Source organism: Myodes glareolus, chromosome 1, assembly GCF_982192425.1.
Source record: "Myodes glareolus chromosome 1, mMyoGla1.1, whole genome shotgun sequence".
Classification (NCBI taxonomy): domain Eukaryota; kingdom Metazoa; phylum Chordata; class Mammalia; order Rodentia; family Cricetidae; genus Myodes; species Myodes glareolus.
The window spans coordinates 64,909,071-64,981,159 of NC_142026.1; the positions used below are offsets into that span (position 1 = coordinate 64,909,071).

The window sequence follows — 72,089 nt, forward strand, 5'->3', positions numbered from 1 at the left end:
TTTCCATCTTAGAAGGCAATCCTGATATCTGTTCACCTAGAGCCATGACCCCGGCTGCAATGCAGGCCCTTAAGAGGGTAGAATCTGCTATTACTATAGCTCAATTACAGCGAGTGAATCCATCCTTACCAATTTTGCTATGCATCCTCAAAACAAAGAATTATCCCACTGGAGTGTTATGGCAAGATGGACCCCTCTGGTGGATGCATGGAAATTCCATAGGAGCAAGATCTGTTCAATATTATCCAGAATTGGTGGCTGGCCAAGCATTAATGGGAATAAAGCTTTGCTTAGCCCACTTTGCGAGAATGCCTGACAAGTTGATAATTCCCTATACGAGGGAACAGGTAGAAGTTTTGACAGTCACAGTAGATGGCTGGGCTATCCTGCTTTGTGCATTCCCTAATGTTATTGACAATCATGTGCCAAGGCACCCCTTAATAAATTTTGTGGAGAAAAATTTGGTGTATTTTCCCAGGATTACCTCGCCCCACCCATTAGAAGGAGCCTTAACTATCTATACAGATGGCTCAAAGACCGGAAAAGGGGCTCTGGTGGCAGGAAATGCTAAACCTGTGGTCTTTCAATTTCGGCCTGATTCCCCCCAAGTCACTGAGTGCTTGGTGGTTTTGGAGGTGTTTCAGAGATTTCTTGAGCCATTTAATTTAATTTCAGATTCACAATATGTGGTCAATGCTGTGGCCTCTCTTGAGGTTGCAGCCTCAATTCGCAGCTCAAGTACAGTGTCTAATATTCTTTTACAAATACAAAAACATATTTTAAAAAGAGAAAATCCTTTTTATGTTGCTCATATTCGAGCCCATTCTCTCTTGCCAGGACCTATGGCAGAGGCCAATGCTCAAGCTGATGGTGCTACTCGAGCACTTGCCCTTGTGGCTACAGATTCACTCCAGCTAGCTAGAGATTTCCATCAGCTTTAACATGTTCCAGCGAATACACTTCGCTTAAAGTTTAAGATCTCTAGGGAAAATGCCAGGAGGATAGTAAAAGCCTGTCCCTCCTGCATGACCATGTTACATCCCCCACATATTGGGGTAAATCCCAGGGGGTTAAAGCCAAACTCACTCTGGCAAATGGATGTGACTCACATCTCGGAGTTTGGCAGACAAAAGTATGTTCATGTGTCGGTGGACACACGCTCTGGAATAATTCATGCCACCCCACTGGCAGGGGAAAAGGTAACTCATGTGAAAATGCATTGCTTAGAGGCCTGGGCAGCTTGGGGAAAGCCAAGTCATTTAAAAACCGACAATGGCCCGGCATATGCCTCACAGGGCTTTAAAGCCTTTTGCAAGCAATTACAAGTTGAACATACCACTGGTCTACCATACAATCCTCAAAGCCAGGGTATCATAGAAAGAGCAAATAGAAATTTAAAGGAAATTTTGCGAAAGCAAAAAGGGGGAATAGCTGTAGCAGCTTCCCCCAGAGAAAGGATTTCTCTTGCACTCTTTACACTTAATTTTTTAATTCAAAATATTGCTGGAAAAACAGCAGCAGACAGGCACGCCCTGTTTGAAAGCTCTACAGAGCGAGATTTGGTCATGTGGAAGGATGTATTGATTAATAAATGGTGTGGACCGGATCCGGTAATTACCAGATCCAGGGGAGCAATTTGCATTTTCCCTCAGAATCGTGAAGATCCAATCTGGGTGCCAGCGAGACTGACAAGAGAAATAAAGAAGAAAGATGATCCAGTGGATGCTGAGTGTCCTGCTGTGGAAGATTCGTGCGGAGGCAGCAGAGATGACACCCTGGGCGGTGTCAAGAGCAACTGTTTCACGTTATCACCTGGAGCAGCACCCTGTGCAACCTCTTATCTCTTAACAATTTTCTGACTGACTCTATTCTGCCTTTCTCTCTCCTTGGGAATGGGTGGGAGCAGAGATATTCTTGGCATGCTGTGTCTAGGTGGAAGTGCTGTATGTCTTTGATTGGTGTGCTACCTGCTAGCCCAAGTGAGGAGGGACAAGGTCTTTGTGGCACAGGCCTTGGCAGCCTTGGAATGTGTATCCTCACCCCAGGTTTGGCTCTCAGCTTCAAAAGAGCTCATAGGCAATTAGCCATGCATAGCCTTTGCACCCTCTAGGGACCAGATAGTCCCACGGCACAGAGGAAGGTATGCATAGGCGGAGGGTGTGCAGACACAGCCCTAGCACTCCCAGGGAAGTAGTTGTCCCATTGCACGGGAAGGGTGTGTCTTGCTTTTCTTTTCTTTAATCAGTCCACACATCATGAGGTGGGGACCAGATTGGAAAATAGTTTTGCCTTATTGCTCTTAAAGACAATAAAAGGGGGAGCTGTAGGGAGCTGCCAGGATGTCACCTTGGCGAGATAGTCCTACAGCCTGGAGGTATACAAATCCTTTGTTGTTGCTGCCTTAGGCCGGTGTGCTCGGAGCCTTGTTTTGCATTTCAAGAGACTCGGTCTCCTGACCTGTCCTGTGACCTTGGGCCCTAGCAGAATGGCATCAACCAATCAGCATTCGAGCCTCTCACCCTAGAAAAGCGGCTGTCTTTGGATTTTTCGCTCTCTCTCTCTCATCCCTGTTCCCCATTCCCCCTTTCAATCAAGGAGCTCTAATAAATTGTGATTGAGAAGGATTCTTGATTTTGTGATCGTCCATTCCTGCTGGTCAGGAAGCGCGTCACAATTACAGAGTTACAGAGATGAAAACAGTCTGGTGTTGGCATAAAAGAAGACAGGTTGACTAATAAAATTGAATCAAAGACCCTGATAGCAATCCAAACACCTATGAACATCTGATTTTTGACAAAGAAGTTAAAATTATACAATAGAAAAAAGAAAGCTTATTCAACAAATTGTGCTAGCATAACTGTATATCAATATGTAGAAGAATGCAAATAGATCCAAATCTATCCCCATGCTCAAAACTCAAGTTCAAATGAATCAAAGACCTCAACATAAAACCAACCACACTGAACTTCATAAAAGAGAAAGTGAGAAGCACGCTTGAATGCATTGGCACAGAAGATCACTTACTAAATATATAACCAGTATCACAGAAACTGGGAGTAATAATTATTAAATGGGACCTCCTCAAACTGAGAAGCTTTTATAAATCAAAGAACACAGTCAACAAGACAAAACAGTAGCCTAAATGGTGATAGTACTTCCAGGAATCTCAGAATAATACTGTACCTGAGAGCTGTCTCCTCCCATCTTTTTTTTTTCAAATTTATTTATTTATTTGTTTATAAAAATTTCCACTTCCTCCCCTCCTCCCCATACCCTCCCATTCCCCCCACTCCCTCTCCTCCCCCCACCCCCTCTCCTCCTCTTTCTCCAGTCCTAAGAGCAGTCAGGGTTTCCTGCCCTGTGGGAAGTTCAAGTTCCTCCCCAGGTCTAGGAAGGTGAGCATCCAACCAGACTAGGATCCCAAAAAGCCAGTACATGCAGACGAAACAAGACCCAGTGCCATTGTCGATAGCGTCTCAGTCAGCCCCCATGTCAGCCACATTCAGAGACTCCATAACCATACTGACGAATATTTTGCATATTCATCAGTATATGCAAACCTTCATCTGACGATAGATGGAGATAGAGACAGAGACCCACATTGGAGCACTGGACTGAGCCCCCAAGGTCCAAATGAGGAGCAGAAGGAGGGAGATCATGAAAAAGGAAATCAAGACCGCCAGGGGTGCGTTCACCCTCTGATACAAGGTGACTGATCGAATGAGAGCTCACCAAGGCCTGCTGGACTGGAACTGAATGAGCATGTGATCATACTGGTGTCTCTTCCCATCTTATAATCCTCTCCAGTTCCAGGATTAAGAGCATGCACCACTTCTACCTGGTTTCTATGGCAAGATAGTGTGCCTACTGGGATTAAAGGTGTGTGTCATTATGGCTACTGGGATTAAAGTTATGTGGCATTGCTGCCTGGTCTGTAAGACTGGCCAGTGTCTCTGCTTTACTTGATCCTCAGGCAATATTTATTTATTAAAATACAAATGAAATGCCACTATATATGGATCCTAGAGTAAAAACCATAATGTCCACATTCATAAATTAGTTTTATTTCTAGGTTCATTCTAAATATACATCCTTATTACCATAGACAAGTATAGCTCTAGCCCTAAATTAATTCCCCCCTCCCCCAGGCAGAGGCCACCAAAAATTCAAAACTAATCCAAATTCAACAAACAATGGATGCTTGGTGGTTTGTATAGGAATGTCCCCCAGGGACTCATATGTGTGAATGCTTGGCCTTTAGGGAGTTGTGCTACTAGTAGGTGTGGCATTGCTTGGGTAGGTGTGGCATTGCTTGGGTAGGTGTGGCATTGCTTGGGTAGGTGTGGCATTGCTTGGGTAGGTGTGGCATTGCTTGGGTAGGTGTGGCATTGCTTGGGTAGGTGTGGCATTGCTTGGGTAGGTGTGGCATTGCTTGGGTAAGTGTGGCATTGCTTGGGTAGGTGTGGCATTGCTTGGGTAGGTGTGGCATTGCTTGGGTAGGTGTGGCTTTGTTGGAGGATGCAACATAATTAAGGGTGTGGTTATCTGCTCTTAAACTTCAGACTTGTGTCCTAACTCAAAGCTGAGATGACCATGCATGATAAGAGGAGGGGAATGCAGAGAATAGGTGTAATTTCCTAAGATAAGAGTTTGGGACTCAGAGATTGTGCTTTCAGAGGATCTGGAGAGGACAGTGAGGGACAGCAGTTCAGTAACAGGAAGCTCTTGATGAGAAGGAAACGTCAAGAGGAGGAGGGGGAAATGCCAAAATGTTACCTACACAAAATTAATCTCCATTGACTATTAATCTTTGATAACTGAAAATTTCAGCTATGACAAAGTTTTTCTCCAAGTGAAAATCTAACCAGGATGGGTCTCAGAGATGGCTCAGTGAGTAAAGACACTTGCTGATAAGGCCGACATGCTGAGTCAATCCCCACGTCCCACATGATTCAGAAATAGACCCAATCTCCTCATGCATCCTAATTTCCATAACTGAACAGTAATATTTTATCATGCACAGAACAAGGAAATGAGAAAGGAGGAATGGGTAGATAGCATAATGGCTAAGTACAGTTACTACTCTTTCAGAGGACCTGAGTTCAGTTTCCAGCACCAATGTTAGGTGGTTCCACAGTCAACCTTGCTTAAGTACAGCTCAAGGGGATTCCACAAAGTCCCTTGACATCAGAAGGCTTCTGCACACAGTTTATATAAAACCGTATTCATATATGAAATAAAATAAATTTTATAAAAATAAAATTAGAAATAGATGGTGCAAGAATTCTAGAGGTAACAAATAGAGAAGGCACCCCCCCCCACAAGTACTATACAACAAAAGTACGGCTGACAAACCACTAGACAGACTCATGGTAGAGTACACTGTGATGAGAACCCGATTTGCAGAGCTTCGGGAACACTTGTCTTTTGGACAGTCATTGTCAGTTCTGTAGAAATCTAGTGAAATCATGATGGTTCTCCCTCCCATAATGGGATTCATCCCAAAATTTCCCAGCAGAAATCATTCTTCAAACCTGACTTTTCCTCTACTAGCAACTGTATACATTCCCCAACTCTGTGGCACCCTCGTGTGAAAATATTCACTCAGCTAAACCTTTGTTCTCATAGTCAAATCTACATGAAGCTAGACCCCCGCAATTACCCTTATTGACAGGAATTATTGACAAGAAAACAGCCCTGAGCAGGAGGTACTGAGCAGGAAAGATAATATATCTGCTCTCACTGATAAACAGGTCTGGGTGACCCAGAATTCTCTAGCATCAGACACAGGAGAGTGAAGTCTTCTGGCCTTTGCTCTATCATAACAAGCTATTAATATTCTGTATTTACCCTTTACTTTGGTTTCAACTACCATAAGATCATAGTTCAGAAGATTAACTGTTTATGCCTTTACCCCTAGAAATGCAGGAAAAATCTTGGGTTGCTAAACCAGTTCCAGAGAAAGAAATTCCTTCTCGCCTGGGTGCTGGCAAGCGCCCACTGGAGCTGGAAGCAAAGTCTCCAAAGAAATTCCCTTTAATTCAGCTAGCTAGCCAGCAAATCAAGCACTTTTGCCTTCCTCCCCCAGCCTGCTGGTTACTATGGTTACCACAAATTCTGTATTCCCAGTTGCATGGAGGGGGGGATGTGAAAGTGTTCAGAAAGTGCAACAGCACTGCTGCATATTTTTATTGTTATTAATCACAAGTTTCTAGTTTAACCACTTACACACAAGAAATGTAGTTAGTGCACAAAACTTCTTATAATTTTGTATTGAATTAAAGTCCCATTCTTAATTAATCCTCCTGATATCTGCCAGGGAGCTCCACAGTCACACCTCCCTCCTGAGATATAAGGCACCTTCTTTACCTGTTTGTGTGATTCTGTGAAATGAACGCTTGGTGCTATCATTATTGCTTTGGATTTGCTAACTATTCATGTGTATATAAACTGGAAACTTTGTGGGATGGAAGCAGCAGCAATGAACATCAAAAGGGAAGCAGCAAGAATGCATTGGAATGAGCATAGGAAGAATAAATGAGAAATGATAAAAAGATGTATGTGAGCTAATTTATTTTATTTACTCTCACATATATTTAGCCAGTTTTCATCTGCTATAGTGATCCTTCCGAATCCTGAGAGGTTTAGTGGGATTTAACCCCGACATAAACCTCAGCATGCAGGCACACCCTGTGTAGACTAACTGCAGTGCCAGTCTTTTATCTGAATTCACCTGCTGAGAGCAGGATATGTGGTGTGGTAAGTTAGCCAAAGAATCAGAAGTCCAGAGTGTGTGGATCTCACTGTAAACATAGTCCTAAAAACCTTGGGAGTCAGAGATGGCTTTGGTGATGGAGCTATGGAATCTTAAGAGAGGGGGACTGATCACCAGAATTTCCCGACTCCAGATCATTGTCCCAGATTCCTGACTCCAGGTGAATTGGGGAATGTGGGCAGGCTTGGAAAATGACCTGTTAGAGCTAACAGAGAAGAATGTTTTATTAGTTGTCTAAATTGCCTAACTCATGGAGATGGCCAGTGTTGTCCTGAGAGCCATAGTTAGGCTATGTCACCTGGACATGTCTTTCTGAGTCTTAGCATGGAGAACACAGCTGTACAGGTTTCAACGCTCTTAGCCAACTCTTCTGATGGTCTCATGAGACTTCACATGAATACCAAGGTCTCCAATGGGGAAGAGACGGAGGACATAGGTTATCCTGATTACTCAATGCCTTCACGGATTAAATCTAATGAATTCTCTCCTGTAGTTAAATAGTAATAAACATGGCCAATGTGTATAGCTGTCCTGTCCCAATGTTAGGTTCTTGTTTGTATTTATCCTATTTTATTGTCCTGACTGTATTTATTTACCATATCTGATGTCACTGCAATATAGAGACACAGAAACAGTGATCAAATTAGGCTCACACAGGTTGCGGAGGGAAGATGTGAAGGATAAGCAGTCTGTCTACAGCTGCAGATAGAGTGTTTCCATCATGGAGGCCTTCAATGTTTCTCAGAGCTGTCAGTCTTTGTCATCAGCAACTCAAGGGGATGACTTGTGCAGGAAATAAAAACTAATGAACAGTTAGATCTGAATTTTAAAGTACATGAACTGCAGGATGAAATATTTTGAGGAGTATCTGTAGAGCCCTACTCCCCTCTTTTATTTTTAAATAATGTTTCAGTTATCTCTTATTTCTTTCCACAAAAGATTCACAAGGATAATAAGGATTGTCATTGATATGGTGTTCAACCTGAGAATTGGAGAGAAAGGCCAGTTCATTATTTTTGAGCTAAATTTGAAGCAAGCTTTAAATAAATACTGGCTACACAATGCAAGAGCCACTCTGCTTCTCCTTCACTCTCATCTCTCCATAACATAACTGCTACTGTAGTGGCACCCACCACTACTTTATTTATTTATTTAGGTTTTTTTGAGACATGGTTTCTCTGTAGCTTTGGAACCTGTCCCAGAACTAGCTCTTGTAGACCAGGCTGACCTCGAACTCACAGAGATCCGCCTGCCTCTGACTCTCAAGTGCTGGGATTAAATGCATGCGCCACCATCACCCAGTCCACCACTACTTTAAATATGCATGTATTTAAAGTACAACTTTCACTTTACTTTTCCAAGTGTTATCCCAGATTCTGGAACCTGAATCACCATCACAAGACTGACTCAGATACAAAAACAAAGAGTCTTTATTCACAAGTTAACTCAGGTGCCTTGCTCTATGTGAAGCGGGCAGTGGTAGTGATGGCAGCAGCAATGACAGCAGCAGCAGCAGCAGCAGCAGCAGCAGCAGCAGCAGCAGCAGCAGCAGCAGCAGCAGCAGTTGTTCCAGAAACAGCCTGGGAGAGACCCAGAGCAGCGAAAAATGGGGGTTTTTTACAGTGTCAGAGGCTCATGGAATTCAAAAACTCAGGGCTTGTGATTAGCTGCCCCTTAGTGGCATGAGGTGGAATTCCAGGCTTCCAGAATTGGGATTGGAAGCTTTCCGATCATATAAGGAGACTTTTCAGGCCTGAAATGAATTCTCGACTGCCAGTGACTGCCTGAGGCTTTAACTGGTCCATTTTTCCCTGCTCAGGGATTGACTGGTTTCAAATGGGGCCGAAATGGCTCCGTTTTTGGGACAAACTGTGTTCTTTTTCTGTTTCTTTCTACCTTTTTAATGCTAATTTTGGGACCAGGGTGAATTTATTTATAAACCTTACTTGTTTTTAGTTGCTTGCTTTAGGCTTAACCTTGAAAACATATACAGGAAACTAAATAAGGCTGAATTATTTAATGCACTTAGCTTGACTATGTAGTGAGGAGCTGCGGGCAGTCCTGCTTTTTGTCCCACCCGGCTCCCACATGGCTAGCTTAGCCCTGGAAATAATAACACACAAATTGTATTCATTTAAACACTGCCTGGCGCATTATCTCTAGAGAGTTAGTTACTGGTTAACTCTCACATCTTGATTAACCCATTTCTAATAATCTGTGTACCACCACGAGTTGGTGGCTTACCAGGAAAGATTCAGCATGTCTGACCTGGTGGCTGGCTCCATGGCGTCTGACTCATTACCCTCTTCCCAGCATTCTGTTCTGTTTACTCTGCCTACCTAATATTCTGTCCTATCAGAGGGCCAAGGCAGTCTCTTTATTAACCAATGAAAATAACACATAACAGAAGGCCCACCTACATCATGACTACAAGTATAGTTCAGAAAATATTAAAGAATTTTATTATTTATGAGGCAACCGGCCATTAACTTTCATGGCTTAATTTTAAAAAATTAGTAGATTTTTTAAAAATAGTATTTATTTATTTTACATCCTGACTTTAGTTTCCCCCTCCTCCCATCCTTTCATCCTTCCCTCTGTTGCCCCTCCCAATCTAGTCCTTCTCCTTTTTTGTTTTAAGAGGAACAGCTATCACATGGATTTTTTTTTTTAAAAAAGCATATATACTTGCAATAGGATTAAGCACCTCACATTGTATTCATGCTTGGAAAGGCAATCCAGTATGAGCAGTAGATTGCTAAAGGCCAGCTAAGGCATTAGGGATAGACCTTGCTCTCACTGTTAGGAGTCCCATGAGTAGACCAAGCTACACAACTGTCACATACATATTAGAAGGCCTAGGTAGGTCCCATGTAGGCTCCCTGGTTTTCTGTTCAGTATCTGTGAGCTCCTATGAGCACAGGTTAGTTGATTCTGTGAATTTTCTTGTAATGTCCTTGGATGCCTCTAGGTCAGAGAATTCTTCCACCCATTCCTCACCATGGTTTCCTGAGTTCAGCCTATAGCGGGTTGACTGGAGCAGCAAAGAAAACCAACAAATAAACAAAAAGGTTGAGAATGAAGTTGTAGGTTCTATGGGAAAAAGGTTTGAAGGAGTCATAATCTCAACTTCATTGTGCATCAGTGTGCACACTGCCTGACTGAGGGCAGTAAGGGGCAGCCGTTGAGACACCCCAGAGAGCTCCATGCAGAGGAAATGGCATAATCAAGGACACTAAGTGGGTCATGTTGTTGACTTCTATCTGGTGGGATAGAAACACTCACACCTGCGTCATTAGGCTGAGTGAAAAATCCACCTGCTCAGGATGAAGGTTGCCATCTTACCACCAGGCACAATGATCTTTGTGGTAACTTTTTCCTCTTTTCCCTTTCAACCTCCCTGTCTACCTGCTACAACCCTCTCAGCTCTGGACAGTTCATAATGAAGCCAGTGTCATGGAATAATGCTAAAGGTGAAAGTGTTCTCCTTTATAACTAATCAGAAGATCTATGAACATTTTCCTAGTGCATATTGGTGCAGTGCACCCAGGTGTTTAAAATCAAAGAAACTAGCAGAGTCACGGATTACATCTCTAGAGGGCCTGAACAGACTAGAAGAGATAGAGTGTACACCAATTTGTCCCATCTGCTCTAGGACACCACAGTAAAAGAAACAGGATTTTGCACATTAGACTTTTCTAACAGAGACTTGAAAAATTGAAAGTATACTTGTAAAACTCCTTGTAAACTGTAAGTGATTCTCCAAGGTAACCAGATGTTAAGTGTGTCTTATCCTACTTGATACATTGGACTTTCAGGACTGGACTATGTCTGATATCCCTTCCAGTGCTTTGTGTCCCCATATTGCAGTGTGGGCTATTCCTGTGCATCACACACAGGGTAGACAAATTGCAATAGATCAGAACCCCTCACATGTCTTTACCTACAGAATTGAGGACTTGTGCTGGGTAAACTCAGCCCCAGGATGTCAGATGCAACTGAGACACTGGAGCTCGAATCATGCACATGTCCCCAGAAAGACTTTATGGGAGTCAGGCAGGATCTGACTGATGAAGTCTTGGCTTCCTCTCATAGAGCAACAGAAAACCCTGGCTGCAAATTTCCGACCTTGTCTTGGACTCCAGATGACACATGGGAGATTTTTGTCACTTTATAGTTTTGACTTTCTGTGAGAGCTGACAGAAGACAAGACTTTATTGTTATGTGGAACCAGCCAATGCTGGTCATGAAAGCTATGGTTAGGCTATGTCTCCTGGATTATCCTCCTCAGAGACACCGCATAGAGAGTAAAGCTGGTCAGGTGCCCAGATCATTAACTAATTGTCAGAGTGGAATTATGAGACCTCGCAGGAAGGTCAGGGTCCCCAAAGGGAGAAACAAAGGATACAAATCCTCCTTGTAAGTGATTATCCTCTTGGATCCAGCTCCGGAATTCTCTCCTGTAGGCAAATAGTAACACAGGTGTTGATCTGGACAGCTCCCAGACGTGAGGCGCAGTCCCTCTAGTAACCATTAGGTGGCTATAGAAGAACACACAACATCCAGAAAATAGAAAAGGAGCCATGAACTTAATTGTATCCTAGCTTCCACCTGTCCCTACAAACCTGGAGGTCACTGACAACCTTCTCAGACATACCGGTTGCTTCCTGTGTTTCTAAGCACACTACTCTACTAGAGGATATTGGTTACCATCCCCTCCTTCCAGGAACATCCCATGGGATACTCACCTACACAGACTTTAGCTACATCCCAGGAAGACATGGAGAAATCCAAGGCATGGCTCAGTCACCCCAGGAAGTTGAAGGGTCCCTCTGGACGTCTTCCTAGGCTGATATAGTGCAGTCCTCTCTCCAGGACTCAGGGTACCTCCTGTTTCACAGCCATGTGCATCTTCTCACACAAACCCTCCATGACAATTCACCCTGAGTGGTGACTCTACTGAGAAGGGGTCTGTCCCCTTTTCCAGCATCACTCGGCCTATCCCATTCTGACTTTCACAGACATACCTGACACCTTCCTTCAGGTTCTAAATTCCACATTCTCAGAGCTTTGAGAATCCACAGCAGACTAGGTGACCATCTAGAATTCTGTGTCATAAAGAACATGTCTGGAGAACATAGCAGAGGGCAGCCTTGGAGCGAAATGCTGCTGTTCTAGGGCACAGAGATGATTATAATCCTTGTTGCTCATGGCTTTTCGGGAGGACTGAAATATAGAGAGACTATTATTGAGACCCTGGGGAGGACTAAGTGTTGTTGGACAGAGCATGGCTTTGGACACCATTCTGGCAGTAGTCAGCATTACCCTGGGAAGTGGTCCTGCCTACCTGGAGTCTGAGCTCAGAGGACTGAAGACTACAGAGTGCTGGAACAAAAGGCATTCTCATAGAGGGAGGAAAGAGCAGGCAACAGTCTCCATGGAAGCTCACTATGCACTTCACTACGAAGAGTGAAGTCCCTGGTATTGGCTCTTGCACACACATGAGGAAAGCTCTTTCGGATACTATGTGGGAAGAGGGGAGCTCAGAGACTAGATGGAATTACTAAGGTGGAAGATAGGAAAGGCTCCTTCAATTGTCCTCTGACTTCCATCTATGTGCTATGACCTGCAGTCATCTATACACACAGCATGTCACACACCTGCACACCACCACTCATACACACCCACTTCCTCTCACATTGCCCTCATATACATAAGTTAATGTAAGCTGGAGTTGTAACTGGTTTCATTATCTTCACACACGGACTTTTCACTAATGCCTGGATATGCTTGAAAGGCCCTGGGACATTCATTTTTCTATTCTTCCATTTGTATCTGAGCCTTTCAGGTATCCAGACTTCCAGAAAAATCAAACAACTTTTTCTGAACAAGGCCCTAGCCATATTAGGTTGGAAGACAGACTAGAAAGAGCATCTCTAAGGGAAGTCAGGACTTGACTGTTTACAGAGAGAATAGAAAACAGAGAGGACAGATTATGAATCCTGGGGGTTTTTAGAGGAAGAGGTCAGTAAAGGTATTCCCATCACATTTTCTGATTGTGAGCAGCTTTGTTTGAACAGCGAGTGTGCAAACACATAAAGAGACAGTTCTACAGATGAAGTGATACGGTCAGGTACTCTGAGGTCATGAAGGTCATTTCCATACTTCCTCTGAACTGGAAAGACTTCCACCCACCTCAGCTGAGTGATGGATCTAAACTTCTCCATAAACAGGGAGAAAGGCTCCAGTATTGGTGAACTTGTTTCTTTTCTATCCTCCATTTTAGCTTGAAGACACCCTCCCACTACTGCCCAGCTCATTATTGAATCAATGCTGCCCGATGTTGTTGAAGGGGAAAACACATTCCTAGTGGTTCTTAATATCCTAGAGAACCTTTGATGCTTTTTTTTCTGGTAAAAAGGGCAAATCATTGTTAACAGAAGTGAAATTGCACAGAATGTAATAACCACTAAAAAAAAAAAAAGCATGCTGGGGCACATTCCATGGATAGTTCCCAGGACATAAGTCAACTTTTCAGATGGAGTTAAGAGACTTCACAGGAAGTGCAGGGTACCCACAGTGAGGGACAGTGGAGAAAGTTACTCCAGGCAGCTGCTTTTCTTCAGGGGTCCAAGCTAGGGAATTGTCTCCTGCAGCTAAATAGGAAAAGATGCTGCTGACTTGAGCAGCTTCTGCATCCCAAGGGCAGAGCATTGCTCATATCTAAGACTGACTCAGGGACATGACAATGATCATTCACTGTTTGAATTAGTGGAGTAAACAGAGTCCCAGGAAAGAGTGGCTGAATCAGGGTCACACAGGCCATGGCTGTCAGATCTGACCCACAAGTAACCTCTCTATTTTCACAGCCCATTGTTTCCAACCTGGACATTTTCAGTGTCTGTTGACTACAGAGGGGCAGATTGAGATACCTGAAGGACTACTGTAATTTTTGCCTCCTACTTTTCTTTGCAGAGCCTGTGATACAGCCCTTTATCAAAATCACAGACAACACAGATGCAGTACAGAGTCCTGTGGTCCTTCCCTGCCTGGCAGCTGACTTTGGGATCTCCACAAGCTGAATCTTCAATAACTGGAGTCTGCAGCTCACAGAGAGGATGACTGGTCCTGAAAAAGTGCTGACTCAGCATACATCCTGTCAGGAGGGAGGATGCTAGAGTGTACTGTGTGTTCTCCAGTGCAGTGAGTTCATAGTCCTGTCTCCAAGTCAGGATGGTGGTGATGCCATGGGTGACCTTTCATGTCACATCCTACAGCAGAGAGGGGGCATTTCTGCTTTTGGACTTTGTATTTTGATTTTTTGTTTATTGTATGCATCTTTCATATCATGTATCTTGATGCAATTAATTTCCCTGTCCCTTTGCATTCACTTTCCTCCCCTACACCCACCAAAAATAAACAAAATAAAAGAGAAAATAGGAAAGAAAAAGGGGGAAACCTTAAAAAATCTCATCATGGAAGTTGCAGTGTGACACACTTTATTCGCAAGTGTTTATTTCAAAGGTTCATTGGATTTTCTTGGATATTCTGATGCTGATCTGTGTTGTTGAGACCCTGCAGCTTTGGGTCTTCAGATTAGGTCCCTTCTTGTGTTTCAACAGATGATAGACTTCCATTGAGAAGTCAGGTGTAATTATGATAGGTTTCCCTTTATATGTTACTTGACCTTTTTCCCTTGCAGCTCTTAATATTTGTTCTTTATTCTGTATGTTTTGTGTTTTGATTATTATATGGCAAGGGGATTTTTTGATCCAGTCTATTTGGTGTTCTGTATGCTTCTGTATGCTTCATAGGAATATCCTTCTTTAGGTAGGGAAAGTTTTCTTCAATAATTTTGGTGAATATATTTTCTGGGCCTTTGAGCTGTAAATCTTCTCCTTCTTTTTCATCTATTTTTCTTTGGTTTGGTCTTTTCATTGTGTCCCAAATTTCCTGGATGTTTTGTGTTAAGAATTTGTTGGATTTGTTTTGTTTTTTAATTAATGAGTTTATTTCCTCTACAGTATCTTCAGTGTCTGAGATTCTTTCTTCTATCTCTTGTATTCTGTTGGTAATACTTGTCTCTGTAGTTTCTATTCATTTACCCAGATTTTCCTTATCCAGCCAACCCTCGGGTTGTGTTTTCTTCATTACTTCCATTTCATTTTTCAAGTCTTGAACTGTTTCCCTTACCTGTTTGATTGCATGTCTTGGTTTTCTTATTTTTTTCTTGGGTGTCTTTGAAAGATTTATTCATTTCATCTACTTTTTTGTTTGTTATCTCTATTTCTTTATGACAGTTTTTCACCTCCTGCTTAAGTTCCTCTATTATTTTCATATAGTTCCGTTTAGAGTCAATTTTTTCTATTTCTTCTGGAGTAGGGTGTTCAATTCTTCTTGTTGGGTGATCCCTGGATTCTGGTGATGTCATGTTGCCTTTCAGGTTGTTGGAGGAATTCTTGCATTGGTGCCTTACCATCTCTTCCTTCAAATGGAGCCAGGAGAGTGTTGTTGTCTTGGTCCAGTCTTTGCTGTGACTGACTCTCTGGGTGGATCTCTTCAGTGCAGGAGCAGGAACTGTTCCTATTCCTCTGGATGAAACTCCTTAGCACAGACCCAGGGATAGCCCTCTGGATGGAACTCCTCAGCACAGGCGCAGGGATAGCTGGTAGTCCAAGGACACAGGTGACAAAAGGGCGATCAGAAGATCCTGCAGCAGAAGCTGGGGTGGGGGGGCTGTGCTCTCTTCCAGGACAGCCTGCCCAGGATAGCACACACTCACCCCTCTGGATGGAACTCCTCAGCACAGACACAGTGATCTCTTCAAAGTCTTAAAGTTCTTATCAAATAGATCTTTCGCTTCCTTGATTAGTGTTACCCCAAGATACTTCATGCTATTTGTAGCTATCGTGAAAGGTGATGTTTCTCTGATTTCTCTCTCTGCTTCTTTATCCTTTGTGTATAGGAGGGCTACTGATTTTTTTGAGTTGATCTTGTACCCTGCCTCATCACTGAAGGTAGTTATCAGCTGTAGGAGTGCTCCGATAGAGTTTTTGGGGTCATGTATGAACACTATCATATCATCTGCAAATAATGAAAGTTTGACTTCTTCCTTTCCAATTTGAATCCCCTTGATCTCCTTATGTTGTCTTATTGCTATTGCTAGAATCAAGCACTATATTGAAGAGATATGGAGGGAGTGGACAGCCTTGTCTTGTTCCTGAATTTAGTAGAATGGATTTGAGTTTCTCTCTATTGAATTTGATGTTGGCTCTCAGATTCCTGTACATTGCTTTTATTATATTTAGGTATGATCCTTGTATAATCCTAATCTCTCTAAGACCTTTATAATAAAGGGGTGTTGAATTTTGTCAAATGCTTTTTCAGCATCTAATGAAATGATCATATGATTTTTTTCTTTCAGTTTATCTATATGATGGATTACATTGATAGATTTTCATATGTTGAACCAGCCTGCATCTCTGGGATGAAGCCTACTTGATCACAATGGATGATTTTTTTGATGTGTTCTTGAATTCGGTTTGCCTGTATTTTATTGAGAATTTTTGCTTTGATATTTGTGAGTGAAACTGGTCTGTAATTCTTTTTCTTGGTTGGGTCTTTGTGTGGTTTTGTTATCAGTGTAGCTGTAGCTTCATAAAAAGAGTTTGGCAATGACTATTCTGTTTCTCTTATGTGGGACACATTAAAGAGTATAGGTATTAGCTCTTCTTGGAAGTTCTGGTAGAATTCTGCACAAAAACATCTGGTCCTGGTCTTTTTTTTGGTTAAAAGGTTTTGACAACAGCTTCTATTTCCTCTTGACTTATAGGTTTGTTTAAATTATTCATCTGGTCTTGATTTAATTTTGGTATATGCTATTTACCTAAAACATGTCCATTTCTTTTACATTTTCCAATTTTGTGGCATACAGGCTTTTGTAGTAAGATCTAATGATTCTCTGAATTTCCTCAGTGTCTGTTGTTATGCCCCCTTTTCATATCTGTTAATTTGAATGTTCTCTCTCTGCCTTTTGATTAGCTTTGATAGGGGTTTCTCAATCTTGCTAATTTTCTCAACGAACCAGCTCTTTTTTCATTGATTCTTTGGATTGTTTTCTGTGTTTCTGTTTTGTTGATTTCAGCCCTCAGTTTATGTCTAGTCTTCTACTCCTCCTGGGTTAATCTTTTTTTTTTCTAGAACTTTCGGCTGTGATGTTAAGTCTCTAATGTGAGCTTTCTCTGTTTTCTTTATGTGAGCACTTAGTGCTATGAACATTCCTCTTAGCACTGCTTTCATAGTGTCTCATAGGTTTTGGGTATGTTGTGCCTTCATTTTCATTGAATTCAAGTAATACTTTAATTTCTTTATTTCTTTCTTGACCCATGGGTGATGCAGTAATTGAGTATTCAGTTTCCTTGAGTTTGTAGGCTTTCTGAGGGTGGAATTGTTGTTAAATTCTAACTTTACTCCATGGTGATCAGATAAGACACAGGTGATTACTACATTTTTTTTGTACCTGTGGATGTTTTCTTTGTTACTGAGTATGTGATCAATTTTCAAGAAAGTTCCATGAGATGCTGAGAAGAAGGTGTATTCTTTCCTGTTTGGGTGAAATGTTCTCTAGATGTCTGTTAAGTTCATTTGATTCATTACATCTGTCAATTCCTTTATTTCTCTGTTAAGTTTCTGTCTGTTTGACCTGTCCATTGGTGGGGAGGAGTGTTGAAATGTTTGTGGGGTTTGATGTGTGCTTTGAGTTCTTGTAATGTTTCTTTTACATATGTGGATGCTTTTATATTAGGTGCATAGATATTCAGTATTGAGACTTCATCTTGATTAATTGTTCCTTTTATGAATGTAAAGTGTCCTTCTCCATCTCTTCTGACAGATTTTAGTTTGAAATCAATTTTGTTTGACACTAGGGTAGTCACACCCACTTGTTTTTTTAGGTCCGTTTGCTTGGAAAACCTTTTCTCAACCCTTTACTCTGAGGTAGTGTCTGTCTTTGAGGTTGGGGTGTGTTTCTTGTAAACAGCAGAATGCTGGATCCTGTTTTCATATCCATTGTCTTTACCTGTGTCTTTTTATAGGTGAATTGATTCCATTGATATTAAGTGATATTAATGTCCAGTGGTTGTTAACTCCAGTTATTTTTTCTGGTGGTAGTGTTTGTGTGTTTCCCTTCTTTGAGTTGTATTGGTGGGGGGTTGTCAGATATCTGCGCTATTGTGGTTGTTGTTGGCTTTCTTGGGTTGAGGTTTTCCTTCTAGTACTTTCTGTAAGGCTGGGTTTGTGGATACATGTTGTTTAAATCTATTTTTGTCCTGAAATATCTTATTTTCTCCATCAATGTGAAAGAAAGTTTTACTGGGTATAGTAGTCTGGATTTGCCGCCATGCTCTCTTAATTTCCACAGCACATCTATCCAAGACCTTCTGGCTTTCATGGTTTCCATGGAGAAGTCAGGTGTAATTCTGATAGGTTTTCCTTTATATATTACTTGATCTTTTTCTTTTGCCACTATTAATATTCTTTCTTTATTCTGTATGTTTTGTGTTTTGATTATTATATAGCAAGGGGATTTTTTTGACCCAGTTTATTTTGTGTTCTGTAAGATTCTTGTACATTTATAGTAATATCCTTCTTTATTTTGGGAAAGATTTCTTCTATAATTTTGTTGAATATTTTTCTGGGCCTTTGAACTGTAATTCTTCTCCTTCTTCTACCCTTATTATTCTTAAAAAATATTGAATGCTTCATGAATTTGTGTGTCATCCTTGTGCAGGGGCCATGCTAATCTTCTCTGTATTGTTTCAATTTTAGTATATGTGTTGTTGAAGCGAGCACAAAGTTCCTTTATTGTACATGACTGTTTTAGTTATCTTGGGATTTTTGTTTTTCCATATGAATTTGAGTATTGTTCTTTTAAGTTCTGTGAAGAATTGTGTTTGTATTTTGATTGAAAATGTGTTGAATCTATGGATTGTTTTTGTAGGGTTCCCATTTTTTTTGTATTGGTTCTACCTATACAAGATCCTGGAAGATCTTTTTATTTTCTGGTATCTTTATCTTTTTCAATTTCTTTTTTAATAGAGCTAAATAAAGTTCTTGTCAAACAGGTCTTTCACATCCCAAGATATTTTATATAATCTGAGAATATTGTGAAAAGTGATATTTCTCTGATTTCTTTCTCAGTTTCTCTTTCATTTGTATATAGTAGGGCTACTGATCTTTTTGAGTTGATCTGTAGGAGGAGGGCCCACTTGTTTGTCCTAGCTGCCTGGCTTTCTTAGCCCCAAAATAACCACACAGCAATTGTATTAATTAAATCACAACATGGCCCATCAGCTCTAGTTTCTTTTTGGCTAATTCTTACATCTTAATTTAACTCATTTCTATTAATCTGTGTATCACCACATGGCAGTGGCTTACTGGATAAAATTCTCAGTGTTTGTATCAGGCAGATCCATGGTGTCTCTCCAACTCTTTCCTTCTTCCAGTATTCAGTTCTGTCTTCCCTGCTTACTTAAGTTCTGCCCTATCAACTAGGCTAAGGCAGTTTCTTTATTAACCAAAGGAAAGCAACACAAAGACAGAAGGGCCTCCTACATCATTGATCTTTGGTGTAGGAGGTCATTCTGTCTTTGTGTTGCTTTCACTGGTTGAATAAAGAAACTGACTTGGACTTCTGATAGGGCAGAAAATTAGGTAGGCAGAGTAGACAGAACAAAATTCTGGGGAAAGGGGAAGAGGGACAGACGCTATGAATCTCCTGCCTGAGACGAACATAGGTTAGAATCTTTACCAGCAAGCCACGACCTCATGGTGTTACACAGATTGCTGAAAATGGGTTAGATCAGGATGTGAGAGTTGGCCAATAAGAGACTAGATGTAATAGGCCAGGCAGTAATTTAATTAATACAATTTCTCTGTGGTTATTTTGGGGGTTAAGCTAGCTAGGCAGCAGGATGCAGCCCGCTCCTTTTACTACAGATCTTGTATCCTGCCACATCACTGAAGGTATTTATCAGCCTTAAGCATTCTTTAGTAGAGTTTTGGGTCACTTATGTATACTATCATATCATCTGCAAATAGCAAAAGTTTGATTTCTCCCAAATTTTATCTCCTTGATCTCCTTTTGTTGTCTTATAGGTCTATCTAGAACTTAGATAACTATGTTGAATAGATATGGAGAGAGGAGACAGCCTTGTCTTGTTCCTGATTTTGGTGGAATCACTTTGAGTTTTCCTTTATTTAATTTGATGTTGGCTTTTGACTTGCTGTATACTATTTTCATTATGTTGAGATACGTTCCTTGTGTCTCTAATCTTTCCTAGACCTTTGTTATGAAGCAGTGTTTGATTTTGTTGAATGCTTTTTCAGCATCTAATGAGATGATCATGTGGTTTATTCTTTCACTTTATTTATATGGTGGATTACATTGATAGCTTTCATATATTGTACCATCCCTGCATCTCTTAGATGAAGCTCACTTGATCTCTTGCAGAGGCTACATGGAGTCTCACTAACTCTGCCTTCTTTCTCCCAGCATTCAGTTTAGGTTTTCTACCTTGCTCTACTTTTTTCTATCACAGTACAAGTAGTTTTTTTATTCATTAACCAATAAAAGCAACACATATACAGAAGGGCTTCCTGCACCATTTCCCCTTATCTATCTAAACATAAATGAAGGTTTAAACTTTAACATAGTAAAATTATATATAAAAACCAGGTAGCAAGCAAGAATTACAGCTATAATATTTATATCTACTTTATCTTTTATCATAACTAAGGAAAACTATAGCTATAACTATCTATTTCTACACTCCATCAAATACTCCAAAAGGATATAATATTACCTAAGGAAAGAGGAAATGCCTTGTAAACAACTTCCAAAACTCTAGAATTGACAGAGACATCTCGCTTCCTGGACAGTCACTTACAGTAATTTTGTATCATTGGGGCAACCAAACTTCAGCCCACAGGCTCATAGTATCCAGCAGACTTTTCCATAAAGCAGAATATTTCAAACACTGTTCCACCTATATTGACAGTTTGACAGGTAATTTCTTCTGTGTCCTGCAGAATTTCTGGCAGACTTGTTCATGAAGCAGGAACACTGAAGTTTGTCTCATCTTCTTTAATCAACCTCAGCAGTCATTTCTCTGTGAGTCCTGCATGTCCAGTTCACTCAGCATAACACTAAGCAGTCCAGACAAGAGTAGTTTCTTGCCCAAATGGCTTGTAAACTCCATAAGGAGCCTTTTCAATGCCTATCATTCTCTTGAAGTAGAATGGTGCTCTCAGGAGCAGATATGTCTCACTGTCATGAAAAGTCCTAACTTATTAAAACAGTTCAAACTTCATATTCTGTAGTCTTTGAAAGATTTGTAGAATACCTATCTAACTCAAACATATCTCTGTATATCTAGAAAACTTAACTAACATGACTACAAGCTTGAGTGTTATAGATGATTATTTATTAGCCTATATTTCTTAATTATACATTACATTTATAAATGAACTGAACAAACACAATACCTTAATCAAGAGCAGAATATATGTAAATATATTCTGTATAACTATATATATATATATATATACACACACTGTATAACAAAATTGACCTTAAATTTATATCAATAAACCAAGTTCCATACCAATGTAAATCTCTATAGCATATCCCCCTTTAAATGTAAACAAACATTTAGAACAACATTTGGGAATACAGGCATAGTTCTTTCCAAATTGCTCCCTGTTTTTTGTTGGACGAAATATTTTTGGGTGACCTTTCTGGGGGTCTTGGTCCATTAAATCACATTACTCTGAAAGGATTCCACAGGATCTCATCCTCTGTAACAACAAAAGAAGAACCTCTTTTCCAAAGCAACATATTTAGACTCAAATTCTGAAGTCAAGATACCTTTAAAGTATATACGTTGGTTACTTAGCTCTTTCATAGTCAAAAGTTTAAAGAAAACATAATAATATACATAATCCAGACTCTGTCTATTTTCTATCTTTATATGGCTTATTTTTCTTACTCTATTACTTTTTCTACAAGTTTAATATTTAATTATCTTTATTCCTTTAATCTATGACTGTCTGTATTCTGTCTCTTTAAAGACTCTGTGTTATAATGTCTAAACCATTTAATTCCTTTTATAACTCTCTATACTCTTTATCTTCTCTCTCCCAAGCCGATGTTCATTTTTTAAGCATACTGCATATCATTTAGAGGTCTTTTATGTATGAATCTATCCTATTGTGCATCTGTAATCCTTTTCTGTCCTAGAGAGCTTTTAAAATGGTAAGCAGCTTGGTTGCTGCAGCCCTGGGTGCTGGTTATGCCTCTCTCTGCTTTTCAAAATGGTGAAAGTACCATTACTGGGACTGCTAGGTAGGAGCTATGTTCACTACTTTAACTCTGAGAATGATCAAGCAACACATAAACTCTTTTTATCTGAGCAATAGCTAAATCTGCCATGCAGCACAATGTGTGGACTGGAAATATCTCTGTGTATGGTGATAGGAATCCACCATGCTCTCCTGCCTCTGTACACCTAGTGCACCTGATTATACTATCTTTCCAGTCTGGGAGCACTGAGCCATGGACTTGGTCTCAGTTACTTTGCTCCTGACCCTGATTGGGCACAAAAGTACCCAGGCTCACAAATGCCATTCAAGTGCTCAGCCTCCTGAAAGAGTCAGCGTTTGCACTGGCAGCATGGCCCAGGAAGCTTCTGTTTGAACCCCACACTTTTCCTTTCTTTCTTTCTTTCTTTCTTTCTTTCTTTCTTTCTTTCTTTCTTCCTTTCTTTTGTTATTACTGCTGAGTCAGGACAAACATGGAGCAACAGCTCCATGGCTTCTTCCTGACTCTGCTTCCTTTCTTCCAGCATTCACTTTAGTTTTCCTCACCTAGCTCTACTCTACCCTATTACAGGCCTAAGACAGTTTCTCTATTAACCAATGGTATTTACAGCATACAGAGGGAAATCCCACATCAAATTAACACAGATAAGAAACATACAGTGTTCATAAGTGATAAATGATGTTGTAATTATTAGGATGCCATTGTACAGGCAAAATAATAGCAAGTAAGATAATGATACATATTCTATAAAAGGATGACTTTGATATAGTCTAAAAGACAAAGTATATCATCCTTAATGTTTAATTTTCCTCCCCATGCTTTAAGAGGGTAGAAGGCACTTGCCAATTTCCACAAGTTAGTTTGAACTGAATTGTAAGATTGCAGGACAGGACTTGACATTCCAATTCCATGTCACTGAATAGGTTCATTAACAGAAGATTTCCACAGTTCTATTCAAATTATACCATTTCCATCTTAAGTCTGAGTGAAAATATTCTCCTTGAGGGCTCCAGTGCAGGGCTCCAGTGCATGACATCTCCTTGGGAGATATTAAAAACAGTCAAGGCTTCTCTTACACTGTTACTAGCGTACCCAATCAAATTCCTTGTTGGTAATGCATATCTCACAGAATTGTAGATTTATGAAATGAGTATCATTAATCTCTTATCCTTTAAAACTACATGCACGAAGCATATAAAACTTATTATGATAGTCTTTGGTAGTATTAATTATGGATAGCCATACTTGAGAGGTTATATTTAGGTATTGAATTTCATTTCCAGCACAAATAGGAATTACCTGTAGTCCAACAGTGTAATTTTCAATCACATTACACTCCTCCATTGGCTGAGCAAAACATTGGTTGTCATAATGTCCAGGTAGCCAAGAAGATTCATTAATCACTAAAGGAATATCCATATCTCCCCAACTTACTCATATGTTAATTTGAGGATTGGGAATAAAAGCCCAGTATATATAGCTTGCCTGTTACCTGTATAATTTTCACAAATAAGTATAGCAAGGAACAGATCTTTAGCATTCAGGTTTCTGAATCATTCACTTCCCTTTTGTCATAAATCTTAAGCTGTCCCCAGGTGGGAGGATTCGCTGTGTGCTCCAAAGCCCCTTTGTTTCCCAGAGGCATCTCAGTAGCTGTAGCATCCTCCTGTTCCCATCAGGTTTTTATCAGTTTTGATTGGATCCACAATGTTTCATCCTCTACAGAAACAAGCATAACCTTGGCCCTAATTCAGTGCTTTACCTTGACTATTTTAATGTTAAAACATTTATTTATTTTTTTATTCTTTTTTTAAAGTAAATTTTATTAAATTATAAAAGTTTCCATTTCCGCCCCCCCTCCCAACACCCTCCCACTCCCCCCACTCCCCCTCCTCCTCCCTCTTCGTCCCCCAGGGCAGTCAGGGTTTCCTGCCCTGTGGGAAGTTCCAGTTCCTTCCCCCTCCCTCCAGGTCCAGGAAGGTGAGTGTCCAAACAGACTGGATCCCCAAAATCCAGTATATGTAGAGGAAACCGGTCCCGGTGTCATAGTCAATGGCTTTTCAGAAAGACTTCGGGCCAGCCACAGTCAGAGAATCTGGCCAAATTCCGAGAATCTGGTTAGATCACGTCCTCGTTCAGTCCCAGTCCAACTGGCCTTGGTAAACTCTCATCAGATCCGTTCCCTTGTATCAGTGGGTGATAGCATCCCTCGCAGTACTGATTTCGTTTTTCATGTTCTTCCTCCTTCTGCTCCTCATTTGGACCTTGGGGGGGCTCAATCCGGTGCTCCAATGTGGGTCTCCGACTGTATCGCCGTCCTTCGCCAGATGAAGGATTTATGGTGATAAGCAAAATATACATCAGTATGGTCATGGGCCACGGCCGATTCAGGCACCCTCTCCTCTGTCCAGAGAGCAATCTGGGGGATCTCTCCTTGGACCTGGGATCCCATATATAATCAAGTCTCCTGTAAACCCTAAAATGACTCCCTTAGTTGAAATATATTCTTCCCTGATCCCATATTCATCCTTCCTTACTCCCCCCCCCATCCCAGGCCACCGAGCTTTTCCCTTTCCTCCCCTACTCCCTTCTCTCTAACCCTCTCCCCTTCCATCAACCCTCCCACCCCCCCATGCACCCGAGGTTACCTGGGACTCTTGTCTATTTCCTACCTCCTGGTGGATAGCTAAATAATCTTCATCAGGTTCATCTTCTTATTTAGCTTCTCTAGGATCACGAATAATAGGCTCAAAGACCTTTAATTATGGTTAGAATCCACTTATGAGTGAATACATACCGTGTTCCTCTTTTTGGGTCTGGCTTACCTCACTCAGTAAAGCGTTTTCTATTTCCATCCATTTGCATGCAAAATTCAAGATGTCATTGTTTTTTACCGTTGAGTAAAACTCTAATGTATATATGTTCCATACCATTTTTAACCATTCTTCTATTGAGGGGCACCTAGGCTGTTACCAGGTTCTGGCTATTACAAATAGTGCTGCTATGAACATAGTAGAACAAATGCTTTTGTAGTATGTTAGGGAATCTTTAGGGTATATACCCAAGAGTGGAATTGCTGGGTCCTGAGGGAGGTTGACTCCCAGTTTCCTGAGAAACCGCCGCACTGATTTCCACAGTGGCTGCACGAGTTTGCATTCCCACCAACAATGTATGAGTGTTCCCCTCACCCCACATCCTCTCCAGCATAGGCTATCGTTGGTGTTTTTGACTTTAGCTATTCTGACAGGTGTAAGATGGTATCTCAAAGTGGTTTTGATTTGCGTTTCCCTGATCGCTAAGGAGGTTGAGCATGACCTTAAGTGTCTTCTGGCCATTCGAAGTTCATCTGTTGTGAATTCTCTGTTAAGTTCAGTACCCCATTTTTTAATTGGGTTAATTAGAGTTTTAGTGCCTAGTTTCTTGAGTTCTTTGTATATTTTGGAGATCAGACCTTTGTCTGATGAGGGGTTGGTGAAGATCTTCTCCCAGTCAGAAGGCAGCCTTTTTGTCCTACTGACAGTGTCCTTTGCTTTACAGAAGCTTCCCAGTTTCAGTAGATCCCATTTATTCATTGTTTCTCTTATTGTCTGTGCTGCTGGGGTCCTACTTAGGAAGAGGCCTCCTGTGCCTAAATCTTGTAGACTACTTCCCACTTTCTCTTCTATCAGGTTCAAAGTGGACGGATTAATGTTGATGCCTTTAATCCATTTGGACTTGATTTTGGGTCAAGGAAGAAATAAAGAAAGAAATTAAACTCTTCCTTGAAGTTAATGAAAACAAAGACACAACATACTCAAACCTATGGGACACTATGAAAGCAGTGCTAAGAGGAAAGTTCATAGCACTAAGTGCACAATTAAAGAAAGCGGAGAAAGCACACATTGGAGACTTAACAGCACACTTGAAAGATCTAGAAAAAAAAGAAGCTGATTCACCCAGGAGGTCTAGAAGACTGGAAATAATCAAACTGAGGGCTGAAATCAACAAAATAGAAACAGAGAAAACAATCCAAAGAATCAATGAATCAAAAAGCTGGTTCTTGGAGAAAATCAACAAGATTGACAAACCCCTATCCAAGTTAATCAAACGGCAGAGAGAGAACATGCAAATTAATAAGATCAGAAATGAAAAGGGGGACATAACCACAGACACAGAGGAAATTCAAAGAATCATTAGATCTTACTATGAAAGTTTATATGCCACAAAGTTGGAAAATGTAAAAGAAATGGACATTTTTTAAGATAAGTACCATATACCAAAGTTTAACCAAGAACAGGTGAACAATCTAAATAGACCTGTTAGTCGCGAAGAATTAGAAGCTGTTATCAAAAATCTCCCTACCAAAAAAAGCCCAGGACCAGATGGTTTCAATGCAGAATTCTACCAGAACTTCCAGGAAGAGCTAATACCTATACTCCTTAACGTATTCTACAATATAGAAACAGAAGAGTCACTGCCTATCTCCTTTTATGAAGCTACAGTTACCCTAATACCAAAACCACACAAAGACACAACCAAGAAAGAGAATTACAGGCCAATCTCACTCAAGAACATCGACGCGAAAATTCTCAATAAAATACTGGCAAAACGAATCCAAGAGCACATTAGAAAAATTATCCATTATGATCAAGTCGGCTTCATTCCAGAGATGCAGGGCTGGTTCAACATACGCAAATCTATCAATGTAATCCATCATATAAATAAACTGAAAGAAAAAAAACCATATGATCATCTCACTAGATGCTGAAAAAGCATTTGACAAAATTCAACACCCATTTATGATAAAGGTGTTGGAGAAACTGGGGATACAAGGATCATACCTAAATATAATAAAAGCAATATACAACAAGCCGACAGCTAACATCAAACTGAATGGAGAGAAACTCAAAGCCTTTCCACTAAAATCAGGAACGCGACAAGGCTGTCCCCTCTCTCCATACCTCTTCAATATAGTGCTTGAAGTTCTAGCAATAGCAATAAGACAACATAAGGAGATCAAGGGGATTCGTATTGGAAAGGATGAAGTTAAACTTTCGTTATTTGCTGACGATATGATAGTTTACATAAGTGACCCCAAAAACTCTACCAAAGAACTCCTACAGCTGATAAACACCTTTAGTAACGTGGCAGGATACAAGATCAACTCCAAAAAATCAGTGGCCCTCCTATACACAAAGGATAAAGAAGCAGAGAGGAAAATCAGAGAAGCATCACCTTTCATGATAGCCACAAATAGCATAAAATATCTTGGGGTTACTCTAACCAAGGAAGTGAAAGACCTATTTGACAAAAACTTTAAGTCTTTGAAGAAAGAAATTGAGGAGGTTACCAGAAAATGGAAAGACCTCCCCTGCTCTTGGATTGGGAGAATCAACATAGTAAAAATGGCAATTCTACCAAAAGCAATCTATAGATTCAATGCAATCCCCATCAAAATCCCATCAAACTTCTTCACAGACCTTGAGAGAACAATAATCAACTTTATATGGCAAAACAAAAAACCCAGGATAGCCAAAACAATCTTATACAATAAAAGAACTTCTGGAGGCATTACCATCCCTGACTTCAAACTCTATTATAGAGCTACAGTATTGAAAACAGCTTGGTATTGGCATAACAACAGAGAAGTCGACCTATGGAATCGAATAGAAGACCCAGATATTAACCCACAAACTTATGAACACCTAATTTTCGACAAGGGAGCTAAAGGTATACAATGGAAGAAGGAAAGAATCTTTAACAAATGGTGCTGGCATAACTGGATGTCAACCTGTAAAAAAATGTTAAAACCTTTATGATACATGGCCTGACTATTTTTCAGCATTTTTTCTATGGTTTACTTTCCTAAACAAGTATAATTTCTATGTAAAACTAAGCACACTCCATATACCCACAGCTAAATGAATTACCCGTAGTCATCTATGAAGCCTTTATGGAGATTAGCAAAGAATTTCAAAGTTTGTCCAAATGTGTTGTAGAGCAACAGACATCATAGGGTGTCTAGACCCAATGATTTATCTGTATCACAATCCTCTTGTTTGGAGCTCATTGATCATTTCAAAAAGTGAGGTGGAAAGATTGTGAGAGACCAGGATGTCTACTGTGAGTTTCTGTCTTCTATATATTACAAGGAAGCTGTACTCAAGTATTCTCAGCTATATGTCTGCCTAAACAAGACCCAAGCAACAACAACACAAACTTGCATGCTAGCATGAATGAGGCAATCTTCCAGTGCTCCACCAGTAAAAGATACAGTAGCTAATGAATTCCAAGAAAGGGAGAATGAATCTCTATGGATGAACTTCTGTTGTATTACTCAAACCCAAATGGTCAGCTATAAACACATGAACACATGAGCAGCACTAAATGGGTGCAGCGGATAGTATTTATATATTCATCAATTTATATAAATAGATGTATAATAATAATAGTAATTACAGAAGAGGCATGAATTAGAGGGAAAGTAGAAGGTATCTGAGGAGGTAAAGGGTGAGACTGAGGAATGGAAATGATGTATGAACAATAAGCATGTACTGTAAAAATTTAAAAAGAAGTGAAAATACAAGAGTGTTAGTAAGAGTATGAGAACAAGAAATAGCTGCCATGGGAGTAATCATGGAGGTAGTTTGAGGAGCCTCATCTGAGATCACTCTACAGCTCTGGGCAACATTATTGAGAAAACTTCTCTCAATCCCCAGCACATAGGAAATGTATGTTCTATAGCTTTATAAGGGCAGAGGGAAGTTTCACACCATGTGTTTATTTCAGTATAGTGTAAGAGACAAGGGACATGGAGGGATCAAGTATTGTGTATGGAGAGTATACTAGTCACACACAGATATTTCTTATACTCTCTGTCCTAGAGTGAACTGCAGGAGATGTGGTCTGATCAAAACAGTGGGAACATAGTCTAAAACTGCAGATTCATGTCCTAACAAGAAATTGTGTAGATCATGCCTTGACAGTGGATGGGAACTCAAGAGTATGGCTGAAATCTTCTAATATAGGAGCCTGATATGGGACTAGGATTTGTTCTTCCAGCCTAAAGGGAGAGGACAGAGAGGAGCCAATGTCCAGTATGAGGAAGCCCTTGGTGAACTAGAAGCAGTAAGGAGAGTCAGAAACAGATTATTTTGTAGTCAAAGTTTTTCGTAATTGGAATTCAATTCACATTTTCAGAATGATATGAAAATATCATATTTTCTGAAGACTGATATTCCCAACAGGGTTTCCCTCTAACTGAAAATCAGAGCAGGGTGGTTCATTAAAATTACTCAGTGTGTAGCTTCCAGGGCTGACATGCTGAGTTCAATTCCAAGGTTCAAGTTGGTGGAAGGGGCAACCAATTCCCGCATGTCTTTTATCCACCTTGTATGTTCAGTATTTTTCTACCCACACATCAATGTGTACCTAAGTAAACACACACATATTCTCTCTCATACATGCACATAGAATGCATAAGTAACTGTATACTAAAACTCAAGCAGTGGTATTAGCCTATTTTGCTATCTATGTACATGAGATTCCTTTAAAAATCAGTGCCCTTGTATAATCATTTACTCATTCATCCACAGATGTCTCAGCTTTTTCTAGGCATTGGAATGTATCAAAACAGCAGGAACATTATGTCTTCCCAAAGCCCTAGTTGCAGTGGACTGGAAGGCAGTCACGCAATTAGAAGGTGAATTCAGGAGTTGGCTAGATCCGTAATGGGAACAAGGAAGAGAATGAGAAAGGTGGTTTGTGAGATGACACAGTGTTTAGTAGCACTTGTTGCTCTTCCCAGCCAATCTGAGTTCAGTTCCCAGAGTCTATGTGAAGAGGAATCACTACCTCATCTAACTCCAACTCTAGGGTATTTCATACAATTTCACCCAATAGTCAAGTTGGTATCTCTTTCTGAGTCTCAGCATAGACACTCAAGCTGTACTGGTACCCAGGCCATTAGCCAATGGTTCTGATGGGCTTATGAGTTTTCACAGGACAGCTAAGGTCTCCAAGAGGAGTAACAAAGGCCATACGTCCTGCTGATGAGTGCATGTCCACAGGGATAAAGTTGAGTAAAAATTCTCTCCTGCAGGAAATAGTAACAGATAGTGCTGATCCTGAGAGCTGTCCTGTCCCACTGTCAGGACCTTGTTCATACTGAGGCTACTTTATCTTCATGGCAACATTTATTTGCATGCTATCATTTGGAAAATGAGACACAGAAACCCCAGTGTATTCATCTGCTTCACAGAGGCCATGTGTTACAAACTTCAATTCTATGTATAGCCATGTATACAGTGTCTTTGAGGCCTTCTCAGGTATCCGTGGAGGAAGTAGAGCTATTTTCCAGAGATGTTAATCTCAATCATTGGCAACTTGAGAGGATAGCTTCCTGGAAATAAAAGCAAATGGACAGTCAGATTTGACTCTAGCACTAAACTATTTGCCTTGGGGGATTTTGCGCAAATTTTCAGGACTCTGCAAGCCAGCTGCTGGACAGGAAATCATGTGCTTTCTGAAATGCTGTTGCCACTACTCCAGAAAGACAAAGGGCAAAGCTTTACTTTCTCCCTTCCAAGATTCTACATCTAACACAGGGCTCCCTTTGCACAAGAAGTCACCATTTCAAACAACTTTATCATCGATCTCTCATCTTACCTCACTGTACTCCTTAGAGAAGTAATCCTTTCAGGGATTGACCTTAGATCTTGGGTATGAGTAGCAATGGTCTTGTATGGAAAATGTTAAAGTAAAAATCCCTAACCTAGTTCTGCCTAATACACCTCTACCTTTTACCAGTAATATTTTTTCTCTGAAAACATCAATCAGGGAGTGCTGGAGAGATCATGTAGTTTTTAAGAGCAATGATTATTCTTTTAAAGGGTTGAAGTTCTGTACCCAGGACATCCATGGCAACTCATAAGCAATCTATATTTCCATTTCCAGGGGATTCGATGGTACCTTCTGGCTTCTGTGGTCATCTTGTGTACTTGTGGTTCACAGATATACATTAAGTGAAATACCTGAAGTAAAATAACAAACACATGGAAAGAAACAAAATGAAAGAAAGGAAGCAAGAAAGTAAGTAGGTAAGGAAGAAATAGGGGGAGGAAGAAAACAGTAACCCATCTTTTAAGAAATATCTTTTTATGTTCATTACCTGTGAAAGACAGAACATTATAGGCCAAAACAATTATTTTGCTACTAACTCAGCTGTACCCCATATTCTTTCCTTTACTACAACATTCTAAAACTCACTTGCCTTTTGGAGACCTGTGACACATCTCAGTCACCATTAAACACCTGCAAAACTTGGACCATGTTATGATCCAAACTGCTCATTTAGCTGAATGACAGACATGCTCCTGGTTTCATGTTTGAGATTTCTGAACACAGAAGTCCCAAGGACTATATGTGGGTGCTTCTCAGGGAAACTCTTAATCTATCCTATCTGTAGGACTTCCTTAAGCATTATTGCCTTGGAGAGCACTGGCACAGGCTTGGCAGTGGACATCAGTACAATAGGGGAGACACTTCATTTTTGGTAAAGATATGGGTCAGTAACATCCTGGAGAGACAATGGTCATCTGACTCCAGATCCTAGGTCTGTACCACCATGCTCTGCAGCTCAGTTCACACATGGCAAAAACTGTTTCTCCCACACAGCACAGGAAACCCATTGTCTCTGAGCACTCAAGTCTTCCTGCATTGGCCTGTGATTCATCTTCTGCCTGGTTTTCTAAGAACAGGGATTGGGGGTGGATGTTAGAAAGGACAACAGTGGTTGAAAGAGGCCTTTGCATGTGTCAGAGGTCACATAGCAGGCCATCTTCTCTCTGTTGCCTGCACAGGCACAGCACTGCTACGCAAAGCCACCATCACAAGCAACAACTCCAACCCCATGGAGGTTAAAGATTGTAGCAATAACGTTTGTGCATGAGAGTCAACCACAACTTACCTGTGGAGGAAAAATGGTCAGTCTCAGCGAAGGTGAAAGAGTGAAACTGTCAAAAGGCAATGGGACTCTCATTTTAATGAATGCCACAACTGGCAAGGATTATATAAGTGTAAAACCAGAAACTAAATGAGTGACATCACATTCAATCTGAACATTTGCCCGTAAGTATTTTGTTTCATCAATGCTACAACTTCCTAAATGCAGATGTCTAAAACCAGAACACTTGGCCTGCCTTTGGTTCATGACACAGACCCACCACATAGACGCGTAGGCTGGCCTGGGAATTCTGGTCTATCCCCATGCAACCGGAACCAACACTGAGCTAGAATGTGCTGGAGGGACTTCTCCTGCCTAAGAGGCTCATGGTGATGGACACAGGGGACATTTCTGATTCAGTCTCAGTGCACACATGAGGGTACACTGTATGTTGTGTTGGAGATGCATCATGGATGATACATGATTACTGTTCTACCAATCTGTACCCAAGCTCTTTGTGGGACCTGCTCAACTAAGGTTATGCCAGAGATATGATAGCCTTCTATACACAAGAATTTTCCATTTGCTCTTCTCACATCACATTCTGCTTTACCCTTTTTGCTCCAGGGTAAAATCAAAACCTTTTCATGTATTTACTCATGTATCCAGGATGAGACCTCAACCTCTTCTGCCATGTTGCCTCTCACCCAGCTGCACACCATTCTTGTCTTCTCAATGGGAATCCCCAGATATTCTACCAAGATCACTTTATCACCCAAATCACTGCTAATAATTGAAAATATTATATCTACCTTGTCCTGAACTTTATCATTGGCATCAATAGTTCAAAAGTGAAGAAAATTACAGGTTTTAGGAAGTGGAACCCCGAAATGACAGCATTGACCTTTGGGGTAAACCCTTGGTTTTATGTATAGATACAAAAATTAATTCCCAACATGAGTCATGGGCACAAACAAATCCCAATCCTTTTATGAGAGTCCAGATTTGATTCTTCCTCCTCTCTTTGTATGTTTTATTTCTGTTGGATGACTCTGGGCTGGTTTTGGAATGTGTAATGTGGGTTCCTCCCTAGAGAGAGGAACTTCCCAGGAAGAGACTTTACTTAAAGGTTTAGTAGATTTTTCTTCCGTCACTAACTTATGCTTTCACATACATTTCATTTGCTTTCATAATCACCATGACCCAGAAGTACTCCCCCAAACTCTGAACTATGCTCATGTTCCTTTACCCCAGATGCTTCCAGATCCTGTCTTGTCTCAGGTGGTCATTGTCTTCTGCTCTGATTTCAATGGATCCAAAAGAGTCAGGTGATAAATGTGCCTGGCAGGCCTCTCCTGATTCTGGATAAAACTTATGTTTTGATGGCACTGTTCAGTTAGATCTTCACAATGTCTTTGGTGTACATCTGAGTGTTATTGAACTTAGCATCCAGGAAGTGGGAAGAGTGATACTCGGGGTAGATACCTTGTGCAGTACCCTGGCTCTGTGTGGACAGCCACACTTGTGATGACCGTAACAAACAGAGAGGAACACTGAGGTGGAGAACAAGGAGCTTCCTGAGGAATCTCCCCATGGAGGAGGTGGCCTTAACAGTTTGAAACAGTGTCCTTGTTAGCCTTAGCGGCTACCTTGACACAGCCCAAATCCACCTGGGTAGAAAACAGAGTCTTTAGGCACAGGCCCAGACAGAAAAACAGATTAGTGACCTTCCTGCTCTGCTCCCTAGATTCAGTTCCCAAAGACCTGTCCCAAAGCACAAGTTGTAATTTTAGAGCATGAGATTGGATCTTGGTGGGTGAAATACAGCCTGAGAGAGACCTTGGCAGGTAGGAGCCAGAGGTCGCACAGAGATGAGAGACAAATATGTTGTGTAGACAGAGCTTTAGAGGAAAGTTTATTAAGAAAAGGAGAGAGAGAGAGAGAGAGAGAGAGAGAGAGAGAGAGAGAGAGGAGATAGACAGAGGTTCAAAGGCCTGTTTGTCACTTTAGAGAACAGTGGAAAGAGCAGGAATGGACGGAGCTTACCTCTGCACCTATGTGCACCTAGGTGCAGAGTAAGTAGTAACATAGGAGCCATGGGATTCTGGGCAGGCCAGGGTAGGTGATAGGAGGCAGACCAGCATAATGCCTGAACCCTAATATTCCTATGTTTTTCGTATCATAAAATGGTGGGGAAATTTTCTTATCATAAAATGGTGGTGATAGAAAGAAGGACAGGGATGGGAGCTCCAGGTTCCTAAGGAAGCTTCTGCTGATCTGGAGCATTGGTCATTTCGGGGGTACCTGAGAATGCTGGGGTTCTGGCCATGTTATAGGGTATCTTGTGGCTTCACTGCTATCCAGGCTGTGTCGAACCATCTGTGCCTCTTGGACACGGCAAGATGTTGCATTAACAAAAGACAAGGTTATGTCTAGGGCAAAATTTTTTTCTTAGGTCCTGGTAGTAGAAGAGGGGGGAGTTACTGACCTATTTGAGGTGAAACCAAGTTGACTTCCTGGAAGTTACAAGAATTGTCAAAAAGGTTTCGGTTAGAGACGTTAACACTCGGTCTTTTAACCATAAAACTTTGATGAATGTTTTTAGTACAATGAAAAGCACCTTTTAAGTCTATAGTTAGGAAACAGCCAAAGGGAATTTGAGATCTTGTGCTTGTAGTTATGATTGCATAGTGGTATAGTATGGTGTTTAGACTTAGTATTGCTCTAGGAGAGAGGCCTATGACCGGAATTTTATACAGAAAACTGAGAAGGTTGTTGAAGTCTTGGTTGCTGCTTATAAGCTGGCAGAACTACTAGTTGTAAAATGGCAGAGATTTAGGGGAATAAATTTTAATGAAAAAAATGACAAAGACTTACTTGCTTTGCTACCTGCACAGTCACTTCCCAGGGTCCTCCATGGTCACTGAGGGCAATATCAGTCTTTTGCTGTTAGGTCTAGGCCTGTCAGGATTCTGAAAACCTTGTAGATTAAGAGCTTCCTAAAACTCTAATTAACCCAATTAAAAAATGGGGTACTGAACTGAACAGAGAATTCACAACAGATGAACTTTGAATGGCCAAAAGGCACTTAAGGTCATGCTCAACCTCCTTAACGATCAGGGAAATGCAAATCAAAACAACTTTGAGATATCATCTTACACCTGTCAGAATAGCCAAACTCAAAAACACCAACGATAGCCTATGCTGGAGAGGATGTGGGGTGAGGGGAACACTCATCCATTGTTGGTGGGAATGCAAACTCGTGCAGCCACTGTGGAAATCAGTGTGGCGGTTTCTCAGGAAACTGGGAGTCAACCTCCCTCAGGACCCAGCAATTCCACTCTTGGGAATATACCCAAGAGATACCCTAACATACTACAAAGGCATTTGTTCAACTATGTTCATAGCAGCACTATTTGTAATAGCCAGAACCTGGAAACAACCTAGGTGCCCCTCAATAGAAGAATGGTTAAAAAAGGTGTGGAACATATACACATTAGTGGTGCCAGGAGCTAGCATGCCTCCCTAATAGGAAAGGCCTTAATTAAATATTTTAAATGCCATATTCTCTAGTTCTCTAAGCATTTGAGGACTATCTATTGCCTCTCCAGTTTGATTGCAACTGGTTTTAACTTAGTAGGTCAGATTTATGTTTGCAAAGGACCAAGAAGTAAAGAAAAATTCCCATTTGCAGTAGAAACTTAACACTGAAAACTGACGGTAGTGAAGGTCGCTCTTGCAAACAGCTTTTGGGAAAGGGCTGGGTGTTGCAAATATCTAAGCTAGCCTTTGCTAGTCTGAAATAGATCTTTACAACCTTAAATTTTTATCATTATATGGAGCATATTTTAAAGCAGAGTTTAATCACTTATACAGTATATTGCAAAGAATTTAATCACACATTTTATCATTATTCAAAAGTACATACCATCTTAAAAAGCTTAAGACTTGTTTTCTTAGTCTAGGAGGAGTTACAAAAACAGAGCTCATTAGGACCGTTTAATTTTTTTCTTGTTAACAGTAGGTACATACACATACGTTAAACAGGAATTGAGTAAAAGAAGAAAGAGAATTAGTGTGTGTTGAGCAAGATAAAGTTGACTTCTCCATCTCAGGGCATTAAAGAGAGAGAGATTAGACAGACATAAGAATGTCTTTGGGGAGAAGAAAAAGAAATAAAGTAGAGAATCAAAACCACCAGTGAACTAAAAAGCAGGTTTGTTGCAGGAGGGAGAGGGCAGATTCGCTACAGGTGTAGCAGGCTGGTGGGGTCTCTGTGTGAAGAGGGTGTCATTGGTGGTCCCTACCAAAAAGCATGCCACTGCACAACAGTCAGTGTTGGGAGGGAATTAGAGACAATGCCACAAAATGAAGGTGAGGGATGAGCAAAGAATGAATGAACTCTGCCTGGCAGGCACTTTTAAAGGCAGAGACCAGGGTATGCTGCGGCCACTGCACAGAGTGTACCCACACCCTGTCACACTATTGCCCAGAGGGGAGACAGGTACAGTGCAGCAGCCCTGAGCAAGTCCTAGACATTCTGGTGTGTGTGTGTGTGTGTGTGTGTGTGTGTGTGTGTGTGTGTGTGCAGAGTCAGAGCAGTAGCTGCACACCTGGGTGGCCAGCACTGGGAGAAAGAGCAGAAGGAGGGCTCATTAGGTTTTAACCTTGGCAGTTGTGTTGTAGGACCTGCTCTTAGCCAAGGTGGAATCTACCCATGTGTTACAAGGCACTTCATAGAATTTAAGGTATATCCACGCATGCAGGGTACATATAACTCAGGCATTCAAAACAGAATCACAAACAAGTGGCCAAACCATATGTACATTACTTCTTCATATGTAAACAAGCAGAAACATCCTTACATATGCTGTTCATCTCAGGTCAGGAAAGAAGGACCTGCCCACCCATTGGGCAGGTTGGTGCTGTGGCAGGGACAGGACATGAAGAAGAGGGAGGCATTTTGAACAGGAGATCGAGATGCCTAGTGAAACAGAATATTCCCAGGCAGAGAGAGGATTCTGCCCGCTCAGGCAGCTGTTGCAGGAGGGTGAGGGCAGACAGAAGCAGCAGCACAGACAGGAGGAAGAATAGAATTCTCCAACACTTAGATAGAAAAATTGATTGTATGCATGGTAACTCCTTCCTTTTACCCAGCCACTGGCAGAAGTTAGAAAGGTCCAGTAAAACTTCGGGATGTAAAAAGCCTTTAGGTGGCCAATTTGAGTACAGAGGCAAAAGAGCGAAAGACATACTAGTGGAGAGGATGGGCTTATGGTTTTTGTCACCTTTTCCCCATGAACAAGGCAAGAAGATCCAATGACCCTTTTTCAAGCAAGGATCAGTGATACTGGCTCAGGCCGTTAATTTGGTCACTGGCAAAAAAACGGGGTCCAAGAGGCCATGAAGTCCGAAAGGCATGAAGCCCGAATGAGAAGGCATGAAGAAGAAAGACTGTGTAGACCAAAAGACCCATATGACTGAGAACAGATGAAAGTAGAATGCCCGAAGGACCCACAGGTCCAAGAAGCAAAGACACAAATCCCTGTGTTAAAGCAGGGGACGCTAAGGTGCTAGACCATAAAGCCCCACTTGTAGGAAGTGCCAGTGGTGATTGTCAGCAAAATCCGATTGGGGGCAGGGAGGAATCTACCAATCTTAGCTGGTGCTGTGCTTATTATCCCAGCAGATGGTGATCTGGAAAGCGGCCAGTCAGTCTATGGACAAGATTCCCGCATATTCCAGTCTGCCCACTTGCAGAGCCTGGTAGAGGCTGGCACCCCTGTATTTATACGGCATGAGACTGAACCTTGGAGTTTGTAAAACTGCCTGGTGGGAGTCAGAGGCTGTGTGGAAGATGAGAGACAAATAAGCCATGCAGACAAAACTTAAGCGGAATATTTATTGAGAAAAAGGGGAAGGAGGAAGAGAGTTAGAGAGAGACATAGAGAGAATAGCAAGAGAGACAGAAGTGCAAAGGCCTGTTTGTTACTTCAGACATCAGAGAAAAGAGATCAGGAACGAGTGGAGCCTATCCCTTAAAGAGACCTTTTGCACCTGTATGCCGACTAAGCAGTGACATAGCAGCCATGGGATTCTGGGCTGGCTAGCTAAGTGACAGGAGGCAGGCCATCATAATATCTGAATCCTAACACAAGGTTTCCTAGTTCATCAGCTGCCTTATAGGACTCTTGGGCCTTGTCTGTAATCCTGGCTGACCTCTTATGATCAGGTACAGGTCATACTAGTCAGAAGAACATAGACTTCCTGCTGCATCAAACACCAAGCCAACAACCAGAAGGTCAACTCTCAACATGGACAGAGACTCCAAACTAGATCAGATGTTATGCTGGCTATCAGAAATCAAGGCCTCAAAGGTTAGAAGACCAAAGAGAAAACTGAAACAAAAGAATAAAACACAGATCCTACAAAGACAAACTCAGAAATTAGGTCCTAGACCTAACCACTCCAAACCCAGAAGCCTGTTTAGGTTTACCAGTGTAAGAATACAATCAGCAACTGCTGGGCAGTGGTGGCACACGCCTTTAATCCCAGCATTCGGGAGTCAGAAGCAGGTGGTTCTCTGTGAGTTTGAAGACAGCTTAGTCTACAAGAGCTAGGTCCAGGACAAGCTCCAAAGCTACAAAGAAACCATGTCTCAAAAAAAATCAACACAAAAGAGAAAAAAAAACACAATCAACAATAGACAGGGCAATAAAATGCCAAGAAAGTCCAGCTATCATACGACAGTAGGACCTGAACATTCTCGTGCTGCTGAAGAGCAAGAAAATTGTTGCAAGGAGAGCAGATCTTTTGTTTTTCCCGCCAGGCTAGCTTACATCCGAAACAATCACACAGAAGCTGCATTCATTTAAACACTGCCTGGATCATTAGCTCTAACTTCTTATTTGCTAATTCTTACATCTTAATTTAACCCATTTCTGTTAATCTGTGTATTGCCACATGATTGTGGCTTACTGGCAAGATTCTAACCAGCGTCCATCTCAGGCAGGAGACCCATGGCACCTGCCACTATTCCCTTTTCCCAGCATTCAGTTCTGTCTACTCTGTCTACCTAAGTTCTGTCCCATCAACTAGGCCAAAGCAGTTTCTTTTTTGTTTTGTTTTGTTTTTTGTTTTTTTGAGACAGGGTCTCTCTGTAGCTTTGGGGCCTGTCCTGGAACTAGCTCTTATAGACCAGGCTGGCCTCGAACTCACAGAGATCCACCCACTTCTGCCTCCCGAGTGCTGGGATTAAAGGCATGCGCCACCACCGCCCGGCTGCAGTTTCTTTATTCATCCAATGAAAGTAACACATAAACAGCATGAACTCCTACACCAGAAAATTACCTCAAAAATAACTTTATGAAGATGTTAGTGGTCCTTAAAAAGGAAATGAAAAAGTCCCTTAAAGAAATTGAGGGTAATAATAAAAATCCCGAAAAAAAAAACAAAACAAAGCAAACAAACAAACAAAAAAAGAAACGGAGGAAAAGACAACAAAAATTAGCAGAACTCAATCACTCCCATAAAGAATATCAATAAACCAAGAACAAACTAACAAACGTGGTAGAAACTATCCAGGTCCTGAAAATTGAAATAAAAGCAATAGAGAAAGCACAAACTGAGGGAATTTTGGAAATAGAAAATCTGGGTAAGTGAGCAGGAACTATAGAAGTATGCATCATAATAGAACACAAGAGATGGAAGAGAGAAATGCAGGCATTGCAGACATAAAAAAAAGAGCTTCACTGATCAAAGTAAATCTTAAACTCAAGAAAACTAAGAGCAAACATCCAGGATGCCTGTGATACCACGGAAAGGCCAAATCTAATAATACTAGCTTTAGAAGAAGGAGAAGAATCCCATATCAAAAATTCAGAAAATATATTTAACAAAAACATGAAGAAAAATTTTCCTGACTGAAAAAAGGCATTACTAGTAAAGGCACAAGAACCTTACAGAACACCAAATAGATTGGACAGGAAAATAAAATCACTGAATCACATTGTAATCAAAACACTAAACAATATAAAAAAGAAAGAATACCAAAAGAAAAGTACTATTAAAAACGGCAAGGTAAAAAGGCTGAGTAACGTATGAAGGCCTGGACTGATGTTTTGCAGACTTTAAAAGAATGGTTTCCAGTCCAGAATAGTAAAACCAGCAAAACTTTCAATTACCATAAATGGAGAAAACAAGATATTTCATGAAAGAAATTGAATTTAAAAAATATCTAACAACAAATCCAGTCATAAAGACATACTAGAGAAAAAAACTCTACCCCAAGGAAGTTAACTACCTTTACAAAAACATAGATGGCAATCTCCCATCAGCAAAATCCAAAGAAGGGAAACACACCACACACACACACACACACACACACACACACACACACACACACACACACACACACAGAGAGAGAGAGAGAGAGAGAGAGAGAGAGAGAGAGAGAGAGACACTACCGCTACAAATAAGAAAATAATATGAAGGAACAGTTAGTGGTAATTAATACTTCTCAATATCAGTAGATTCAATTTGTCAATACAAAGACACAGGTTAACAGAACAAATGTGAAAACAGAACCACCGTTCTGTTGCATACAAGAAACACACCTCAACATCAAAGATAGACATTACATCAGTGAAAATGGTTGTGAAAAATTTTCTGATCAACTGGAACTCACTATCAAGCTGGTGTAGTCATCCTAATATCTAACAAAATAGACTTCTAAGCAAAATTAACCAAAAGAGATAGAGAAGGACATTTCATGCTCATCAAAGGGAAAAATCTGTCAAGACAAAGGCTCAATTTTATACATTTATGTCCCCAATGCAAGGGAATTCACCTTCGTAAAAGAAACATTATTGGGACTTAGTGGGAGACTTCAACATCACACTTTTACCTATGAACAGATTGTTCAGACAGAGAATAAAGAGAGAATTAAGGAAAGTAGCAGATGTTATAGTGCAAATGGACCTAAGAGATATCTATCAAACATTTCACCCAAACACAAAAGAATATGCCCTCTCTCAGCACATAATAGAACCTTCTTCAAAGAAGACTGTATCCTTGGTCTCCAAAGAAACTTGAAACAATCCCCTGAATATTATCAGACCACCTTGTATTAAAGCTGGTTTTCACCAACAGAAACAACAGAAAGCTTACAAAGTCATGGAAACTGAACAGTTCTCTACTGAATTACCGCTGAGTCAAGGAAGAAACAAAGAAAGAAATTAAAGACTTTCTAGAATTCAATGAAGATGAATGCAGAACAGACCCAAAATTGTGGGACACAGTGAAAGTGGTGCTAAGAGAAAAGTTCACAGCACTAAGTGTTTTCATAAAGGAATTATATAGGCCGCATACTAGTGACTTAACAGTAGACCTGCTAGCTCTAGAACAAAAAGAAGCAACACACCCAAAAGGGGTAGACAACAGCAGAAAAATAATCAAATTGAGGGCTGATATCAATTCAATAGAAACAAAGAAAAGTATAAAAACTAATGAAATAAAGATTTAGTTTTTTTGAGAAAATCAACAAGATAGACAAAAATCTTATAAAAATCAACTAATAGGCAGAGAAAGAGTATCCAAATTAACAAAATCAGAAGTGAAAAGGTGTATATAATAACAGACACTGAGGAAACAGGAAGAACTGTTAGGGAACACTTCAAAAACCTAGAAGTAGTATTGGTGAAAAAGAGTTTATCTCACTTTATGGGTTCCCTTTTCACTTGTTTGATTCTCTTTTTTTAATGTATAGAATCTTTTTTTCCCTATGTCCCATTTGTCAATTGTTTTCTTGTTTCCTGAGAAAATGGAGTACTATTTATAAAGTCCTTTTCTACACTTGTATCATGTAGAGCACTGCCTAATTTTTCCTCTAGTACTTTCAGCATTTCATATTTCATATTGGGGTCCATGACCCATTTGGAGTCAGCTTTTGTGCAGAGTGGTAGATACTGGTCTACATTTCTTCTACATGTGAGCATTTGGTTTCCTCAGCAGCACTTGTTAATGACGCTGTCTCTTCTGCAGAGCATATTTTTTTAGTATCGCTGTCAAATATCAGATATATGTAATTATGTGCAGTAATGTTGGTGTCTTCTATTTTGTTCCTCTAGTCTATATGTCTCTTTTTGTGTCAGTACCATGATGTTTTCATTGTGACTGTTGTTTTTAGAAAAATTTCAAGCTTTCAATTTTACCAATAAAGACCCAGGAGCCAGATGCTGCAGTAAAAACCTGCTAGCTCAAAGAGGCAGAGAAAGTACACCGTTGTTATTTCTCCAATGTCTAATGTTGAAGACCAGACTCAACATTAATCCTGTTTACAGTATCCACAGAGAAAGCTCTTGAAGGAAAAGTGTGTGCTGGAGCTGAGGGACCACACCTAGAAACAGGTTTGTCAGTCAATATTGCAACCTCAGATTTCACAGTGTTATTAAATATCCTGCAATATTTCCCTCTTTTCATCTAAATTAGAAGGAAAGGATTTAATTCTGACACAATAAAACTACAATAATGAAGATATTTCTACCAAGCTTTCCACAACATGCTGCTTGTGTGTATTTGGCATTCTTATGATTATGTATTTTGAACTGAAAGTTCTGTAAAATGTTCAAATCAGTATAAATGGAGGGAACACCATTTCCTGGCACCCAGACCTAAATAATCCCACAGAAGCTATATTAATTACAACACTGTTTAGCCAACAGATTATATGTATTCCTGCCGAGCTCTTATATCTTAGCTAACTCATTTCTATTAATTTGTGCATTGTCAATTTAGAAATTGACAATTTAGACAATTTGAGATTTAGAAAACAAATTCAAACTGTTGTGACCATTTGAATTTACTGAGAACATTTAAATCCATTAACTGTGATTTTTAACACCAAACAACAAAAATATCCTTTTTACTTAAGAAGAAAACTCAAAATCTGATGTCCAAGATGGCTTGGGCCACAAGGAAATTTAGCCTAAAATTCTAATATGTAGTTAAGACATAGAGTTTAAGAAACCAATTTTTCATTTCATACCAGTAAGACAAGTGTGCCTTTGGCAGATTATCACTTATTTCAAGTTATTAGTTTGATTTTTTCATGCCTGATCGTATGAAAGGTATGTTTCATTATTATAATGTGCTTTTGACTGAATGACCAAACTGTCTTGCGTTTCCTTATTCAGGATGCCTCCCAGGTTCAAATCTAATCTTTATCAATCTTGATGGTATCTGCAGATTTTTCTTTTCCTGTAGAAACAAAGGCAAAACATACAGTGTAAGACATATCATGGTTTCCAATATGAAACCAACACATCTTTAAAATATTCAGGCTGATTCAACTCAATAAGAAATTTTCTACTATCCAATGTCTCTCCTCAGCTGTTCCTTTCTCATTAGCCTTTAAAATGTAAAGGTAATAAAATACTGTTTAATCTATCTCTGAGGGTCTTTGTCACCCCTTTCTGTTTAGTACGCATTTCTTCTAAAGTGTGGTTAGATCTTTCTAAAACTGCTTGTCCTGTATGATTGTGGCATATGCCTGTAAGGTGCTTTATGTTAAAATACGCAAAATACTTGTTTCAGTTAACTAGAGACATAGGCTGAAGCCTTTCAGTCTTCATGTGTACAGGTATTTCCATAAAGGCAATGAATCCTAAAAAAGTGTGAAATTACAGAATCAACCATCACAGAACTTAAAGCAATTGCCCAGAGAAATCCTGAATATATATATCTATAATATGGTGCACATATTTTAATTTTCTAAACTCTGAAAAATGAAACATATCCACTTACCAAATTTTATTTCTTTGAATGCCCTTTGAGTTACTTCCTCTATGTGGTGTAGATTGGTCCTATTAAAACAAGAAGGTCATTTCCTTATAATTTCCTTGGCTTGTTGCCAAGTGATAGAAAAATCTTTTTTCAAACCATTTACGTTAACATGGAATTTCTAATTAAATTCTGAGGCATCTATTAACATTCCCTATTAATAGTTGAACAATTTCATCATTGCCTTGCACTAGAGGCCCTGATAAATCCATATGGGTTCTGATAAGTATTATTCTATTTTTGATTACTTGTTATAGATGAATAAATACTAAAGTTATTCTGAACCATTCATAATCAGTCCAGTGGTTCTAACAGGTAATCATAATCAGAAGAACAATTTAAATAGGCCTATTACTCCCAAGGAAATAGAAGCAATGATTAAAAGTCTCCCAAACAAGAAGCCCAGGGTCAGATGATTTTAGCACAGAATTCTACCAGACTTTCAATGAAGAGTTAATACCAATACTCCTCAAATTATTCCACAAAATATAAACAGATAAAACATTTCCAAATTCTTTTTATGAGGCCACAGTCACTTTAATACCCAAACCACACAGAACCTCAACAAAGAAAGAGGATTACAGATCAGTTTCCTTCTGGAAGTTAGATGCAACAATACTCATTAAAAACTTACAAACAGAATCCAGGTACACATCAGAAAGATGATCCACCATGATGTTGTGGTTTCATCCCAGAGAAACTGGGTTGGCTCATCCTATGAAAATCTGTCAGTGTTACCCACCATATAAATAAACTGAAAGAAAAAGAATCCACTGGATCATCTCATTTGATGCTGGAAAAAAAAACCTTTGAAAAAATCCAACACTCCTTCATGATAAATGTCTTTTAGAGAACAGAGATACAAGGGACATATCTAAACATAATAAAGGCACTCTACAGCAAAACAATAGCCAACATCACACTAAATGGGGAAAACCTAAAGCAATTTCACTAAATCAGGAACAAGGCTATCCCTTTCACAAAATTTTTCAAGAGAGTTTTTGCAAGTTTTAGCTAGAGCAACAAGAAAATTGAATGAGATCAATGGGTTATAAACTATAAAGGAATAATTCAAAGTGTCACTGTTGGCAGATGATAAGATTATATACATAACCAAGCCCAGATATTTTACAAGGGAACCCTGAGAGATGATAAAAACCTACAGTGATGACTGGTTAAAAGTAACTCAAAAATAAGTAGTCCTCCAATACACAAATGATAAATTGGCTGCGAAAAAAATCAGGGCTAAAACACCCTTCACGATGTCCACAAATAATAGAAATTATCTTATTGTAAGTCTAACTAAGTACAGTGGATTGAAAGGAAATGTCTCCTAAAGGGAGTGGCAATATTAGGAAGTGTGGCTTTACGGAAGTAGGTGTAACCTTTTTGGAGGAAGTGTGTCACTGTGGGGACAGGCTTTGAAATATTTTTTGGTCAAGATTTGCTTCTGTGACAGACAAATCATTTCCTGTTGCCTAGAAGATGCAGGAGTCTCAGATACTTCTCAAGTACCATACATGTCTGCACGTTGCCATGCTCTACTCCAAGAAGACAATGTAACAAACTTCTGAAACTGTGAGTCATACCAATTAAATATGTTTCTTTATAAGAGTAGATGTTGTCATGGTTTCTCTTCACAGAAATAGAGACCCTAAGACACAAAGCAAGTGAAAGACCTTTATGACAAGAACTTCAAGTCTTTGAAGAAAGAAATTGGAGAAGATATCATAAGATGGAGATATTTCCCAGTAGAATTAACATAGTGAAGTAGTCATCTTGCAAAAAACAAATCACAGATTCAATGCAATTGCCATCAAAATTCTAACACCATCCTTTACAGAACTTCAAAGAACAATACTCAACTTCTTATGGAAAAACAAAACATGCAAGATAGCTAAAACAATTCTGTGCAATAATGGAATTTCTGGTGGCATCATCATCCCTAATTTCAAGCTCTGTTATAGAACTATAGTAATAAAAATTATATTTTCTTGTAAAATAACAGACAGGTGTCTCAGTGGAAAGGAGGGAGGGGAAAATGCAATCACGATGCAAAAATAAACAAATAAAACAGTAACAACAGAAAAGAAAACAGTCTCAACCAAATCAGGATGTACATTTCTTTGAATGATTGTCTTAATTGACATAGGAGGGGCCAGGCCACTGTGGGCAGCATGATTTCTATGCAGATGGTGTTTGGTTGTTAGAAAGCTAGCTAAGTATAGGTCAGAGTGTGAGCCTGCAAATGAGGCAGCAAGCAGCATGTTTTCTGCCTTGAATTCCTTCAGTGCTGCAATATAGCACAGTACCAGAAAGGTAATGGACTCTAGACTCCCTTCTAAACTGCTCTTTTTCAGTTTTTTTTTTATCACAACAAGAGAAAGAAGCATAGAGCACAGTATAGGGGAGGCACATCTATTTGATTCAATGTGATTTATACTCAAGAGCAAACCCCTGAACACTCTCTGGGCAAAGAGAAGGCAAGATTGAGACACCAGTGACTGGTCTGAAAGTGCCTGTACAGTCTATTATATTAGTGTCTCCTGTTTTTTTTTGTTTTTTGTTTTTTGTTTTTTGTTTTTTGTTTTTTGTTTTTTGTTTTTCCAGACAGGATTCTTCTGTGTAGCCCCAGATATTCTGGAACTTGCTCAATAGACCAGGCTGATCTGCATCTAAGAGATCCACTTGCCTTTGCCTCATGAGTGCTTGGATTAATGGCATTCAGCCCCATGCCCAGTTGTGTTTTGTCCTTTTACTCTCAAGAGAAATGTCCTAGGACTTTCCTTCAAAATTTCCTGGGCACAGGCTTTTCCTGAGAATGTCCATACTCTGGATTCACACTACTTCCAACTTTAGTCCAGGGCTTTCTAGGACAAATCTAGAACCCTGTTTAAACCCATCCTACATAAGAAGGAATTAGGAGTCCTGAAGAACATAGTAATTAGAACGACCATTCTTGAATGCCGCCTGGGAATTTCTCATTTGGGTTCTTGACCATGCTTCCTGTTAGCATTGAACATGAGACTTCCGTTCTTCTAGTGATCACCAGCATCTGCTCAATGCTATGAAAATTATTTCCCTGAGCCACGGCCTAGGAGACCGATTTCCATCTCAGTCTCTACTCACCTTAAGCTCCGTCTCTAAAATGTACTCTAACCTACTGGCTTCTTCCTTTGTCTGAGAACACCTTTCTGCATGGGAACCAGGAAGGTCTCCTCCCTCCTGTCGTTTCTTAAAAGAAGACATCATTCCCACTAGGAATCATTTAACAAAGGGTAAAGGTGACCCGGAAGGTCAGAAAGAACTTGTGAGTAACCAAAGCATAATGCTACAATGTTGTCTTGAAAGCCTCCTTAGGAAGAAGAAGCCCACAGTTCTTTCAATTTTAAGGACACACAGGTCACCTCTTTCCCAAGACTGAGCACATGAAACTTCTCACACAACTTCTCCTGGGCCTCTTTCCTGGATCACTAATTTGACTGGTGACATCACTTTTAAAGCAGTGATCTTCATCCCTAGTCATCACTCAGCTGGTCTTTTTCCAGCCCTCAGGGATATTTCTGTCCCTTTTCTGCAGGGATAAAGTAAAAAAAAAGTGAGGGATAGACTGAGTGCTCAGCTGGGTCTATGTGTCACAAGGACACAAGCATGGTGGATGCTCCTTCCTTTGTGCAAAATCAGAGCAGATGTCAGCCCCATGATAAGCCATTGTTCCTGAGGTCATGGGGATGCTTATCAGCCTTGCTGCAGAAATTATTGCTGGTTGAGAAACATAAAAGGAAGTTGAGAGGGATGCAGGGCACCATTGAGATTGGAAGGGATTGAACAGTACCTCGGACTGAAACCCCATCACTCACAGCCAATTGGATTCTGAGAAGTGCTCCCAACTGAGAAGAATCTCAGTCCAGAAGGAGGAAGAACAGCAGAGCCTGAGTTCTGTGTTGGAGCTGAGGCTCTTTTCCTCTGAGGGAGGACAGCAAGGGAGAAGATTGATGGAGTTCTCTGTGCTTCTCTGCAAGGGGTGTACCCCCTGGCAGAGGCTTCTGCTCACAGGTAAGGGTACCTACTCTATGACTTTGTGAGGAGGGGGACTCAGAGGCAGGCTGGAGTTTCCTAAAGAGGAGGACACGATCTTGGGAGGAGACTCAAGGTTTCTGTCTGCAACTTTGGTGCATAAGGTACAGTAAGGGACAGAGGCTCAGCATCCTGAAGCTCTCAGAGAACAGGAGGTGATGATGGTAAGAGAAGAGCCTCAAACACTCCATATTCACAGTGAATTTCATTGGCTACAGTGTTCTGAAGACATGTTCCAACTGTGACAGCATGACCTTTCAAATAGAAATCAAACATGGAAGGGTTAGCAAGATGTTTCAGTGTGGGAGGATGCGATAACCTAAAATCGGTCCTCAACTCCCAGGCAGTAGACGGAGAGAACAGACTCCTGCAGGATCTACTCTGCCCTCCACATAGGTGCTGTGGCATGCACCTACATATATACACCTTGACACATGTGCCCCACACAAATTTGTGGCATACATCTTCATATGTACACAAGAAGACACCAGCCTTCACAAATACACACACAAATTAGCAGAAAAATATCTAAAAGTATTTTTTCACACTTAAACTTAATTATTGTCCTAAGTTCCAAGCCTAGGAACTATGAAGAAAAATCGCAGAATGCACATTCTTCTTTCCTTCTTTCCTTTTTTCTGTAGCCCACTGTGTCTGAATCTTTTCCAGGAACTGAACTTTCCAAAAAAGATCAGACTAATCCTGCCCTTAAAAGTTCCTGTTTCTGCTGCTTGATGGTGGCTCAGGCCTTTAATCTCAGCACTAGGGAGGAAGAGGCAGGTGATCTCTGATACTTCAAGGCCAGCCTGGTCTACAGAGCAAGTTCTAGGACAATCAAGGCTTCATGGAGAAACCCTGTCTCAAAAAACAAAACCAAAATTAAAACCTAAAGACAAACAAAAAGTCCTGGTTCCAGTGGACTTGATGTCAGTAAACCCTAAAGTCGAAGCCACAGGTTGAAGAAAATCACAAAGGGAACAGAGAGTAAAACAGAAAGTGCGGACTCTCCAGAGGAGGAGTTCAAAGAGGTAGTGATCCTTACACATATACTCTATGTAAGGATGGATAAAGGAAACCGAGTCAGGGAACCAGACAGACACCTGAGCAGAGAAATCCTAAGAGGAAATGACACACTCAGACACTCTGAGCGAATACAAGCCATGGTGCTCATGTTGGCAAAGGAGGGTGGGCACAACCTGTGCACACAGCAAAACTGAGTGATGACTACACCCATTTAATATTGGTGTTTTTTCTCAATTCCCTTCTAGCCTTCCTTTTAACCTTCTGGCACCTGTCCACCACTGCCCATGAGACCACTGTATCAGTGCCACCCATAGTGTCTGAAGGAGATAATGTTCTGTTCCTTGTACACAATCTGCCCGAGGAAATTGAATCCTTAGCCTGGTTCAAAGGGCTAGGAGATGCGGCAGAAGAAATTGCAGCATATACACTGCACAGCGGTTTAAGTAGGCCAGGTCCTGTGCACAGCAGTAGAGAGACAATATATCACAATGGATCCATGCTGTTTGAGAAGGTCAACCTGAAGGACACAGAATTTTATACCCTACGAACCTATAATAGAAGTGGAAAAATCGTATCAACAGCAAACGTGTACCTCAACGTGTATGGTAAGTGATTCATTGTGAATCTGTGAGGTGGTTGAGGTTCCTTTCACTGGGCACACACAGGAGAGTGGTCTGTGCCTAACTTCCCTGTGCATTGTGCCACCGTGTTGCAATTTCACCATTTAGTGCAGGACACACAAGGTGTAGAATAATGGTAATAGATCAGAATCCTTCATTTGACTTCACCTTGCACACAGGTAGGTGTGTGATGGGTAGTTCATCTAAGGAAATCAATCTCTGTCTAAACTCTAGGAGTTCTTACCAGGAATGTTTCCTTGAGAAAGACTCTGAGGGGATCAACATTGTGCATGGCTGAAGGAAAAATGGAATCCTGACAGAGATGTGAGCTCCAGTATGCCCTGTCTCAAGATCTCTGTCCCAGACTCCACTCCATATGTCCATTAGAAAGAAGCATTTGATAAGTAGTGTTGGATTTTGACTTTCTGGTGGCAGGGAAGAATGCTCCCTAGTAGTCAGAGTTTTGTGATGGTGTGGGATTAGACTGTGCACTGTTCTGAGAGCCTTGGTTGTACTACTGTGCTCCATCCCTTGGCCATCTTCTTCAGAGAGTCAGCAGGAGAGCATAGCTCAACAGGTGTCCAGGCCATTAACTACTGTCCTCTTGGGCACATGGGGTTTTACATGAAAGTCATGGTGCCCAATTAGAGGGACTAAGGACACGGGTTCTCCTGACAAATGCTTGTTCCCCGAGTCCCATTTGAAGAATTCTCTCCTTCAGGCAAATGACTATTGGATATGCTGGTCTGACAGCTTCCCAGAGGAGAGCTGTAGTTCCTTTGGAGATCACCAGGGGTGTCATCAGGACACACAATGAACTGCCAGAAAGGTATTTGCATGAACCAGGAACTATCCTTGTAGCCTGGTTCCACCCCCTCTTTTTTCTTTGCAGATCTAAAAATCATGGTCTCAGAATTCTCGTAACAGCTGATAAATGTGTCTACTACCCTTTCAGGAGATCATGTTCTGTTTCCCGCTATTTATGTGTTCCCTTTGGGAAATATATGATATCCTAGGGGAATCAGCTAAACAGTGTTCCAAGGTATCTCAGAAAGGCTATGGAGCATGTGGGCAGACCTGTTACACAGCTCAGCAAACAGAGGAAGTAGGATCATGGTCCTGAACATCTTGCACATGATAAAGAATCTCAAAGCCCTTTTCCGGGAAACAAGTCACTTCCTCTCACACTTCCTTAGATCACTCAAGATCTAAGACTCATGACACATCCTGAGCCTTTGATCGCATTCAGAATCCAGTCTGACTGTGACTCTAGGGGGAGTATATTTATTCTTTTTCACACACATCACTCACCTGGTCCCTTTGGAGCCTCAAAGTCAGTTTTGTCACCTTCCTGGTGGGAGCAAATTCCATGTTTCCAGAGCACTGAATACACAAAGAAGACTGGGCACCCAGCTGGGCTTCTTTGTTACACAGTTGTGCAGATTTTCCCTTTTTGATGCTGGCAAGCACAGCAGAGCATAGTTCCAGGGTCAGCTGTTACTGGCTCAAGTCACAGGCATGATCATTACCCTGTATTCTAACTCTGTATTCTAGATGACATAAACATAAGGAGGGAGTGACAAAGGAGCAAGAAGCAGTACTGAAAGTGGAGAGGCAGAGCAGTGTTTTGAACACAGACCCACCCTCATTATACTCTGGGAGGTGCTCCATCTTGGGGTTAGGGCTCAGCTCATAAGCGGGAAGGGCAGCAGAGTTCGTGAGCTGTGCTGGAGCAGACACCTCAGAGGAATGAGAGGTCAGCCTAGGCAGACAATAGAGGCCCCTTTCCGTACTCCTCAGCAAAGGGTGCACCACATCTCAGGGGCTTCTACTCACAGGTGAGGAGACAGTGTGTGAGGGGAGAGAACTGACACGCTGTTTGTAGTCTCCTGAGTGGCACAAAGACATGAGAGAAGTCTCTGTGTTTGTAGGGGAGAACATGTAGAGTGGGAGAGAAGCTCAGAACTTGGATTCTCTCCTTGAATACTAAACTGTAAGGGTTGGGGAGACATTGTTTTTGCCCAAAATATGTAAACATAACCACAGTGTTCTAGAGATAGACTGATTCCCTCAGCTTGATGGCCCAAATTAAAAATAAATTAAGCTGGTGTGGATCAGTGACATGGTCCAAAGATACAGGCATTTGATTCCTTGTCTGCCATGTGGAGACCAATGAACTGAAGTCTTCTGACCTCCATGTAAGTACTGTGTCTGCACGCCCCCACAACACACACTAGACCAGCCTTTCCACTACTCACATACAATTATAATATGGCAACAAGGGCAAAGATCAAAACAAATTGGATGATCTAGTACTCTATCCATAAATCTAAGTTTCTTAAATAAGTCCATGGGCATAAAGCGTTCTCATACAACATTTATTCCTTCAGTCTCCCCATGTATCCGAGTTTCTTCTAGGCATCATTTAAAAAAATACAAGACAATTTGTGGTTCTTATTACATCACAGTTTGAGTGGACTTGAAGTAAACAAAGCTAGAAGGAGAATTCAGGTATTAGCTGCAACCCCAGCAGGAACAGAACAACAGCAAAGTTCGAGAGTGAAGACACAGGATCTGAAGGGGAAGAGGCTGGGCAGGCATCACCCCAACACCATTGGGGTAATTGGGGTCAATGTGAACAGGGATCTGATCCAGTAAGACACAGCCATACTGACAACTGAAGACAGAGATCCACATAGTGTAAATGACAAGTGTGGGGACACAGAATTTAAGGGCATGTGCAGATTTCTACCAAGGAGGACAGGGAGAAACTCATCCAGAAACCTAGGCTGAGCAATGGACACAGCTTCTCAGGACACAGGATGTCATGTTAGGCAAATAGAAAAGACCCAACTTAGCTGGACTTCTCTCTTACCTTCTAGCTTTCCTTTGGAAGTGTGGGTGCCTTGCTCCCTCTGCCCAGACCACTGTTGAATCATTGCCATCCAGCATTGCTGAAGGGGGAAGTGCTCTTCTACTTGTACACAATCTCCCGGAGAATATTTTAGAGTTTCTCTGGTATAAAGGAGAGGTTGACTCCAAGAACCTTTTGGCTATGCAACCTATACCAGCCAGGAAACCAACTGTGTGGGGGCCTGCATACAGTGGCAGAGAGACATTGCACAGTGATGGATCCCTGCTGCTTCGTGATGTCACTGAGAAAGACCATGGATTGTACACACTCCGAATTCTGAGAACAGATATGGGAATTGAAGAAGCACAAGTGAAACTCCAGGTGGACAGTAAGTGATTCTCTGTGATTGTTCAGTGCTGGGTGGGGCTTAGACACACAGGACTGCCGTGACTGGCTCAGTCTCCCTTCCCTCTGCACTGTGTCCCCGAGGTGGAAGTTTGAGCACTTAGTGCAGGACACATTGTTAGAGACAATGGCCATAGAGCAGCTTCCATCTTCCATTTGCATCAAAGTATAACTTGATGGAAATTAACTCAGCCTAACACAGCAGAGTCAGCCTAGTCTATTGGGGTTCTAGACCAGGGAGAACTGCATACTTTCATCTTTTCAAGGCTTGACTAAAAATGTGACTCAGGGAATCATCTTCACTGCAACACTCTTACATCCTCTCTAAGCTGATAGGGGGCATGGTTTTAGAACATCCATGTTGAGTGTCCTAAACGAAATTCAGGAACTGGTACAGAGACCATGGAGAAGTGCTTCCTATGGACCAGCCCTTCATGCTTGCACAACCTGCTCTCTTTTATTACCCAGAATTTTGTTCCCAATACTTGAACTGACTGCATTGGTCAGAATCCTTTCGCATTCATCCCCAGTTTTTAAAAATGTGCTATAATTTTGCCCACAGGCCAACCAGGTGATTGTATTTTCTATTGAAGTCTTGTCTTCCAAAATGATTATAACTTGTGTCAAACTGACATAAAACCAGCCAGCCTAGTACCCAAGCCTTTAAAAGAGCTGAGACTGACTTGAAGATCAGACTATTCCCAGTCCCCACACAACCCCAGATCCAAGAGTCACTTGATAGTTCAACAAGAACATCTATTAGGTGAAGTCAGGAGTTGAGTGTTGTCTCAAAGGAAACTGAGGGAAAAACATAGACATTGCAAGTTCCAGACCTGTTGAGCTCAGGGAAAGCATCATCTCAAACCTTCCTGTGCACGAGTGTGTGCAGTATCTGCCTGAGGGTAGTGAAGTAGAAGCCAAGTAGACACCCAAGGGGACAGGTCTATGCAGAGGAAATGACACTTTCAGGGGCACTGTTGGGAAGGAGGGGTTTTGAAAGGTCAGGAAAGGTCATGTTTTTGGCCTTCATTACATGGGATAGATCCTCACATACCTGCAATGCTAGGCTGAGTGATGAATTATCTGCTGAGTCTGGATGGAGGTCATCATCTTTTCACCAAGCACAATGATCCCTATGTGATGTTTTTTTTTTCTCTTTTCCCTCCCAGGTTCCCATTCTCTGTTCTGTGACACTCTTACTTCTTCCCAGCTCATGATCCAAGCAGAGCCTCGGTATGTTTCTGAAGGTGAAGACGTACTTCTCCAAGTTCACAATCTTCCAGAAGATGTGCAAGCCTTTTCCTGGCACAAATCAAAGGATGGGAGCCCAATTTTTAAACTCAACAGAGCCATGCCTTCCATCTCCTGGGACGTTGCACAGAGAACAAAAGGGATGGCATTCCAAAATGGATCTCTGTTGCTCCAGGACATCACTGAAAAAGATGCAGGAATGTACACACTAGAAGTTTTAAACAAAAATTTCAAAATTGAAAAAGCATATGTGAAATTCTATGTAAAGAGTAAGTGACTCTATGGTCTCTAACTCCTGGGTGTGGTTCATCCTATTTCATACACTAACCTGTCAGGATTTGGCTGTGCCTGCTCTGCTCCCCCTGCATTGTGTGCACCCACTGGGTTTTGTGTTTCTACTGCAAGGCACACATTGGGTAGACAAACTATAGATCAGAACTACTCTCCTGTCTTTACCTGAAGAGAGAAGGACCTGTGCTGGGAAAACTCAGCCCCAGGATGTCATCCTCAGTGCAGACATTGGGAGTTTGCACCATGCACATGTATCCAGAAGAGTGTGGGAGTCAGACAGTCCCTGGTTGATGAATCTCATGGAGTCTTCACAGAGATCATCAGGAATCTCTAACTCCAAAACATTGCCCCTGGCATAAATCAAGATCACACTGGGGAAATTTTTTAACTGTTTGTTTAGATTTTCGGTTAGAACTGACAGGAACAAGGCTTTACTGACAGTTCAAGTCATGGAACTGACTGTCTCTTGGAGTATAGAATCAGCTGTGTACTGCCATGACAGCTGGGTAAGATAGATCACCTTTGCATCTCCTTCTTTTAATGCTGAGTGGACAGGGGTTTGGGCAATTAGCCTATTGCTCTGGTGAGAATTCACAGGAAGGTCAAGGCACTAAGGGAAGAAACAGGAGGCAGATAGTAACAGATGCTGCTGATGTGATCAGCTGCCCCAGCTCAAGGTCAAACCATTGCTCATAACTACTCTTCACTCTTAGACACAGCAATGATCATTCACTATGTGTCCTAATACATGGAAACTGAGACCTGGAAAACAGTGCCTGAATCAGAGTAACACAATCACTAACTGGCAGATACAAAACATGAAATATGTCTATAGTCACAGCTTCAAATTCTCTCCCCTGGAAGATTTATAAAGTATGAACTAAAGAGGGCCTGGTTGAACTCTCTGGATGACTGTCGTTCGGTATTCTCCTCTGTTTCTTTACAGAGCCTGTGACACAGCCCTTTGTGCGAATCACTGACACCACAGTCTCAGGAGGTACATCTGTGATCTTCACCTGCATTTCACCCAACACTGATGTCTCCGTCCGTTGGATCTTCAATAAGAAGACTCTGCAGCTCACAGAGAGGATGACTCTGTCCCCGACAAAGTGTGGACTCAGAATAGATCCTGTCAAGAGAGAGGATGCTGGAGAGTATCAGTGTGAGATCTCCAACCGCTTTGGTTTGAAGACCAGTCTTCCGGTCTCCTGGCCGTGATGAGTGAGTGACCTCTCCTCTCATCCCACAGTAGAATGTTGACATTTCTTTATCAGTAGGATATAAAATGGAGAATAGTTATGCGGTGAAAATGATTAGTTATTACTCAGGTACAGCCAGTTGGGAGACTCACCCCAATAATCTTGAGATACACATGTATATAACGGAAGACCTGAATTTAAAGTGAGGTTGTCTTAAAAGGAAAATAAAGTCATAAATATGGTAAACAAAATTTCAAATGTTGTAAGAGCTTAGGTTGTGGTTCAAATATATAGCGATCCCTCAGAATTCATAACAGCTGATTTCAGGAGCCCTCAAACTTTTGGAGGTTCTGAGTCTGCTGTGGAAATGGTGTATTGTTTACGTTGAGGAAAAACATACTCTCATATGTTCAGATACATTCTTTTTTAACTAATCCATGTAGGTCCAATGTTGACTGCACACCAGTCATCCATGTGAAATGAGGAAGAGCGACAGGAGGAGTGCATGCCCAGGTCTCACTGTGGACATGGCTGGTTTCTAAATAGCTTTGCTCCACAGTTTGTTTGATGCACAGATTTAAATTCCTTCACAGAAGGGCAGATCATACTGTTTTCATCATGATGGTGACATTCACACTGGGGCCGATCTCATTAGTGCTTTTCCTGTTAATACATATTTCTTCCATTTTTAAACCTCTTCTTATATATTCATCTCAACTACAGTTTCCCTCCCTCCACTCCTCCCTAAGACCTATTTCTTCTTTACCTCAGATCCATTCCTCTTCTGTTTCCCTTCAAAAAATGAACAAGAGTTCCAGGGGTATCTTTAGAACATGGCGCAGCATGTTATATTAGACTTGCCCCAATCTCTCAAATCAGAGCTGCAAGAGGCAACCCAGTAGGAAGATAAGGGTTCAAAGAGCAAGTAAAAATATTAGAGGTGCCCCCCCACTTCCACTGTCAGGAGTTCCAGAAGAATATCCATCTTCACTACAATAACTTAGATGCTGAGCCCAGGCTCAAACTCAAAGAAGGTCTGTGATTATCCCTGCATTCTCTGTGACCATCCGTTAGCCATGCTTAATTGTTTCAGTGTTCCATCTTTTCATGGTGTCCTTGACCTCTCTGGTTCCTAAAACCTATCCTTCCCCTCTACTCTGGGGTTCCTCTGGTGCCACCAAGTGGTTTGCTGTATGTATCTGCATCTGTTCTCATATGTTGCTGAATGATGCCTCTCGGGTGTCTTAGGCTGGACACTTGATCTAATAGTATAACAGAATATCATTAGTAATCATTTCATTGAAATGTCTTCACAGTGATGTTTGGTTCTAATCTGTGTTTCTGGGCTGTCCAGCCTCTGGTTCCTGTCCATCCAGGAAGTGTCAGGTTTGGGCTCCCTCTCATGGCATGGGCTTTAATTTAGATCAGTTATTTTTTTTTTTTTTTTTTTTGGCCAGTATCACAAGTTCTCTTCCACCACAACCCAAGTAAATCTTACAGAAAGGACGGATTGTGGCGGTTGAACATTTTGTGGCTGAATTGGAGTCTAGCTCAACTGCTTGAAGTCTTCTGTAGGCATAGAAGATGGCTGCTCCAGGCTATCTATCCCTCACTTCTAAGAGTCTTTACTAGGGTCACTCTTGTAGTTTTCAGGGAGTTTACACTGTAGTATGTTTCCACATTGCTCCCCAAATTCCCCACTATTCCAATTATTATTCCAAGTACTCTCTCCTTTTGTCCCACCTTCCCCCACCTGTTTCCTCCAGTTCCCCCACACACATGCCCCCATCCATCCATAAAATTTTTCTATTTCTTTTTCCAGGGAGACACATGGGTCCAACTTGAATTTCCCTTGCTTCTTAGCTTTGTTGTGCATGTGACAAACAGGACATTTGATTGTTTGTGCACAATATTAGCTTGCAGTAGTAGAGCTCAGATGTGTGTGTTTGTTCACCAGTTCCAGAAACTTGTGTAGAATCTTTAGGATTTTCCAAAAATAAGTTCATGTCATATGCAGGTCTATTTTATAGCCAAATAATTATCCAACTTTTATTTATTTGTGTTCCCTAATTGTTCTGGACATATAAGAGGGTATTAATCTTGTCAACTGCCAAAAGTGCCACATTCTTTCTTATGGATATGATATGAAGAAAAAAAATCTTGAGTCCCAATACCCAATAAATGGATGTATCATCATAACCATATAAGCCTTATCGAATACAATCCATAGTATTAGCAAAAAAGTTACTAAAAGTTTCAATGTTAATGTAGTTTGCCCTATTGATCTATTAATTACCTGTTATGAGATCACGTAAATTGTTTTAGGTGTAATAATTTTTATTGTCCAGTAGGTGTCGTGTTGTGATTAGCGGTGATGCAACTGGCGGCGACACAAATGGCCCTGAGCCACTTTAGTTTCCTGTCGTGGTAATGGTTAAATACTGAGAAATATGCTTGACTTTCCAAATTAAAAGCACTTAAATCAATTCCATACACAGAACAAGAAGCCCAGAACTCTCGGGCAGGGAGCACAAACCAGAAGCTGCAAAGAGACACCATGGGGCAAGGGATGCAGAAGTAGGGTTGGGAGGCATGCGTGTGCTTGGGAAATTTCCAAGTCGCTGTACTCAGTTAGTACTGCTGCAGCGGGGTCCTACAAAAAACTGCTTAGGTAAAAGCAAGCCAAGTGGGCAAAGTTGGAAGACTTTCTGGGCTGTGAACCGTTTAGGCCCTTAGGCCGTCCACCTGGTAAGTGTGGAGTCTGAGTCCATGTGGGGCACCAGATGAAGAAGGACGCTTAAAAGAAATCCCACATTAGCTCAGAATTGAGAATAATAGAGGGTTATTTATTTAGGGGTAGACCCACAAGTCACAATCCTCTGCTGGAACAGGGAACAACAACCAAATCCCACAGCCAGAAAAGAGGCTGGATGAGCACTTTACATTGGCATAAATAGTATAAGAGGCCATGCCCAAGTGGGCGGGTAACTTAAAGTCTATTGGCAGTAGGAATTCCTACAGCGTTTTCATAGATCACCTGGGCCTTCCTGCCTGCTCCCAGAAGTCACTTGGGCCTTCCTGCCTGCTCCTGGACATTGCTCAGACCTTGCTTGCCTGCTCCCAGAGGTTCCTCAGGCATTGCCTGCCTGCTCCTGGCTCAGGCCTTCCTGCCTGCTCTGGGACATTGCTCAGGTATTTCCCGCTTTCTCCTAGAGGTTGCTAGGGCATTGAGTACCTACTCCTGACTCAGGCCTCCCTGCCTGCTCCCAATTTGTTTTCATCATTAAAAATTGTTCAGCTTTGTCAAGTGTCTTTACTGTTTCAATCTTATGAATTATTCATGGAAACAGTTTTCTATTTCTTCCTACTTCCCTCTCTGTAGGTTCTGGGCTTCTAGGTATGTGCCTGTTTCATGAAAGTCACTCTACGATTACACCCCATCACTACTGAGTAGTCATAGATATTGTAGTAATCTGTAAAATGGACAGCAAGTTCTCAAATTTCACTTCTGGTGTTAATAATGTTACTCTTTTTTAAAACAGTCTAATTAAAGGCTGTCAATGCCATTAGTCACTTTGAAGAATGAACATTTTTTCCTTTTATTGAAAATAGATTTTTTCTTATACAAAATATGCTGTTTATAGTTTTCCTTCACCAAAACTTCCCAGTTCCTCCTGACATGCTCTACCATGAGGATCCAATCTCTTTCTTTCTCCCATTAGAAAAGAACAGGCCTCTAAAAGATAACAAAATAAGACAAAATATAATATAATAATATTATATTTATAATATTATAAAAACTATCATTTCAGTGTTTGATCCTGAAACACAACAGGAGCAGTGAGTCCCAGGAGCAGACACATGTGTCAGAGACCCACTTGCTCTCAGAGTCAGGAGTTATATAAAAATACTAAGTCAATAGCTATAGTACACATACAGAGAACCTGGTGTCAACCCATGTAGTCCCTGTGTATGCTTATCTGAAGCAGAAACCTCTTCTCTGAGGGTTAGACCTTATAGAATTTGAAAATTCTATACAAGCTAGCAACAGAGGAAAACAACCATTTGTCCTACCCAGTTGTGATTCCACCAAATGATAGCAATGACCAACATGGTCAGAAATTCATAAGTGTGCAAGAGTAGCATTTATCCCTTGTTGGTAATCAAAACACTGTCTAATTGGACAAGTGAAATTCTAGCTCTACATTAAAGGTTTTTTATTTGCATAGACAGAGACCACCAACTGATGTAGGAGGTCTTTCTGTTTATGTGTTGCTTTCATTGGTTAATCAATAAAAAAACTGCATGGCCTGATAGGGCAGAACTTAGGCAGGCAGAGAAGACAGAACTGAATTCTTGGAGGAAGAAAGCAGAGTCAGAGAGCCACCATGGAGATGCCAGGTCAGACATGCTAAATCTTTCCCAGTAAGCCATGATCTCGTGGTGAACACTGATTAATAGAAATGGGTTAAATCAAGATGTGAGAGTTAGCCAGAGATAATGGGCCAGGCAGTGATTTAATTAATACAATTTCTATGTCATTATTTTGGGTGACCGGGACTAAAAGCAGGTTCTCCCTCCATCAACAACCAACAAATTCCAAAACTAACCCAAATGCAGCAAGCAATGGATGTGTGCTGGTATGTATAGGAATGTCCTCTAAAGACTCAAGTGTTTGAATGCTTGATGGTTAACACGTTGCACTACTAGGAGCTGAGGTACTGTTTTGGTAGGTGTGGCCTTGTTGGAGGAAGTTTGTCATTGCGGAGGCAGGTTTTGGGGTCTTACACAGTCAGGATATTCCCAGTGTGTCACATAGTCCTTCCTTCTGTTGCCTGAGGAACAAGATGTGGAAGTCTCAGCTCATTCTCCAGCACCAAGCCTGCTTGCATGTCACCATGGATTTAGCTGTGATAATTATGGACTAAACCCCTTAAAATGTAAACAAGCCCTGATTAAATGTTTTCTTTAATAAGAGTTGTCATAGCCTCAGTATTTCTTTACAGCAATAAAGCCTTTACTAAGGAACAGGGTGAGGGGTAGCCAGTCCCACCTGATCTATGTATAATACAACCCCCTTATCTGAGGATCAGGGAACATCTCAGAAGAGGATAGGAAGTACTGTAAGCGGCAGAAGACCTCCTGTGCATTGTGAGATTGTGTCTTCTATATTTTACTGGGAAGTCACACCCAAGAAAATTCAACATATGGCTGCGTAAATAGACCTACAAAATGGCAACACCAATTGTCATGCAAGAGTACATGGGGAAATCACAAGAGACTTCACTCATACATACAGAGCTCCAGGTAATTAATGAGTTTTGAGAGAGTGAGTGTCAGTGATTTCTGGGGATGTGCCCCTGATAAACAATCTAATTTGACATGGACAACACTAATTGGATGCATCAGAGTGTATTTATAAATTTATACATAAATATTTATGTGATAATAATAACAATTTAAAAAAATCCTAAGAGGAGGTAGAGTTGGAGAGGGTGGGCTGGAAAGGTTGTAATGTAAACACAATATGCATATGAAAAATTCTAAAATGGTACTTTTAGAAGTTTTGAAAATAAAGTTGAATATAAGAGAGAGCAAGAGAGAGGTAGAGAATGAGACATAGCTACCAAGAGAGTGATTATTGAGGGAAGCTGAGGAGCCCCTTCCAAGAACACCCTCTCTTTCTGGACAACATCATTGAGCAGTATTTTCCTAATCCCCAGTAAAAAGTTAAAGTCTAACCTTTTATATTCTTTTATCAGTGCTGGGGTGTTTCACACCAAGTGTTGTGTAAGTGACAAGGAACATGGAGGAGCCAGGTATTATAGACTGTGAGTAGTCAGGTCACAGCACAGACACTTCCTACACTCTTTGCTACAGTGATCTCTAGGAGATATGGCCTGGTTGAGGGTGTAGGTATCTGGCCTAACTTTTCAGACCTGTGCCCTAACATAAAGATGAGGTTACCATGGATGATAAGAAGAGGAGAATAGAGAGAATAGTTGTAATTTCTTAAGATAAGTGCGAGGAAATTCAGAGTTTGTGCTTGCAGATTACCTAGAGAGAACAAATAGGGACAGCAGTTCAATAGCAGGAAGCTCTCAGTGAGCAGGGAATGTTAAGAGGAGTGGGAAATGTCAGACTGTTCCGTATTCCAAGTTAATTACCTTTGGTCATTATATTTTGATGAATGAAGTTTTAAACTAGGACATGGAGATTTTCCAAACAAAAATACATCCAGGGTGGGCCAAAGATATGGCTCAGTGGGTAAAGGCACTTGCAGCTAAGACTGACGTGCTAAGTTAATCCCCATGTCTCACATTGTTCAGGGATAAACCAATCTTCCTCATGTCTTCTAACCTCCATAACTGTACAGTAGGGTTTTCCCATGCCCAGAGCAAGGAAATGAGAAAGGAGGGCTGGATAGATAGCTTGAAGGGATGTCTTGTCTGGAAACGAAAACAAATGACCAGTTAGATCTGACTCTGGAACTAGGCCACCTGCCTCTGGAGAATTTCTGCAGAACTTCAGGCTTCCCCAGCCCACATAATAGACAGGAAATGATGTTTTCTTGTATGTTGCTATCCCTACACCTGGAAAGTAAAGGACTGAGCTTAAATTTGTCCCTTCAAGGAGATACTTTGTCTTTCACAAGGACTGTGAAGTTACTGAATAAATCAATTTTAGCATCTGCCTCTCGTCTTTTATTGGTATTGTGCTCTTTATAGAAATAACCCTTGCAGTGTCTGGCATTAGATCCTGGGTATTAGTAATTGGTCTCATATGGCATAAGTTAGCAACCCAAATCAGTAGCCAAGATCTACCAAACGCAACATATCCCTTTCAGCCTGAGTTCTAGCAATTTCTTGCTGTCAACCTTCTGCCAGTGTGATCTGCCTCTGAGAACATCCACCTGTTATGGCTGGAGTGAAGGCAGAGTGGTTAAGACACTATCATAAAGGGACATAGAGCCTATCATAGAGGGACAAAGCTTCATTCCAGGAAACACATGGGAGCTTTTACCCATCTATAACTCCAGTTCCAGGATATCCGGTGTTCTATTCTGGCTTCTGTGGGCACCAGATTTGCTTGTGGTCACAGATATACAAGTAGCCATGTACACAAAATAATAAAAGAAACAAAACAGCTACTGGTATTTCAGGAAATATCTCCGCATGTTGCTGACCTTTGTGACTGCCAGCTAGGGACAAAGCAGTGATTTTGTTTGAAGCCTACATAGCTCCCATGCTGTAAGTTCACCTGACTGCTTACTGTGCCAAGGTGTGGTGAAGAGCTATGGCCCCCATAGACTCATCTGTTTGATTGTTTGGATAATAGGACATGGTGATATTATGAGGTATAACCTTGATAAAGTTTTAAGTGTGATCTTGTGGGGAAAGTGTGTCACTGATGGGGCAGGATTTGTGGATTTACATGCTCAAGCTGTGTCTAGCGTGGTTTTCTGCGGCTGCCTGGTGATCAAGGTATAGAACTCTCAGTTCCCTCTTCAGCACCACGTCCTGCCATGATGATAATATACTCAACCTCTGAAACTGTAAGCCAGACCTAACTAAATGTTTTTCATGAGTTAAATTTTATAAGAATTGCCATTGTCTTGGTGTTTCTTTATAGCAATAGAAACCATAAGATATAAGGTTATCTGTTATGACTTGCCAAGGGATTAATCAGGCTCAGGTTGGAGGGACCATGACAAGACTAGCTGTGACCATCTTATTGAGAATAATAAGACTTGTCATACTCTTATCAGAAACAGAATATAGTATCAATTGTCAGATCAATACAGTTGTAGTTGCCAGGATACAATGATATCTCTAAGAAATTCAGGGTACTGAAGATTAGTGTCTCAGACCAACTGTCCTGTCAAACTGTATGCTTCCTTGACTTCTAAGGGAAAATAGAGAATACAAAGTGGTATGAATGCTTCAGTGCCTGAGAGAGTGAATTGGTTTCTCAGGAACTGAAATGCACAAAGTGCCCCAGGAATCACAGACTCTGACCTGAAAAACCTATGTCGAATGCCTTTCAAGGCAAAAGGAAAAAAAAAAAAGACAGCTAGGAAAGGCCAGCTCTGTGGTTCTCTAAAGTTTCCACTTTTTATTTTTTTAATTTCAGACTATGCAAGTCAATCTCAAGGCTATAATTCTTTCCAGTATTAATAACAAAAGTTGGGAGCACAGGGGTAGTGGTGGGGTGAGGGTAAAGGGAGATGGGGGAGAGAAAAGAGAAGGGGAGGACTGGGGAGAGCTTGGGGGAATGGGAAGTTGAGATGGAGGAAGGGTAGACATGAGAACAGGGAAGAAGATATCTTAATTAAGGGAACCATTTTAGGGTTGGCAAGAGACTTGGCTCTAGAGGGGTTCCCAGGTGTCCATGGGGATGTCCCCAGTTATGTCCTTGGGCAGCAGAGGAGAGGGTGCCTGAACTGGCCTTATCCTATAGCCACACTGATGAATATCTTGAATATCACCATAGAACCTTCATCTGGCAATGGATGGAGATAGAGACAGAGACCCACATTGGAGCACTGGACTGAGTTCCCAAGGTCCTGATGAAGAGCAGAAGGAGGGAGAAGATGAACAAGGAAGTCAGGACCACGAGGGGTGCATCCACCCACTGAGACGGTGTGACTGATCTAATGGGAGCTCACCAAGGTCAGCTTGGACTGGAACTGAACAAGCATGTGATCAAACTGGACTCTCTGAATGTGTCTGACAATGGGGGTGACTGAGAAGCCAATGATAATGGCACTGGGATTTGATTCTACTGCATGTATTGGCTTTTTGGGAGCCTAGTCTGTTTGGATGCTCACCTTCCTAGACCTGGATGGAGGGGGGAGGGCCTTGGATTTCCCACAGGGCAGGGTACCCTGACTTCTTTTAGGACTGGAGAGGGAAGGGGGAGAGGGAGTGGGAGGGAAAAGGAAGGAGGTAGAAATTTTTAATAAATCAAAAATAATGATTTTGAATAAAAAATTGGACAGGCTTTATACTCTAATGCAGGATGGCAATTTATATCTTTGAATGCTGAATTGTTAAAATTTCATCATGCAAGTCTTAAATTGTCAAGTGACCAAGATCCTGAAATGGACTATAAATCTGACTCCAGTTAGACTGAGAATCTTTGTAAGTGGAATTAGTAACACAAATTCAAGGATAATTAGCATGACACCTCCAGAAAATTTTAATTTTTGAGTTTTTAACTCATTGCCAGCAGTAATCGGAGATTCTTGTACTATATTAAAGAGAATGTCAATTTCCTTGCTATTGTGGCATATCCCCTTACACTGTGTGAATATATGTCATTGTGATTGGTTAAATAAAGAAGCAGATTGGCCAGGAGCTTAGCAGAAAGAGATTTAGCAGGAGACTAGGAGAATGCTGGGAAGAAAAGGGAGCTACTGGAGTCACCAAGCAGATGCAGAGGGAGCAGGAGATGCACATGCCTTACTAACAAAGATACCGCACTTGGCAGAATGTAAATAAGAAATACTGATTAACTGTAAAAGCTAAACCTCTGTAAGTGATAAGCCTGAGCTCTTGCTGAGCATCAGTAGTTCATATAAGCCTCGGTGTCTTTATTTGAGAGCAGCTGTGAGACAGGAAACCTGGCCTATAATTGGCCCTTTCAAATTGTGTCTGTAAAGTGTATGAAAGATTTTTAGACAGATAATTAACGTATATTGCTGCATGCTCTTGAGTTAAAGCTACCATGTTAGTAGGGGCAGAGGCCATGAATGTAAGAATTGCAGTAAGATATAACAGAATCAACTCCCCAGTCTGCATCAGAAAAGTCATCTTTGCCCAAATATAAAAAATTAAATTATATAAAGAAGAAGATAAAATATTGTTAGGAGTAGCTGTAGAACCCTACTCCCCCTCCTTTATTTTTAAATAATGTTTTAGTTGTCTATTATTTCTTTCCACAAAAGATTCATGAGGATTATATGAATGCCAGTGATTTGGTGTTCAGCCTGAGAATTGCAAGAGAATATCCAGTCCCATTATTTTTGAAGTAAATTTGAAAAAAGCTTTAATTTACTACGGGTCTCTGGCCTGGTACACAGCGTTGGTTCCTAGGAAATGGCAATGAGTCACGTTTTGCAGAGGCTTAAAAAGGCAAAACCACAAGGCCGCTGTGTTTGTCAAGATCCTGTAAGGGGATCCTGTGAGATCCTGACTTGCTGCCCATACACCACCCACTGAGCACACCAGGTGCAGTTGAGTCAAACATATTCGTTAAGGGGATCAAAAACTTGTAATTTGTTTTCTCAATGAACAGTAGCCTCAAGCAGTCCTGGTAGTGATCTGTTCTTGGGCCAGTGGGGCTTACAGGTGTCAACTTTGGCCATTATATTCCACTGTTGATTTGTATCCTGAGTCAAATCCTGAACTCTGTGATGGGTACCTGTTTATATTTAGATCTAATAACCTTCATCTTAAGGGTACCCAGACAGGTACCATCATCTAGCAAATGATGCAATAGCCAAACGTAAACTAGCAGAAATAGAAGGGTGAAAGGCCCTGAAATAGCTGTTGTTAGAGTTAATATCTGTGAGGATCCGGGAAATTAAACTGGGACCAGTCATTTATTTCATCTCAGGCTTCCTTTTCTGCAGTGTTTCTTTGATTATAGGCTGGTGATAATTCTAAATTGTTTGTATAGAAACAATAATTTTCTCTTAAGGCCATGTAGTAGCCTTTCTGTTTGACATACAACAGTTTCCTAGGCTACAAGACCCATAGACATCAAAACAGATCCTGGCTAAGTTAGGATCATGAATATAGACATGATTCAGCTGCAGCTTGAGCCCAGATATCACCATGTTCCTGAATGGCAACACAGACCACCAAGATCAGTATGGTCCCAGTGACAGTGTGACTCTCAGACAGAAACGTGACCCAGACCCCAGACATCTGCATATCCTTTGGTGGTAAGGCATGTGACAGATATCATCACATCACAGACCCCATATGAGGAAGGGCCAAGAACCCAGATATGTCCCTCTGTGTTAGCACAGCTGCAGACACCACATGAGCCCAGGTGGCAGCACACACCACACACCTTAGTTTGTTTCTCACCTTTGCATTTCTAGTTGTCCTTCTCTCCACAGTGCATGAACCACTCTGCTCCTTTTCTCCCATTTCTCCACCACATTCCTGTCCATTGTAGAGGCAACCGCCACTCCTGTAAATATGCCTGTATCTAAAGTACATCTTCCACTTTAATTTTTCAAAGCATGTTTTCTTCTATTTTTATAAAGCCACCTCTTCACATAGGCTTTGGTGGAGGCTGTGGTGCAGCCTCAGCAGGTCTAAATAGTGGTGGTGGTGTTCAGTTTTTCTGGGCTTCAGGAGATTGATTCCTGAGTACTTGTCATGAACAGCACAGCTCAAGCAGTAATACAGCTTAATATAGCATTTGAGAAGCACCAAAGAGTGGAAAACACTTGCTTTGGATACGTATCAGATAGCAGCGGCCTCTGTAATGCTCCAGGTGATGAACTTCCTAATGGTCTGGTCACTGGGCCCACATAGACTCACTCTGTGTGTTAATTTGGGACTACTGTTGTTTCTTCTGTTTTTGTGATCTTGGAGCCAAGACACAAAGGAACTCCATTAAACATTTTAAATGCTATTTTCAGAAGTTCTTCAGCAAGTTACAGACCAATTATTTGTGAATGGTCTGAGCTAAATATACCTTGCTTGTTTTTAGTTGCTTGATTTAAGCTTACCTTTGAAAACATAGACAGGAAGCTAAATAATTCTGACGTGTTTTGCTTGACTACAAGTATAGTTCATAACATATTAAAGACTTTGAATATTATGAGGTGCCTTACCATTAACTCTATTTTCTTTAATAGTTTATAACAATTTGGTAGTTTTTTAGTCATTAAATTTATTTGTTTTACATACTGACCTTAGCTTCCCTCCCTCCTCCCATACGCTTCTCCTCCTCTCTGCTGCCCCTAATCCAGTCCTTCTCTTTTCTGTTCAGAGGACAGGTCTCCCATAGATTTCAAAAAAGGCATATAAATTTGCAATAGTATTAAGCATCACACCTTTTATTCAGTCTGGAAAAGAATCCAGTATGAACAATAAATTGTCAATATTGAGCCAATAGCAGTAGGTTCTGCTCCACCTATTAGGAGAACTGTGAGTAGATCAAGTTATAAAACTGTCACATGTAGGTAGAGGGCCTACATCGATCTCATGGAGACTCTCTGGTTTTCAGTTCAGTCTCTGTGAGCTCCTATGAGCACAGGTTAGTTGATTCTCTGAATCTTCTTATGATGTCATTGGTGCCTCCAAATCACAGAATTCTTCCACCCACTCATCACCAGGATTCCTTGAGTTCAGCCTAGAATGGGTTGACTGGAGCCACAAAGGCAACAGAAAACAAGGCAAGAATGAAGTTGTGGGGTGTATGGATAAAAAGTTCAGAGAAGTCATAATCTCAACCTCAGTGTGCATCTTTGTGCAAAGTGCCTGACTGAGGGCAGCGAAGGACAGCCATAGAGACACCCTGGAGAGTTCCATGCAGAGGAAATGGCATAATCAGGGGCACTGAGTGAATATAGGTCATATTGTTGACTTCTACCTGGTGGGATAGAAACACACCTGATTCACCTGCTTAGGATGAAAGTTGCCATCTTTCCACCAAGCACAATGATCTTCGTCTATCTTCTCTTTTCTTCTTTGACCTCCCGTTCTATTTGCTGCAACCCTCTCAGCTCTGGCCAAATCCTAATAGAGCCAGTGTCATAGAATGATGCTAAAGATGAAAGTGTTCTTCTCCTTTTTTATAATCAGCCAGAAGATCTGTGAACGTTTTCCTGGTACAAATTGGTGCAGTCTACCCAGATGTTTAAACTAAAGAAAATAGCAGAGCCATGAATTACATCTCTTGCGGGCCTGCACATAGCAGGAGATAGTACACCAATGGGTCCCTTCTGCTCTATGACACAACTGCCTAAGTATTTTCAAACAGAGATTTGAAAAATTGAAAGTATAGTTATCCAACTCCATGTAAACTGTGAGTGATTCTCCAAGGCAACCAGGTGCTGAGTGTCTTATCCTTATTGATCCACTAGATTGTCAGGACTGGGCTGTGCCTTGTGCTTTGTGCTCCCATACTGCAGTGTGGGCTCTTCCTGTGAGTCACACACAGGGTAGACAAGCTGCAACATATCAAAACTCCTCACCTGTCTTTACCTACAGAGTGAAGGACCTGTGCTGGGTAAACTCAGCCCCAGGATGTTAGCCGCAGCTGACACACTTGGAGTTCTCACCATGCACATGCACCCAGAAAGACTGTGTGAGAGTCAGACTGTGCCTGACCGATGAAGCCATGGATCCTCACAGAGAGCATCAGGAAGCTCTGCATGCAAAGCTCTGTCCTTGCCTTGGACTACAAATAACACATGGGAGCATTTTTGTCCCTGCATGGATTTGACTTCCTGTGAGAGCTGACAGAGGACAAGGCTTTGTTCACATGTGCAGCCAGCCAGTGCGGGCCATGAGAGCTATAGGTTAGGTCTCCTGGATTATCTTCCCCAGAGACACCGCATAGGGAACATAGCTGGGCAGGTACCCAAATCATTAACTGACTGTCCTGACAGAATTATGAGACCTCACAGGAAGGTCAGGGTTCCCAGGAGAGGAACAAAGTACACAAGTCCTCCTTGCAAGTGATTGTCTTCTGGAGTCCAGCTCTGGAATTCTCTCGAGCAGACAAGTAGTGACAGATGTACTGATCTGGACAGCTACCAGATCTGAGTTGAGTTCCTGTAGTAAACACTGTAATCATAGGTGGCTACAGAAAGACACACACCACCTACAAAAGTAGAAAAGGAGCCATGTATCCTAGTTTCCAACCCTCTCCCCACACACACACACACACACACACACACACACACACACACACACACATATATATATATACACATATATAACACTGACAGCATTCTCGGACCCAATGACTGCTTTCTGTGAGGGTCCTGGTTATCACTGTCTCCCTCCAGGAAACTCCCATGGGATATTCACCTAGACAGAGGTTACCTACAACCCAGGAAAGACATGTGAAAATCCAAGGCATGGCTCAGTTGTCACAGGAAGATGGAGGGTCCCTTTGAATGTCTTCCAAGGCTGATGTAGCCACCATCCTCTCTCCAGGACTACGTTTTCCTCTTGTTTCAGACCCACATGTATCTTCTCACACAAATCCTCCGTGACAATGCTCTCTGAAAGGTGACTCCATGGAGGACAGGTCTGTCCTCTTTCCCCGGCCTCCCTCAGCTGATTACCTTCCAACTTTCACACTCATCTCATGCCTTTCTTCAGGTTCTACATTCCACATTCTCAGATCTTTGAGAATTCGGAGCAGAATAGGTGCTCAGCTAGGATTCTGTCATAAAGTACGTGTTGGGAGAATACAGCAAAGGGAAACCTTGGGCACTCTGCTGTTGTCCTAGGGCACAGAGATGATTATGAACCTTGTCACTTGTTGAGTGTTCTTGAGAATTGAAAAATATAAGCTGGGAAGTGGTGGCTCACGCCTTTAATCCCAGCAATTGGGAGGTAGAAGTAGGCGGATCTCTGTGAGTTTGAGGCCAGCCTGGTCTACAAGAGCTAATTCCTCAAAAAACTAAAAATAAGGAGGACTAAGAGTTTAAAGGACAGAGCATGGCCTTAGACACCATCCTGAGAGCAGTCAGCATTAGCCTGGGAAGTGGTTGTGCCCTTCTGGAGGCTGAGCTCAGAGGGTTGATGGATGCAGAGCTTGGCGGGAGCGATGGAACAGAAGATGTTCTCCACAGAGGGAGGGAAGGGCAGACAGCTGTCTCCATTAAGTCTCTCAGTGTACTTTCCTGCAAAGTGTACAGCTGCTGATATTGGCTCCTACTCACAGGCGAGAGGAACCCTATCTGATAATGTGTGGGAAGAGGGGAGTTCAGAGACTAGGTGGGATCCCCTAAGGTGGAAAGATAAGAAAGGCTCCTTCAAGTTGTCCCTTGACTTCCATATGGGCTGTACCCGCACTCATTCATACACAGGATGGCATTATATCTGCACAAACACTGGCACTCATACCTCCACACAGCCCACACACTCCCCACACGTGCATAAGTTAATGTAAGCTGGAGTTATAACTCATTTTAACTCATGTGTTTAGATCCACACATGAGAATTTCATTAGACCTGGACATTAAATCCCTGGAACATTCATTTTTCTATCCTCACAAATGTATCTGAGTCTATTCGGGTATCTAACTCTTCAGAAAGGTCATACTAGTTTTTTTCCTAACAAAGTCCCAGTCATATTGGACTGGACAACAGACTAGGAAGCCCATCTCTAAGGACAGTCAGGGGTTGACTGCATACACTGAGAGACGAGATCAGAGTGTTCAGAATGTATGAACTGGGGATCTGTAGAGGAAGCGGTAAGTAAAGGCACCCTCACCATATTTTTGATTGTGAGCATCCAGTGAGAACAGTGAGTGTGGAAACACATGAAGAGAATCCTACAGAAGAAGTGATACAGTGAGGAGCACTGAGGTCATGAAGGTCATTTGCTGACTTCCTCCGAGGTGGACAGACACCCACCTCAACTGAGTGATGCGTATAAACTTCTTACTACACTGGATCCTTCTTTCCTGCAAAGAGAAAGGTCTCAATATTGATGTATCTGTCTCTCTTCTCTTCTTTTCAGTTTGCAGGCACCCTCCCGCTACTGCTTAGATCATTACTGAATCAATGCTGCCCAACGTTGTTGAAGGGGAAACACTCTCCTACTGGTGTGTGATATCCCAGAGAACCTTAGACTCCTTTTCTGGTACAAAGGGTTAATCATTGTTAACAGAAATGAAACTGTACAAAATGTAATAACCACTAACAACAATATCCTGGGGGGCACACTCTGTGGACAGGTCCCAGGACATAAGTCAGCTTTTCAGATTGGCTTAAAAAACTTCACAGGAAGGTTAGGGTACCCTTGGTGATAGACAGGAGAAAATTACTCCAGGCAGCTGCTTTTCCTCTGGGATCCAAGCTAAGGAATTTTCTACAGCAGGTAAATAGAAACAAATTTTGTTGAGTTGAGTAGCTCCCCCATTCCAAGGTAGGTCAATGTTCATATCTAAGCTTAACTCGGGGATACAATGATGAATATGCACTGTTTGCATGAGAGGGGAAACAGGGTTCCAGGAAAGAGTGGCTGAATCTGGGTCACACAAGTCACGTGTGTCAGATCTAAACCACAAGTAACCTCTTTATTGTTATAACCCCAATGTCCCCACCCTGAGTGGCTATTATGCAGTCAATATGTCTGTTGACTACAGAGCAGCTGGTTGAAATAACTGAAAGGACTATTGTCATTTTGCCCCTTCCTCATTGCAGAGCCTGTGATAAAATCCTTCATCCGAGTCACAGACACAAC

The 72,089-nt window shown here is 41.3% G+C and overlaps 1 protein-coding gene and 1 non-coding gene across 2 annotated transcripts; one reads left to right on the forward strand and one right to left on the reverse strand.

Annotated features, from left to right (window-relative positions):
- Positions 1 to 18,518: 18,518 nt before the first annotated feature.
- On the reverse strand, positions 18,519 to 18,625 carry LOC125399837 (U6 spliceosomal RNA). Its single transcript, XR_007231793.2, has one exon. It is a non-coding gene; the product is annotated as a U6 spliceosomal RNA (small nuclear RNA).
- A 29,284-nt stretch (positions 18,626 to 47,909) lies between these two features.
- LOC125399801 (pregnancy-specific glycoprotein 22-like) lies at positions 47,910 to 55,674 on the forward strand. The gene is made up of 5 exons (XM_085679626.1): positions 47,910 to 47,970; positions 49,260 to 49,619; positions 52,517 to 52,876; positions 54,063 to 54,413; positions 55,382 to 55,674. Exons 1-5 carry the CDS (start codon positions 47,910 to 47,912, stop codon positions 55,651 to 55,653), a joined length of 1,404 nt encoding a protein of 467 aa, XP_085535752.1. The 3' UTR covers positions 55,654 to 55,674.
- The last annotated feature ends 16,415 nt before the right edge of the window (positions 55,675 to 72,089 follow it).

Coding starts and splice junctions, on each gene's coding strand:
- LOC125399801 (XM_085679626.1), top strand. CDS start 47,910: ATGGAGTTCTCTGTGCTTCTCTGCAAGGGGTGTACCCCCTGGCAGAGG. Junction 47,971..49,259: donor GCAGAGGCTTCTGCTCACAG/GTAAGGGTACCT, acceptor ATTCCCTTCTAG/CCTTCCTTTTAACCTTCTGG. Junction 49,620..52,516: donor CGTGTACCTCAACGTGTATG/GTAAGTGATTCA, acceptor CTTACCTTCTAG/CTTTCCTTTGGAAGTGTGGG.